This window comes from Rattus rattus, chromosome 9 (assembly GCF_011064425.1).
Source record: "Rattus rattus isolate New Zealand chromosome 9, Rrattus_CSIRO_v1, whole genome shotgun sequence".
Classification (NCBI taxonomy): Eukaryota; Metazoa; Chordata; class Mammalia; order Rodentia; family Muridae; genus Rattus; species Rattus rattus.
The window spans coordinates 17,035,175-17,106,832 of record NC_046162.1 but is presented as its reverse complement, the minus strand read 5'-3'; the positions used below and the strand labels follow the sequence as shown (position 1 = coordinate 17,106,832).

The 71,658-nt window shown below is 47.5% G+C and overlaps 1 protein-coding gene across 1 annotated transcript; it reads left to right on the top strand.

The window, feature by feature from the left end:
* Nucleotides 1–26,800: 26,800 nt before the first annotated feature.
* On the top strand, nt 26,801–70,697 carry C9H16orf96 (chromosome 9 C16orf96 homolog). Its single transcript, XM_032913910.1, has 17 exons — nt 26,801–27,220; nt 49,495–49,599; nt 51,014–51,094; nt 51,292–51,378; nt 51,455–51,707; nt 53,556–54,845; nt 55,354–55,439; nt 55,712–55,822; nt 57,745–57,819; nt 58,710–58,874; nt 62,549–62,667; nt 63,119–63,181; nt 65,303–65,395; nt 67,092–67,263; nt 67,444–67,537; nt 69,703–69,783; nt 70,522–70,697. Exons 1-17 carry the CDS (start codon nt 26,801–26,803, stop codon nt 70,695–70,697), a joined length of 3,471 nt encoding a protein of 1,156 aa, XP_032769801.1.
* Nucleotides 70,698–71,658: the final 961 nt, after the last annotated feature.

Genomic DNA, 71,658 nt, shown 5'->3' with positions numbered 1-71,658 from the left:
TCTATGGAAGAGCAGCCAGTGCTCTTAACTACAGAGCCATTTCTCCAACTCTTGACAATTTAAAACATTTCCTTTAAACCTTGACTAGTACTTCTAATTCTGTTAACAAACAAAACAAAACAAAACACAAACAAAAATAAACTCCTAACTCATCTGATGGCCAAGGTTTGAGAGAAAAGGTAGGATCATTCCTATGTCCCAAACCTCCTTCAGTCCACTCAGCTCCTCCTACTGTACTTTTCATGGCTCTGACCCATCTATCTGATCTACCTGCTGAATAAATGAGTCATGAGATTTGGAATTAACCTCCCTGGATGCCCTACACTAGTCCTAACCCAAATGCCCATTACCCTCAGCTCCAGAGGCAGAGCACAGCCACATCTGAGGTAGATGTCACTGTCTTCTTTCTGAAGGTGCCTTTATTTATGGCCAATATTCAAAACAAGAAAGAATGCCACTTTCTGAATCATAGTCAGCTCCAAGGAGAAATAATCACAGTGAGGCCAGGACAGCTCCCACTTCTGGGATCCGCCTTCACTTTAACCCGTTATTTTAGGATGTGAAGGCCTGCTTTGTTATTTAGAAACTCTTGCTGCTTCCTCTGCTAGAAGGGCTATACCTAGGTTACCTCCTCGAGCAGTGGTTCTCAACCTCCCTAAAGCTGTGACCTTTAATGTAGTACACCTCCTGTGTGGTGACTCCCCCTAAACCGTAAAATGATTTTCATTGCTACTTCATTAGTAATTTTGCAACTTTTAGAAATCAAAGTGTAGGGGTTGGGGATTTAGCTCAGTGGTAGAGCGCTTGCCTAGCAAGCACAAGGCCCTGGGTTCAATCCTCAGCTCTGAAAAAAAAAAAAAAAATCAAAGTGTAAATATCTGTGTTTTCCAATGGTCTTACATGACCCCTGTGAAAGGCTCGCTTAATACCCAGAGAATCAGAACCACTGTCTTAGGCAGATACAGATGTCAAGTGACAATCAGCCAAGAAGCAACAATAAATGCACAAAGGACACTATGTCCTGTCCCATTCCCCCAACTCTTAATATCACTGAACCATAATACTCATCAAGTAGTATAGAACTCTTCTCAAACACCACCCAAACAGCCCTGCTGTCTTACTTCCTATGTTCACTGCATTTTTTTCTGAATCCCAGGCATAACACACAATTGGATCTGAATTTAGACTAAATTAACATTTATTGATTATGTGGTTTCTCAGGCACATTCAGAGGTTTAGTTGAACTGGACACCTTGTAGTTAAGAACTGACAAGCAGCTGAAGTGCGTGTCTTCAATCCCAGCACTCAGGAGGCAGAGGCAGGTGAATCTCGGAGTTGGAGGCCAGCTTGGTCTATAGAGCTAGTTCCAGGACAGCCAGGGCTACACAGAGAATCTCAAAACAGAAAAGGAGGAGGAGGAGGAGGAGGAGGAAGAAGAGGAAGAAGAGGAAGAGGAAAGAAACAAACAACTGACAAGATAGGCCACCCAGTGGACAGACCTGTAAGGGATTCTCAGCACTCACACATCAAAAGCATGGTGACAAGAAATATTATCTGTAAAGAAAATGCACTACAGCTGCTTTCAAGGGAAGAATAACAGTGTTTTTAGAAACCAACAACCCCCCCCCGCCGCCCATCTTTTTGGGTTCAAGCAACCAATCCTTCCACCTCGCCCTTCAGAGTGGCTGAGAATGCAAGGGTGCACCACCAGGCTACTTTTCTACGACTTCTTTGTGTTATGCAGTTTCATGTTCTTTGTCTATCATGAAGGATTAAGAATCTTTTCAGCACTCAGAGCAGACACAGGTCTTCATCTGGTCTGGGTGCTGTTCTGTGCATAAACGGAGCACACGAGGTTCTGGGAAAAGAATCATAAAGCTTCAGAGTTACAAAGAGGACCCTTCAGGGTAGTCTGCGAACACCTGTCCCAGGATCCTACTATCACCAGCGGAGTCTGATGACTCGAGGCATCAGGTAGGCCCAAGGGGCCACAGGCTCAGAACTGTGCAGTTCTGGGAGGGGAGGGGGCTGTAAGGCAGGCTGAGGGTAGAGAGCTGTCACCTCCGTAGTGGGATACTACTCTGCAGCCTTTCCTACAAGACAGAGTGCCTCCCAGAAATGGGTCCACTTCTATTTTGTACAATCTACTTCTAAGTTCTCTCACAGGACAAGAAACCTCCCATCCATGCTTCCACCCCCCACCCCAAAAGACCAAGAACTCTGGAGAACTCCACACAGGCTGACCACTCACTAGAACATCTTTCACTTACAAGACCTTAACATAAATGACAAAACTTTTACTGCCTCGTCTCCCAAGCTCATGCTCTTTACATTTTCCCCCTCCAAGTAGAGTTTCTGAAAGCAGAGAGTTTTACAGAGCCTGTCTCGTCTCCCTTTCAAATGAAGGGAGTGTGTGACAGTCTGGTGTTCATAGCTATGGAGCCAAGTACAGAGAGGCCTGTGGGACTCAAAGCTGTAACTGTGAGGTCACCAACTGTGCACTTCAGCTTAGAAAACATCCACGGCACCAGCAGGCTCAAACTGGGCAAGCTTGGAACGTGCAAAAGAGCCAAGAAGACAAGGCCAAGGGCTGGATAAGCAGACAACTCACTTTAATTATTGCCAGCATAATCTGCTGGGACAACAGGCCTCTGGGACACATTCCATTTTCTCTCTCTCAAAACAGTTTTGTTCCCTGAAGTATTCTTTATGCATTCTTTCTTCTGGTCAGCTAACTTAAGTCTTCTTAATATCCATGGTCCTTCCTGGTTCTAGAAACACATCCTATAGGAAAACCCTCCAAATCCCTTTGGATCTTCAGGGCTGGGAGGCAAACTGACTTTCAAATAGGCAAGGTTAAAAAGAAAAATCAATAAGCAACAAAAATTTCTAAGCCTGGTTAATAATATGCAAGCTTTACTAGGAATGGAAAGATACTACTATCTGCAGTGTACTTTGGCATGCATGAAAATAAAACTGATGGATAGGTACAGAGTTAAAGGGCAATATTAAATGTACATTCTAGGTGATAGTCCATGGATGTGTACCGTGAGATTCAACGGTTTTCGTATGCTTTGAATTTTTCCTAATTAAACGTCAGGGAAGTGGAGGTCTTTGAGACAGTGAAGGACTGAAAATATTTTTCTTCATAGGAGCAGAGAGCAAGAAGAACAGACATGCTCACCTCTTTCTTCCCACCAACAAGAAGCTAAGTACCAGACAGAGCAGTTCTATTTGCCCAGATAATGCTGTTCGGAGTACACTACAAAATTGATATAAAAAGTACTGAATGCCCTCTCCCCAGAGCCCCTGATCCTTACTCCTGAGACAAAGGTTCTCAGTCCCAGGTATGCATTTGTATTTCTGGAGGGCTTGCTAAATGCAGATTTCTAGGCCTTACCCTGTAAACACTCAATCAGATGCTGGGGGATGGAGAAAGTCCAGGTCTCTCTGGTGTAGGGGATTCTACCCAGTTCACTCCATCTTCCTTGACACCTGTTGAGAGGCCCCTGGAGACCCACCTCCTCCAAGGTCCTGGATGGCTTGGGGCTTTGCCAGCCCGTCGCCTTCCTAACGTCCTGCCGGAGCGCCACGTAAAGCCAAGTCCAGATCTGCAAACTGGCGGGGAAAGGAGGACGACGGCCTCCTCCAAGACCGCCAAGGTCACCCGTGGGTCTCTGAGGCTTGCCTCAGGGATCCTCCGGGACCGACTGCTGTTCCTCTATACCCAGAGGAGAAATGGCACACACAGCCTTCCCTTACAGAAATACAGAAAGTCGAGATAGTCACCCGAGTGGGCTGGACCTTCTCTGGCTGATATCCCCTGTCTGCAGGCCCAGTCGCTCGGGCCCTGAAATGCTATCCCTCGCAGCCTCGCAGTCTCACAGCCCCGCAGCTGCAGCCACACCGAAATCAACTGCCCTGATTCTGCGTAGCGTTTCAGAGGGAATGGACTCCACCACGCCAACCTAGCCCCGTTTACCTCGGAATCCAGGAGCCTGAGGCCAGGGGGTCAGAAATCTGAAAGGGTCCAGCCCGGTGCTCAGACGAGCCCCTCTACCAGAGGGCTCGCAGCACTCACCGCCCCCGCACGGAGAGGACCCTGGAATTTGTAGTCCTTTTGCGCACCGCAGCATTCCCTGAGGCGGGGGGCCTACAACTCCCGGCACCCACCGCGCGGCGGCGGGGTGAGGGCGGGGCTCCGTTCTAGGTCACGCGGGCCGAGGGTTTCAAAGCCCAGCCCCCGCCTCGGAGTGAAAGAGGGGTCCCACCGGAAGCCGCCTGGAAGACTCAGAGGTGACTCACCGTCAGTTCGGCCCTTCACCGGCCGAGCGCTGCTGCAGGAACGGCTGCCTCAGCCCGTAGCTGTCAAGAGGAAACGGGAAGGCTTTGGAGAAAGGCCCAAGCTCCTGGCCTCACGGCTTAGGGCGGAGCTTCGCGCCTCACATAACGAGCTTGGGTGACGTCAGCCGAGGCGCGTTGCGGGTGTGAGGCGTGCAAGTAGGAGTACCCCAGGCCTTTCTGCTGGGGGAAAGGCTGAAAAGTAGGAGCATGGCAGTGCTTGCGCTCCCTCAGGCCCGCCAGCCATGTGTAGAGGGAGAGTTACCGCCCTTGCGTGCACGAAGCCGGGAACCACACCAGCTGTCCCTGCCATCACACAGCTTCCACTCTGACAGACGATAAATAAGCCACAAAATGCCCAGCACCTCAAAGGAAAGCAGTGGTGTCCAACAGAATTATAGGGTTGCCTCTGGGCAGGGAAGGTAGGAAAGGCAATGGTGGGGTGAGGTGTGAAGTAAAGAGTCTGTTGTAGAAGAACTGAAAGACACTTTGGCCAGCAAGGTGAAGACTCTGGAAACACAGGCTAGATCCAAGTCACCAAGGTCATCAATGAAGTTTGGATCATTACATGTGGAAACTAAAGCTCTCTTTCATTTGTTTGTGTAATAATCACTCATGGAGGTCAAAGGGCAACTTTCAGGAGTCAGGTGTCCTTCCAGCGTGTAGGTTTTGGCTCTCAAATGCAGGTCTTTCAGGCTTGGCAGACAAACACCCATGAGCCATCTCATGGACCCTTTTGTATGTTTAAACAGGGTCTCCCTCTAAGCCCAGGAGGGCCTTACATTCAGACTCATGACCTTCCTCCTACCTCAGCTTGCCAAGTGCTGGGATTACAGGCAGGGAGACATCACATTTTGAGGAGTTCTAAGGATTAGAATTACAATTGAGCTTCGTTAGTGTCTTATGGTCTTATTGCTGTGAACAGACACCATGACCAGTTTTATAAAAGACAGCATTTAATTGGGGCTGGCTCACCCGTTCAGAGGTTCAATACATTATCATCAAGGCAGGAGCATGGCAGTATCACAGCATCCAGGCAGGCATGGTGCAGGATCTGCTGCATCTTCACCTGAAGGAAGCCAGGAACAGACTGAGCATCCCCAGGCAGCTAGGAAGAGGGTCTCCAAGCCCACCCCCCCACAGTGACACACTTCCTCCGACAAGGCCATACCTTCCAATAGTGCCACTCCCTAGGCCATGCATATGCAAACCATCACATTCCACTCCCTGGCCTCCATTGGCTTGTTTAAACACATGAGACTATGGGGGCCATACCTAAACACAGCATAATTAAAATGTACATTTAGTTCAACTTCCAAAGTCCCCATAGTCTATAGCAGTATCAACAATGTTAAAAGTCCAAAGTTCAAAGTCTCTTCTGAGATCCATCTAATCACTAAACTGTAATCTCCGAATTAAGACAGGCAGCCAGCTGGACAAACTTCAAACTCTGCTGTCTCCATGTCTGATGTCAATGGGGTCTTCAGATCTTCAACTTCTTTTTCATCTTCGTTGACTGCAACCAACTTTTTTCCTGAGTTGGTTCCACTCCCTGTTAGCAGCTTTCCTCAGTAGATAGCCTATAGCTCTAACATCTCAAACACCTTTGAGTCTCAAACGGTTTCAATGTAACAGCTTGTTTCAATGTCTTGGATCCACACATGATCCTCCAAAGGGCTGGCTTCACTTTTCTAGCTCTGCCCTCTGTAGGACTCAGGTTGATCCACTCCACTGCCTTAGCTGTCCTTGGTGATCATCCTATGGTACTAGCATCTCCAATACACTGGGCTCTTTGTTGTAACTAGACTTCACCAATAGCCTCTCACAGGCTCTCTTCATGGTGCCAGGCCTCAACTCCTTTGCATGACTCCTTCAGTCCTGGGCCGTCAATTGCAACTGAGGCTGCACTTTCACCAATGGTCTTCCACGGCCTCTCACAGTGCCCAGTCTCAGCTGCTCTTCATGACCCCTTCATGCCTTCAAAACCAGTACCACCTGGGTGACTCTTACACATTACCAAGTACAGCTGCAGCAAGAGGTACAACCTTGGTTATCTCTGGAACACAGCTTCTTTGTGCACACAGAAAAACACTTCCCAGAAGATTTCACCTCAGTGATGCTAATATCTTCCTTAGTTCCAGCTAACCAGTATCAATTGTCCCAGTAGTCTCCTCCTCCTCTTAGATTATAAAGCCAGAGACACATGGCTGAAACTGAGTTCTGCTGCTTGCAGGAGCTGGAATATGGAATATGGAATATTGCTGTGAACAGACACCATGACCAATGTAAGTCTTATAAAGGACAGCATTTAATTGGGGCTGGCTTACAGGTTCAGAGGTTCAGTCCATTATCATCAAGGCAGGAGCATGACTGCATCATAGCATCCAGGCAGGAATGGTGCAGGAGGAGCTGAGTTCTACATCTTCACCTGAAGGAAGCCAGGAACAGACTGAGCATCCCCAGGCAGCTAGGAGGAGGGTCTCCAAGCCCACCCCACAGTGACACACTTCCTTCAATAAGGTCACACCTTCTAATAGTGCCACTCCCTGGGCCAAGCACATGCAAACCATCACAGTTAGTCTCAGGCTTTGTATTGCAAATTTCACCTGGTCAGTAAATATTTCTTTTCCAAAATCAATACTTGTATTTTGTCATTTATTCATGGACATATGGATCCTGTTAGCTGAGTTAATTAAGAACAACCTGTTACAAAAATATTTTATTGCATGTATAGTTTTTTTAAAGTTGAAGTGCTGTCTAGTGTTTCTGAGTAGAACTAGATTTGATGTCTTTTGGGTGAATTATACCCATTAGTGATTAACTTGGAATCAACAGTAATCATCAGCATCACATTAAAAAAGGAAATAAAAGCACTTCCCCTTTGAGTCCTTTAATCAAGAACAAGCTCAGGGGTTTTGTATGTTTGTTTTTTCATTTATTTCATGTATGAGTGCTCTATCTGCATGTACACCTGCATGCCAGAAGAGGGCATCAGATCCCATTACAGATGGTTGTGAGCCACCATGTGGTTGCTGGGATTTGAACTCAGGACCTCTAGAAGAGCAGCCAGTGCTCTTAACTCCTGAACCATCTCTCCAGCTTCACAAGTTCAGGTTTTAATTCTGTACTTTATGCTTCTTGTGTCTTCCGTCCTCTGCTGTCTGAATCTGGGACTGCTTGAAGGCTGTCTTGTGAAGGTTTGTTTCTGGGTCTCTGATTCTGTGTCTGTGTGTCTCCAGGTCTGTTGTATGAGCTGTGATTGTCTGTACCTAACAAAGGGTACTCTGTCTTTATCTAATAGTACAGAAGCTATCACATGGGGTACAGTTACAGAAAACAGTTTTAGAAGGAACTAAGTCACTGGGTCCTATTGATCCCAACCGACACAGATAACAAACACCATTGTCCATCAACCATTATCTTGGATGCTTTCAAACTTCGTTGTAAGTTTTAAGAAGTTTCTTTTAACCTCTGTATTTGCTGCTTTCAGCAAACGACGCGCAAACATTATCTGGGTAGGAGGCATGGAAGTATACACAATCTAAGATCATAGCTATGAATTAGTTTAGGTTGTAATGTTGATTATTTGGGAAACTCGAGGCCAGTTAAGGATTATTACACTGTCCTCTTAAAGACAGTTCAAACAATCAGTTTGAGTTCACAGTAGGATAGCCACCTTAAGCTAAAGTTTTAATTAAGGTATTAACTTTGGCCGTGAGGTCCAGCAAAAGTTCCAGACTCTAGAGTATAAGAGATATTTTCAGATTATTATTGCATTGCCACAGTGCCTGAGAAAATGTATTAGATGAGTTTTGTGTAGGCTTGGCTTTAAGTTTAATTAAACAGAACCAGGAGTATATGTTAAATAAAGTGTCTTTAAACATAAACACCGAAAAAAATTTTTCCACAAAAAAACAAGGTTTGTATAATGATTAGTTAGTTTATCAAGAAGAAAGATGTTGTAGCCAGAACTAATTATTTGTAGTAATTTGATAGACTGTAGCTACCTCAAATTCTGACTAGGATTTGACTGCTATTTCATGGGCTCATTCTGACTAACATGTAAAGACTGATTTAGACAAAGACTAGCATTTAGGAAGCTGGAATACACGTAATGCAATTTAAAAATTTCTACTAACCAGGGTTGGGGATTTAGCTCAGTGGTAGAGCACTTGCCTAGCAAGCGCAAGGCCCTGGGTTCGGTCCCCAGCTCCGAAAAAAAGAAAAAAAAATGTCTACCAACCATCTTTTACTAACCCCAGCATTACAGGCGATAGAAAGACAGCTCAGCAGTTCAGGAAGATATAGTGCCCTTGCAGAGGAAACAAGTTCAATTTCAAGCTCAATTACCTGCTTGTAACCCAGCTCCAGGGGATTAACACCTCTGACCCCCACAGGTCCCCGTACTCACATGCTCGTACCCTACATAAATTAAAAGTAATTAAAAAATAGCAGCTTAATGAGATGGACTACTGGGTAAAAGTACTTGCTACCAATGCTGACAACCTGAGTTCAATCCTCCACACTCACAGAGTGGAGAGGGAGAAATGACTGCCCAGCTGTTGTCCGACCTCTACAGGAGCTCTATGCTAAGGCACTCCTGCCTCCACACACAAGAACATAAGTCACAACTTTAAAAACATACAATTCTTTTCAACTCCCCAAGCATTAAAAAGCTGGGCGTAGCTGGGCAGTGGTGCCGCACATCTTTAGTGCTCAGGGGGCAGAGGCAGCCAAGGCTTTGAGTTCAAAGCTAACCTGGTTTACAGAGAGACTTCCAGGACAGCCAGGGCTACACAGAGAAACTCTGTCTTGAAAAAAAAAAAACCATTAAAACAACAACAAAAACCCAAAAACCTGGGTGCTTCATCTGGGCCTGGTGGCACATACCTTTAATTTCAGTACTCATGAGGCAGAGGCAGGTGGATCTCTGGGTTCAAGGCCAGCCTGGTCTACAGAGGGAGTAATACAGCCTAGACTACATAGTCATACTGGATCCCCAGAAACCTAGATCTCAGTATCCCTAGGATTACACACACACACACACACACACACACACACACACACACACACACACACACACACATTTTAATTAAAAGAATTAGCATAAAAAGAGACAAATTGAATACTCTGCTATATTTAATCAATATAAAAATATCAATGAAACATTTTACTTTTCTTCACAGTCTCTTTGAAATCTACCCTGTATTTTATTCTTACAACACGTCCAAATTTAGATCTGCTACATTCAGGAGCTCCACATGTGGTTTGCGGCTGCTCTATTGGTTAACACTGACCTAGAACATTTATTCCTTCACTCATTCAACCAAGCAAGGTCTCACAGCCCTGGAAATACACAAAATGGCGTAAGGCCAAGCTCTGTTCTCAAAGTACACGCTGTCCAGCTGGAAAGTCTGGTATAGCAGCTTATTTTGAAAATGACAAAGTACTTGGAGACAGCTAGGTATGGTGGTGTCTAGAATCCCAGGGCTCAGGAGGCTGAGGCGGGATTGGATTGCCATGCACTTGACATCAGCGTGTGCTGCATAACAAAACCTGTTTCTCTCTCTCTCTCTCTCTCTCTCTCTCTCTCTCTCTCTCTCTCTCTCCTCCCTCCCCTCCCCCCCTCTCTTTTCTTGGGTTTTTCAAGACAGGGTTTCTCTCTGTAGCCCTGGCTATCCTGGTACCCACTCTGTAGACCAGGCTAGCCTCAGACTCAGAGTTGCTTCTGCCTCTGCCTGCCAAATGCTGAAATTAAAGGTATACACCATCACCACCTGGTGCAAAACCCTGTTTTAAAACAAAGCAAACAAGGGACTAAGGAAAAGGTGCTTGCTGCACAAGCGTGAGAACTTGCCAAGCTTCCCATAGGCCCTGTGTACTTTTAATCCCAGTTTGGAGGAGGCAGACTCAGGTAAATCCCTTAGACTTGTGAGCCCCAGCCTTGCATAATCTGCAAACCTTGGCCCATGAAAGATCCTGTTTCATAAAACTAGGTGGAAACTTCTGAGGAATGACACTGAATATTGACCTCTGGCCTTCACACACATGTGCATACATATACAAATACAAACACATATATAGACATACGCTAAAACAAACAGGACTCGGAGGGTATCTCGGTTGGTAAAGTCTTGCCTTACAAGCATCTGGGCTTGTGTTCAGCCACCACAACCCACGAAAGAAGCCTGGTGTTGTGACCCATGCTTTAATCCCAGTGCTGAGGAAGTGGAGACAGAACTTTCTGGCCAGCCAGGCGAGCCTACTTGGCAAGATGCAGGCCAATGAGAGACTCTGTCTCAGGAAACAAGATAGATGGCTCCTAAAATACCCAAAGTTGTCCTCTAACCTCCACACCTACATACAATAACATGTACCCACATACACCTGCCTGTGTGCCCACACATACATCCCACCATCAACTGAAATAGAAACTTAAGGGTTCTTTAGAAAGTCGGTTAGGGGTTGGGGATTTGGCTCAGTGGTAGAGCGCTTGCCTAGGAAGCGCAAGGCCCTGGGTTCGATTCCCCAGCCCCGAAAAAAAGAAAAAAAAAAAAAGAAAAGAAAGAATTTATTAAAGTTGGGGATTTAGCTCAGTGGTTAGAGCGCTTGCCTAGCGAGCGCAAGGCCCTGGGTTCAGTCCTCAGCTCCGGGAAAAAAAAAAAAAAACTTAAGCAAAGAAAGTCGGTTAGATGGTGTTTTGCTGGGGCAAACAAGTAAAGAAGTATTTCACTAAAACAGACACAGGAGAGAGGATGTTCGTTGTGACTTCCAAGGACTCGGGCTGATTGTATGCGCAAGACCCATGGTGAGGTAAAACACATGCTAAGGCTAGACCTGTGCTAAGGCAGGACACTTACTGAGGTAGGGGCACTGCTGAGGCAAGGCCCATGGAGGACACGTGATACTTAGAGTGTATAAATAAACCTCAATGGAATGATGGAGACAGAGCTTGGCTTGCTGGTACAGCTAGCTGTACAACGCTTGTGGGTCTCTTGTCTTCACTGATTTCACTTCCCTGAAAGAGACACAGCTGAAAACTTCTCCTGGTGTTCTGTTGGTCCCTCCTACTGACTCGAGCCAAGGCTGAAGTGGAAACTTAAGGGTTCTTTGGAAAGTCGATTGGACAATGTTTTGGGCAAACACATGAGGGAACATTTCGTTAAAGTGGACACAAGTGTGAAAGGCAGTAGCATGAAGGAATGTTTAGCTGAAGCAGACACAGGAGGCAGGATGTTCTGCTAAAACAAGCACATGAAAGGTGTCTGCGAGTGGATTGAGCGGCCGCTGCCTGCTGACCTGTGACTGAACTGCTGATTTCCCGACAACACAGATGGGAGTTGCTTCTCTAAGTCCTCTTCCCGGTGTTCATGAGTCTTCCCCTGTTCCTTGTAAGTAACCCCTTATCCATACTCCCACTAGTAACCCATTTAAAAACTTCTTGGACCCTGAAGAGAACATTTGTGGTTAAGAGCACTGGTTCCTTGTTGAAGTTTTGTCTATTGTAATGCTAAGTGTGGCCCCCAAAACCTGGAATCTGCATGTAGTCCCTGTGACCCTACCCTGAGTTATTTCTGATTGGTGAATAAAAATGCCAACCACCAATGGCTGGGCAGAAGAGACATTAGGTTTACTGGGCTTAGGGTCGGAAAAGGAGAAGCCACCATGGGTTAGCAGAGTCATAAAAACATGGCCCTGAGGGCTGGCCGATTAGAGTGGGCGGCCCAGATGAACACAGTAAATAATAACAATTCAGGGTTATGGATCAGAAAGTAGATTCTAACAGCAGAGAAGCCAAGCATCTGCCCAGCTCTTGTGCTGATTAAGGCTTATTAAAAACACAAAGGCTGTGGCTTTTCTAATCTGAGAACTCAATGATCAAGGCAGGTTAGAAGGCAGGGTCAGGATCAAATAGCTTTTAGAACAGTTCCTTTCACAAGGGTCCAGGTTCAGTTCCCAGCACCTACATGGGAGGCCCAAAACCATTGTTATCCAGTTCCAGATCCTACACCTCTTCTGAATTTTGGTCCATATTTATACATGGTGTCATATATAATATATATCATATATATGATATATATATTTAACATGTATATGCCTAAAGGAAAATGAACAAATCTGAAAAATAAAACAACAAAAACCATCATTGGCTCAGACAATCGGACATGCGTGTAGTTGTTATTTTAGTCTGTCATGGGCTCCTTTCACAAAAGTTTCTCATGCAACAGAACCAAAGGGTGTTAGAAGGGTCCTATGCAGTAGAGACCAAATACAACAGGCTATATCCACCTTCTGTAACAGTTGCCTATGAGAATTCCCTAACCCTCTGCAGTCTGGTATGGGCTAGAGGTTAAAAAACAAAGCCAGATGAAGTGGCTACATGCCTGTGATCACATCATTCCGAAGGTGGAAGGAAGAGCTCAAGAATTGTAGCCTAGTCTGGGTTACAATGTAGCAAGGCAGACTGGGGTTCAAGTCTGTGGTGGTTTGAATATGCTTGGCCCAGGGAATGGCACTATTTGGAAGTCTGGACTGATTGTGGTAAGTGTAACCCACTGTGTAGGTGTGGCCTTGTTGGAAGAAGTGTGTCACTGTGGGTGTGGGCTTTGAGAGCTTCCTCCTAGCAGCCTGGAAGCCAGTCTTCTGTCTGCCTTCGGATGAAAATGTAGATGCTCAGCGCTTCCAGCACCACATCTGCCTAGACACTGCCACGCTCCTGCCTTGAAAATGGACTAAACCTCTGAACCTGTAAGCCAGCCCCATTTGAATGTTGTCCTTATAAGAGTTGCCTTGATGTGATGGTCTCTTCATATCAGTAAAAACCTAAGACAAGGTCTTAGACCATTAGACCATTGTGTTGTGTTATTCACACAACATTAACTTCTTAGGACTGTAATCGTAGACTGGCTTAATTTAGGGTGTATAGTACAGGGGCAACACTTTATAGAATATTGGGTGTTACTTGTTAGATAAAGAGGGTAGTTTTCTCAGTGACAAAATGGGTTTACATCCTACTTCCTGTTAAAAAGAATGATGGAATAACTGGAAGGTGGTGGTGCACACCTTTAATCCCAATACTTGGGAAGGCAAAGGCAGGTGAATCTTTCAAGTTCAAAGCCAGCCTAGCTTATAGAATGAGTTCCAGCCAGGGGTACACAAAGAAGCCCTGAAAAAACACATACACGCATACACACACACACACACACACACACACACACACACACACACACACAGAGAGAGAGACAGACAGACAGACAGACAGACAGACAGAGGGAGAAAGAGCACGTGCGTGCCTGTGCAAATGAAAAGGCAATGTACCTTCAGAGATTACCAAGCTGAGCTTAGGCTACCCTGCCTGCTTTCAGCAAGACTCTCACTAGGTTTATCCTAGAGTTAACACTCTCTAGAATGTTCCACCAACCAACTGCCACCACTACCACCACCACCACCAACAACAACTGCTCCTCCCCCCACATACACACACTGGATATAAATAAATGCTTTTCCTTGTAATCAGAATGGAACCTATTTCAATGTTCCCCTCTTACAATAGTCCCTGAATAAAGTCTGTTTTATAAGCAACTGCTGCTAGCTGTGTTTTCTTTAAACAAAGTATTTGCTCGCCACACTATGGAATAGTATTCATCTGTGAAAAATGAAATCTGAGGTCTGCTATAGGCTGCAACAGAGATGAAGCTTGAAAGGCCCATGCTTAGCGAAAGAAGACTTTTACATAAAATGTCTACACTATGGCCCAGAGCTCACGTGGTCTGTTTGGATGCTTGTCTTGAAGGTAATTTTAATAGTTGAGCATGGTGGTTGCAGCCCTTTAATCCCAGTGCTTGGGACGCAGAGGCAGGTGGATCTCTGTGAATTTGATACCAGTCTAGTCTGTGAGTACCAGAACAGCCAGGACTACACAGATAAACCCCATCTCAAAGAACAAAACAAAATACCAAAAAAAAAAAGATTTATTTTTATGTATATGGTGAAGTAAAAACTTCTAGGGTTTTTTTTGTTTATTTGTTTGGTTTTTTGTTTGTTTGTTTGTTTGTTTGTTTGGAGAGTCAGTTGTGTCAAATGATGGTTTGTTGCAGAACTCAGGTGAAAAGACGTCTTGCTAAAGCAGACGCGTGAAAGTCTGTTTTCCTGAAGCGGACTCCGGTGAAAGGATGTTTTGATATAGCAGACAGGTGAAAGGACCCACGATGAAGGAGTATAACTATGACCCCACAGACAGCGGGGGTCGAGCACTGAGCATTGGTTTGGTTTGCTCCGCCTCGCTATCCTTCACTAACGACACAGATGTATTGGTTCGTCTTACATGGTATTGTTGACTCCAACTCGTGGTAACACTGCCTTTGAGACAGACTTGCCCAAGAACCATGAGGATCGAACTCTAGATGTGGGTTCGTGCCTGGTGTCTGCCTGCCTAGAGGACTGACTGGTCTGCAGCTGCTGAGTTGTTTGGTGCCTGCTAAGGGACTGAACTGCTGCCAAAGAAAATCGAGCTTTTCCCCCAAAGAACTACTGCTGAGCAGGTCCACTTCCCCATATCCTAATAACTTTCCTCTTCCACTGCCTTTGCTGGGTGGTGGGCTAGAGGAAAGGTTAGACCCTTATTATTAGACCCTTAGGTTGCAAAAAAATACATGCCTCCTTTATTTTTCGCTGAATAACAAAAGCGTGGGGAAATGCGACTATTTAGTTCCCACGTTGACAACTACTGGGCTGTCCTCTACCACTGAGACCGCCTTCCCTCGTGTAATATTGGGACCAGTTAAAGAACTGCTCTTTCGGTGAAAAAATAAGTATGCCTATAATATGGCGTGCCTGCACCACATGCATGCAATGGAGGGAAGTCGTAACAGGATCCCCTGGGGCTGAAGTAACCGATACCTGTTAGCCACCACGTGGGTTTCGGGAACCAAACCCATATCCTCTGCAAGAGCAGTGCGGGTTCTTTCTGAGAAGGACCCGCCCATGTTGTTTTGGGGAGGGTTGTGGAAAGACGTTGGAACTTTAAGCTAGAAAGGCCATGGAGTGTCTCTCAGCTGCTGTAGTTCCTTTCTCACCAACAGTAAGAAAGTTGAGCGTTAACAAAACATTGTTTAGTCTGTCCCTGGGGGTTTTCATTCTCCCTTTTGTTTACTCGGCATCTCTTTTAAGGCGTGATTGGCTCTTTCTGTAACTGCTTGCCTTGTGGGGCTGTACCCCTTGTAGTGTGCTTTATCTTACGGTGTGCAGAGAACTGCTTCATCTTATTGGATACGTACGCGGGAGCATTGTCGGTTTTAATTGGCACAGCTGTCCCCATAATTGCCATTATTTCCAATAAGTGTGTAATTGCACAGTCAGCCTTTCAGAACTTAAAACAGTTGCCCACTGAAACCCCGAGAATGGGTCAATGGTATGTATGGTGTATATACCTTTGCTTTCCAAATTTTGCAATCAACATCCACTGCCAGATGTCATTTCTTTCGGTACCCCTAGGAGGTAACAGAGTTTGGTTGTACAGAGAACGCATAGGACTTTTTTTTTTTTTTTTATGTCATTGGCTTATTGCCAAGTGATGGAAGCTTTTTTAAACCTTTCCCATTAACGTGATGTTTTTTCATGAAATTTCGAGGCTTCTAACACATCTCCTATTAGTAGTTGGTCAATGTCATCATTTCCTTGAGCTAATGGACAGGCAAACCTGTATGAGATCAGATATATATATATATATATATATATATATATATATATATATATATATATATATATATATATTACCATATATATATATGGTAATTTCTGCTTCTGTTGACCTGCTGCAGTTGTATAAAATAGCGAAGTTAATTCTGAGTTATCAGGGACAGATTTGCCAGTCTCTACACGAAAAACAACTCATCCTGCATGTAAAGAACCAGTAGTAATGTTAAGGGGTTCCGGATAATCTAATAACACCATACACATAGCATACAGTTCTGATTCTGACTACCGCACTTATTTTATCTGACTTATAACCTGCCAGCCCTGTCTTGTTTGCATCTGTATAAAATGTTGGAGCCTCTGGGATTGGTGTTCTCTTTACTATATGTGGAAGAATCCAATTGGTTCTTTGTTTATATAAACTGTATATGTTTGCTTTTCCGATATTTGTTATTAATTTTGCCCAAGTAATTACATCCAGCTCTTTGCCAGTCCTCATTGATCACCCATAATGACACAGCCTCAGCTCCGTGAAGAGTACAGCAATTCCAACTGGATCTGTTCCTGATAATTGAATCGATATTATTCTGCTTTTATAATTCTCAAAAATGTTTTCTATATATCTCCGATTTTTTATTGTGTTTATGAGCTAAGAAAGATCCATTCTATACTCCTCTCTTCTCTTTGCATAGCGAGACCAGTAGGAGAATGAATTGAAGGCAAAGTGACCAAAATGCTACTTTAATAAGCGCTCTCAAACGCTTCAAGCCCCTACTAGCCCACTGTCGAAAGGTAGAGGAGAAAAGATGGTAAACAGGACAAGGGGATGTGAACCTGCTTAGAAGTAGCTCTTTGAGGTGATTCCAATCTCCATTTGTCAGGATTCCAGCAGTCACCAACCACGAACCAGCAATGGCGATATTATTCTGCAAAAACTGCAAGACCTCTGCCAGATCAAATTGGCTTAAGTCAGCAGGAGCTACCAGGACCAGTCAGAGTGCCCGGAGTTCTCTACAGTGGCTCTCAAGGAGATAAAGATCGGCCAAGACGAGGGACCAATGTAGAATTGCACAGCTAGCTCTGCAAGCATCACTATCCATCGAGTCCTAGTTCTACTCTCTCCAAACATCACCTGTGCTCTCAGGGGTCTTGCCTTGGCAAAACATCATGTGAGTCTGCACTGAGTGACACTACCAGAAATGTCCACTTCGGTGATTGATGTGGGAAGGTCCAGCTCGAGTTAGATGGTGGCACTCTGGACTGGTGGCCTTGGGTTCTATAAGAAAGCAGGCTGAACAAGTAATTAAGAGCAAGCCAGCAAACAGCACTCCTCCATTACTTTTGCATCATCCCCTGCCTCCAGACTCCTCCTCTGAGTTCCTGCCCTGACAAACAGTGACTCCTGGAATTGTAAACAAAATAAACCTTTCCTCCCTGCGTTGTTTTTGGCCACAGTGTTTCATCATAGCAACAGCAACCCTAACTAAGATAAGCCAGAATGCTCTCAGACTCTGAGCCATGCCTCCAGTCCCACAGAGGCCATGTGTTAGGGTTGGTTATCAGCTGAGGGCACTGTTCCGAGGCAATAGAGACTCCAGTAGGTAAGGCCTAGTGAGGAATTAGGTCATTTGAGGGTGTCCTGGAAGGATGTGTCTTGTTCTGGCTACCATGAGGTGAGCAACTTTCTTCTGCTACTCCCTCCACACTATGGTGTTCCTCCCTGCCTGCAAATAAGAAGGCTGTGACCATGGACTGAAGTGCCTGAAGCCGAACCAAAGGAAACCTTTTCTCCTAGCTCACCAATTTGATTAGACCAGCAAACCACAGTAATTATATATGTGCGTGTGCGTGTGCGTGTGTGTGTGTGTGTGTATAATTATATATGGGTATGTGTGTGAGTGTATATATATATATATATGTAATCATAATATATTATTATATATTATATAATATATTACCATATAATATTATTATATACTATATAATTTAAAAAAATTTTATTTATGAGTACACTATCGTTATCTTCAGACACACCAGAAGAGGGCATCAGATCCCATTGCAGATGGTTGTGAGCCACCGTGTGGTTTCTGGGACTTGAACTCAGGGCCTCTGGAAGAGCAGTCAGTGCTTTAAATGCTGAGCCGTCTCTCTAGCCCCTATAATATATTATTTGAGTCAATGTTTCTCTGTGTAGCCCTGACGGTCCTGGTACTTGCTTTGTAGACCAGGCTGGCCTCAAACTCAGAGATCCACCTGCCTGTGCCATCACACCATAGGCTCTATTCTATCTCTTACCTCTCAGTGCTATGATTACAGGTTTGTGCTACCATACCCAGCTATTAAATTGATTTCCCCTAAGCATTTTATCATGACAACAGAAATCTGAGAACAGAAAATAATCCACAAAAGGTGAAATTGCAGACTGGGTGATTGGTGGTTTCTTCAGGTTGGACAACTTCAAAGGAGATGGGGAGGGTAGTACAAGCTAACAGATGGACGTTTTCCATGTAGTCCAGGCTGGCCTGGAACATCTCATGTTGTCCTGGGCTATTTCTAATGTGCCATCCTCCTACCGTAGCTTACCAAATGATGGGATTACAGGAATGCACCAGGCCTGCCTGTGGTGATTTTTTTTTTCAGTGCCCAAGATTAAGCCCAGGACCTTAACACATGCTAAACAAGCAAACATTTTATAACTGAGCTAAAGCCTTAACTCTGAGTTTTGTTTTCATGTTGATAAAAATTTATGAAATTGGGAAGATGATCATGAAAGGAAAAAGTTTAAAACTGCCCCCTAGACAAAAGTTGAAGCCAAAAGCGGGCCCTGGAACTGTCTTTTCCAGAAACGAGCTGATCACAGAAAGAGTAATTGCACCAGCTGGTTCAGCCACTTCATTCCAGAAACTAGCTAACCATAATAGCAGTTGATCATAGTAGCAGGAACTGGTTAACCATAAAGTTAGATTAAAATCCTAAAGAACAATCATGAGAAACAGGAGGTTCTTCCTTGTGATTCGGTATGGTTTTTCCTTTAAATACCCCTTCTCCCAAGCATTCAAGGTCGAATCCTCTACCCCTGCATGGGATACTAGTCTCAACCCCAGTGCACTGGTTTCTGTCATCCCTATCAATAAACCTCTTGTTGATTGCATCAAGATTGGTCTCTCCTGAGTCTTGGGGAGTCTCGTCATCCCGAGACTTGAGTGATGGTCTCCCCACTTCGGTGGTCTTTCAATCACACATATTTGTAAATACACCAAACGCTATTAAATTGTACAAGTTAAATGGGTGGATTGTTTAGTTTGTAAGTTACATTGTAATACAGTTGTTACTCCAAGGAATTCACAAAGAATTTAGATACAAAATAACAACAGAATGCTACTCTCCTCCAACAGCCCCATTCAAACGCATTGTGTTTATATCACTTGCTCTGGAATCTTCATTGTCTATGTCTGAGATCAGGAGCCCACAACTGTTCCAGCTTGACAGTGTCACCATTACCTGGACAGTGGAGCCCAGCTCCTTCATCCATCGGAATATAGTTCCTTCACATCACTGGCTCCTTCCAGCCTTGTGTGCACACTGCAGAGCTGGCCACCTTTTATTTTGAAATCCAGATTTCAGCAAAACTGGGACAGGAGAAGTGCCAGAAACTCAGCACATCTTCAGTGACAGGTGCTTGCTCACTTAGTGGCCCTGCCACCACAAGAGCACTCTTCTGCTGTTGGGTAAAAGTTACTCTCCACAGGTTGGCCCCCAAGTTCAAGTGCTTATAAAAGCCATTTATTTACTCTCTGTGTGCGTGTGTGTGTGTGTGTGTGTGTGTGTGTGTGTGTGTTGCTCACACCCAGTTACAGAAACAGCCCAAAGGTAGGAAAGTCAGGACTTAGAAGTTCCTCAGCCAGTTCTCAATGCAATAACACAAAGGACAAATCCCTTGTTGCTTGTCCTTGGATGTTAGATCTTTCTAGGCCAGAATTACAGTTAGACCTGGTGAGCCATGTGCAGCCCCACAGATTCAGGCACCTGCCTGAGGCAGTAAGATTGGGAGTTCAAAGAAGCTAGCCTCATTACATAATGAGATTCTGTCACAGTCAGTCAATCAATGTCACACACATACACACACACACATGAGAGAGAGAGAGAGAGAGAGAGAGAGAGAGAGAGAGAGAGAGAGAGAGAGAGAAAGGAGAGAGAGAGAGGGGGAGAGAGAGAGAGAGAAAGGAGAGAGAGAGAGAGAGAGAGGGAGAGAGACTCAGTCCTGAGCTTTACATTGAGACTGCATAAAGCAGAGAGCACGTTGGGTCTGTGGCTGTGGCCCAGTGAGTCCTCATCTAGGAGGTGCAAGCTCATACACTCCATCTCTAGCACTACACGGTACAGGAAAAGGAAGTCTTGCCGGGCTTTGTAATTTTCATAAACCTCAATTACTAGTGCAGTCAGAACCAGGTTACTGAACAGAACATGCCCACGACTCTGCAGTCTGTGGCCTTTTCCACTCATTCGCCCCAACAGAAGTTACGGGTTCATTTCGTTTGGTGTTTTTCCCAAGATAACTTAGAAATGTTTTCTTTGTTTTTGTGTTGCCAATGATCCAACTGAGGCCTGGCGTGTGTTGGATGAACACCTTGCCACTGAACTTTGCCTTGCTAGCTCGCCCTTGGTGTTCTGAGAAAGTCTGAATGCATAGCTCAAGCTGATCTTGAAGATACTCTGAATGAATCTATCCTCTAACTTGCAATGTTTCTGTCTCTGATTTTCAAGTCCTGGGATCCTAAGTGGGTGTTACCGTGCTCTGCTATTCTAAGACCTTTGCTATAGACCAGGGCTTCCATCAGAAATATACACTGTTCTAGTTACGGATTTACTGCTGTGAACAGACACCATAACCAAGACAAGCCTTATAAAGGACAACATTTAATTGGGGCTGGCTTACAGGTTCAGAGGTTCAGTCCATTATCATCAAGGGGGGAGCAGGGCAGCATCCAGGCAGGCGTGGTGCAGGCAGAGCTGGGAGTTCTGCATCTTCATCTGAAGGCTGCTAGTGGAAGACTGGCTTCCAGGCAGCTAGCACTAGGGTAGCACATGCCCACAGTGACACACCTACTCCAACAAGGTCACACCTCCTAATAGTGCCGCTCTGTGGCCCAAGCATATACAAACCATCACACAAACACCTTGTGAATATTCCGGGCTGACTCCACAAATTCTTCTTCACAATCTCTTTTGTGCAGCCCCGGCTGTCCTGCAACGCACTATACAGATGATGTTGGCTTCAAACTCAGAGAGATCTACGTGCCTGTGCCTCCCAGTACTGGGATTAAAGAAGTGTCCTTGTTCATGTTTCATGGCCATTGGCCATTGCCTCGAGCAATGTAAACTTGACTAAATATGGCTTCTGCTGCCTGTTTTTATAGCTGTAAAAGTTGCCCATTGTTGTGGCATAGTTTTGAGCCTTCCCTCTCATTGGGTAGCTTTGCCACAGGCTTTCTGTTTTAAAATTGATTATGATGTTGTACATGCCTGCTGTGGTCAAAGGATAACTTACAGGACTCTGCTCTCTCTGTCTACCGTGCAGACCCAGAGACCGAACTTCAGCTGCTAGGCCTGGCAGCGGGCAATTGCCCCTTGAGTTATTTCACTAGCCCAGTTTGTTTGTTTTGCTACCCTGGGTATTTGAAGGAATTTTTGGCTCTTGTGCTTATTGGCATCATAGATGCCCTTTGACATTATATGTGACTGTTCCTGTTGGGCATCCATCTAAGGGTGCTGAGAAAAGCGGAAAGCCTTCAAGTCTGACAACCATTGTGCAGAGAGGAGGAGAATACATTTCCAAGAAACAATGAATAAAAACTAGTTAAAACCCCCCACCCTCCTTTTTTTTTTAAAAGACTGGATCACGTACATCCTAGGCTAGCCTCATATTTGCTGTGTTCAAGGATGCCCTTGAACTTCTGACCCTCTCTCTGCCCCCCCCCTTTTAAATGAGGCCACATTGACAAAAAGCATCTCAGTGACCATCGAGCATGGATGGTGTTTTGTGTTTCTCAGGTTCCCCTGTCACCGAGACACAGGCTTTTGCCAGACTCTCCTGAGACTCTCTCCCTGTCTGGTTGCTTTGTCTGACTTTGATACAATGGCTTTTGCTGTATATTGTGTTTTATTTTGCTAGGTTTGATTGTTATCTCTTAGAAGCCCGTTCTTGTCTAATGAGAGACAGAAAAGAGGACATGGAGCGGAGGGAAAACAGCGAAGACCTGGGAGAGGAGAGGGAGGGGAAACTGTGAGAAAAGAATGTTTTCAAAAGAACAGCATTCTGGAAGGGCTTTGGGCTGGTTTTTGGCTCACATTGGAAGGTACTGTCCATCGTGGTGGGAAAGTTGGAACCCTCTTGGGAGAACTCATACAGGTAAAAGAAGAAACAAAAGCAGAAGGGAAGAAACAAACGTTAAGTTGGATAGGAACAAATTAAAGACGGGAGCTTGCGGTGCTAAGCCCCAGCGGAAACCGTCAGGATGCGGAAACTAGAGATAAGCGGTTGCGTGTGAGTATTTGAAAGCGTTTTGAGGTAAGTAAAACCCAGAGACAGGGGGTTGAATGTCAGTACATGAAAGAGATTTTGGGAACTCAGAAGTGAGGTGGAGGCCATTGCTGCCTCAAGGTTTCTTGGGCTGTGGTTAAGGAGGCGTGCCCTTGGTTTCTAGGGACGGGGGAGGTGAAAAATAAAATTTAAAATATGAGGATTACGGGATGGGTACACAGCCTCGGGACCTGAGCATGTTGCCATTTTTGCTTTCAGTTTAGCTTTTATACTACATTTAAGAGAGAAAAAAAATCCAGCGTGCAGGGGGCGGATGTGTGCAGGCTCAGGCAGCTGCGTGGGCCGCAAGCTGCAGCATGATCCCTAAGTACAGCCTATTTGAGTCTCGCCTAGCGGCGGGATTGGGGTTGGCAAGCACACAGGGAACAACCACCTCAGTGGCTGCAGCGCCCTCGTCAGGGCGAGAAGGCGCACACTGTAAATAGTCAGATGAAGGGAAAGGGCGCTATCTTGTATTTGTATCCCTCAATGCAAATTCAAGGGAGGTACGTACTGGGCTGATGCTTTTACGTCCAGTAGCTTGGTCACATCCTTCACACCTGTTTATACTAATGAGTCTTTTTGTTTGGGAGCGTGGGGGTGGGGCTACTGCTCTAACCCTTGGAGTCCCAATTAGCCCCGTTTAACTATTCCGGGTGTTAAGGTGCTGCATTTTCGACAGGGTAATTGGGAATTAACTGGGACCTATCGCTCTCCTGGGAGGCTCCAGCTGCGATATCAGGGGTATGGTCAATTATGTGGGCACATCTTGGAAAAGCAAAAAGTTTGTGATCAGGTTGTTTTCTTCTGTTAATGTTGTGAGAAGGATCCTCAACAAACTCTGTCAAGTTTCAAGGTTTCGATTCCTTAGACCTGTTAAAACTCATCTTGTTTCTGACGGGCATAGCAGCTGTTTTGATCCTACTTGGTCTTGTCGGTCTTGGGTTAAGCAGCGAACGGCCCCTGGACTAAGCACGAAGTCCTATCCTGAACATCTGAGAGCTAAGAAGGGAGAGATGTGGAGAGAGGAGGAAGCCCCGAGTGAGACATTCCTAGTAAATGCTGTGGATACAGACACGGCCATAGCAAGACTTAGAGGGAAATCAAAGCCTGACCCCCAGCAATGCGGCTCAGAGAGATGACAAAGCTTTCTCCTCTGGTCTATGTGTTTAGAAAGTAGCCATTACAGCTTTCTCTTGGGGCATTTGTAGCTTGAAGACTGCTCCCCTGTGCTCGCTCAGTTGTATGCAATAACCCCACCTTTCTGTTCAGCTGTCTGTAACACGCACCCTGAGATCCAGAGTGCTGAGGTCCTTCCATCTGAGAGCCTAGACCATCCGACCCCAGCATTTCTGTGTCTGTCTTTTTTCATTCCTTGGCTACCTCTATTTCAAATCCATCCCTGGAGCTGTGTAAGGATGAAGCGCACCAACATTCTTAAAATTAAGATATCCTGGGGGCTGGAGAGATGGCTTAGAAGTCAAGAGCACTGGCTGCTCTTCCAGAGGTCCTGAGTTCAATTCCCAGCAACCACATGGTGCCTCTGTAATGGGATCTGATGCACTCTTCTGGTGTGTCTGAAGACAGTGACGGTGTACTCCCATATATAAAATAAATCTTAAAAAAAATTAAGATATCACCAGACACAGAAATGGTTCAGATACTGAGAAAGAGAGAGAGAGAGAGAGAGAGAGAGAGAGAGAGAGAGAGAGAGAGAGAGAGAGTCATGATGCCTGTGTAGCCAGCCAGCAGTCCGGCTCTGATGACCAAGCAGTGTTTGTATGGCCCCAGGCGTACCCAATCCCACTGTGTTAAATCCCTGTTGTCTTCCTTTGCCCAGCGGGAGAATGCTCCCTTAAATATCTACTGTGACACAAGACTTAGGCCACAGAAACAGTCCTAAGTTAACAAACTCAGTTCTCTCCTTCAGGACCACTTGGAACCACCTGTAGCTGCAAATTTGGGGGGACTGCATCAAGGCGGAAGTAGCCTGTGGATGTTTGGCCGCCTTTCATAATGTAAGATGGCCAAACATCCATTACTGATCCCATTGGATGCTGATGACTGACCGAGCTCACTAGTCACATGCACTCATAGCCCATGTGAGGACGTGCAGAAGCACTTGGTTGCGAAGGGAACCAGCAGGCATGTGGGAAGCAGGCTTTGTGGTGACTAGGGCATACTGTACCTTCAGCTTCCCACGGAAAGATGTGGTGGGTTGTTTAAATGTTTTCCAAGAGCTGGTGGGAAGAGAACTCGAGAGATGAGGTAGGCAAGTCTGAGCATAGCTGGTCTGACTGATGGAGGAAGTGGCCAAACAGAAGCCTTTCCTATTGGGTGAGCCGCTTCTGTCAGAGAAGTCAAGGGCCCTGTGCAACTCCAGTGCGATGACAGCACTTGAAGTTTTACATCTCACAGCACAGTGGGGGACCCGAGAGGCATTCGTTAAGGGGTGTGTGGCGGTGAGACTGGGAAACCGCTCAGTGGGTAACAGTGCTCACGGTACAAGAATGTGGGTCTGTTTTCAGATCCCTGGCACGCAAAGTGTCTCCAGCTTGCAGACAGCTTTTCATGGGGCTTCAGTTTCCATAAGCACAAAAGGCAATGCTCATAAACTCCTCATAAACCTTTCTTTCTTTCTTCTTTCTTCCTTCTTTTCTTTCATTTTTGTTTTTGTTTTTCAGAACAGTTTTTCTATGTAGCCTGGGCTCTCCTGGAACTCACAGATATATTGGCATATGTCTATCTCCGGGACTACTGGGCAGAGACAGGCAAATTCTGAGGGCTTTGCTGGCTAGCCAGACTGCCAAGATCAATCAGTTAGCAGAATGTAAGCTAACTCCTGGACACACACACACACACACACACACACACACACACACACACACACACCAGAAATAAAAATAAAATAAAAAGAAAGGACAAATTGTTCATTTATGTCCAGGAGCTGGGCATTCTTCTCCTGCTTTTGAACTCCAAGATTTATACCTATGCTTTCCCTATCCAGTTTTCTCAGGAGACCTTTGACCCTGGACCTAGTCTAAGGAACCACAGGCTTCCTTAGTGATGAAGTCTTTGGGACTTGGCCGAAGTCACACTGCCAGCATCCAAGGGTCTCCCACTTGCAGTTTGTCATGGGACTTCAGTCTCCATAACTACAAAGCAAGCAAACAAAAAACAATGCTCATAAACCCCTCGTGGTCACTGCTGTTGTCTGTGGTTCTCTTTGGAGAACCCTAATACACACCTTAGAAGGATACACGAAGCACACAGGTTTTTTTCCTTTCCTTTCCTTTCCTTTCCTTTTTGTTTCCCTCTCCCTTTCTTCCTTCCTTTCTTTCTTTCCTTCTTCCTTCCTTCCTTCCTTTCTTTCTTTCTTTCTTTCTTTCTTTCTTTCTTTCTTTCTTTCTTATGTTTTTGTTTTTTAAAACAGAGTTTCTCTGTGTAGCCTTGGCTCTTCTGGAACTCACTCTGCAAACCAGGCTGGCCTCAAACTCAGAGATCTGCCTGCTTCTGCCTCCCGAGTGCCGGAATCAAAGGTCTGTGCTACCCCCGGGGGAGCAATGAAGCCCAACACCGCAGAGGCTTTTTCACCTGGGCTACTGGAACATGCAACCCTTGAATCCTAGAACATACCTTAAACTTCTCACCTGCTTGCCCTCCCCTCTTCAGGTGGCTGGTGGGGTGGGTAGAGGTACCTTTGACCACATCCAGAAACCAGCTTAATTCTTTAGGCTCTTTTCTTAAAACCTTGGACTTTCTGACTCTAAGGAAACTGTGTTCTGTCCTGATTCCAGAGACTTCCAGGGAGCGAGCTTCCTTACCTTCACCTCTCTGGGTTATTTAGAGGCACAAGTCTTATGTAATCAGAGGGCTACCATTCACCCCTGAAGCATTTGTCAAATATTAATTGAACACCTCTTCTGAGTAAGCTCACCTATGAACACCCACCCCACCCTGGGTTCTCAGAAGCATGCCCACTCCACCATGTTCTCTGGTGTCCTAGCAACCAGAAGCCCTCACCTGAGCTCTGACAAGGACAGAGGCCATTCCTTGCTGACCACTGTGACTTGCTGCCCCAAGCCTCTCAGGAACTGTTGGTGTACCCATTCAGATAATTGAAAGCCACTACTTTTCCACAAGGACACCCAGAAGCCCTGCCACATCAGCCCAACTCCTGGCAAGATGAGCTTCTCTCTCACCTACACTGAGCTGGTCAACGTAGCCATACCACAGTGTGGGGTAGTGAACTTCAAGGCCCTTCATCTCCTGCTCCAGGGCATCCTAGAGCACATCCAAATCGCTGAGATCAAGAAAGTCCTTTCAGGGGACGAGGACTTCCTTCAAGCTTCACCTGTGATGCTTATACCCAGGGAAGGAGATGCACAGCCCATCATCAACCCAATGAAGAGGCTTAGCAACATCTTTGACCACGTGGTAGACCGGATGGAAAAGATAGAGGTCAAACTGGCTGAGATGCAGGGCATACCCACGACTGCTAAGCTGTTAGAGGATAGCCAGGGGATCAAGCGGCCGGCTGAGGATATGTGGAATAACATCAGGATCCAGAAGAGGATTGAGGGCAACGAGCTAGCCACAGAAAAGGTAAAGCCCCCTTCTGGAGAAGCACTCTAGACCCCGCCTCTCCTCCTACACACCATGTCCCCTCTTCTCCCTTGCGACGGGATATATGTCCCCTTATGGAGAGTAGGTGAGACTTTGTTGGACAGAATTCAGGTTCCAAGCTTGCATCTTTAATTGTATACTGAGGAAAGAAGCCAGACACAACAAACAACATAATTAAAGATCCTGCTTTTGCAAAATACCCCTGAGTAGGCAAATGTTCCTATCCAGAAGCCAGACTGGCAGTTTCCAGGAGACAAGGGGAGGGGCATGGGGCATGGTGATCAGGTGTATATGGGGTTTCCTTTGGGAGTGATGAAGACGTTTGAAACTGTATCAAATCAAAGTGATGGATGATGAACTTCTATGGTGTCAGTACCACTGAATTGTTTATTTAAATTGGGTAATTTGGACTGCAGAGATGGCTCAATGGGTAGTGTTTGCTATATAAACATGAGTATGAATTCAGATTCCATGAACCCATATAAAAGACAGGCACAGTAGCCTGTCTCTCTAATTCAAGTTTTCCTTTTAAATGTATTCCTCTCCCTCTCCCTCTCCCTCTCCCTCCCCTCTCCCTGTCCCTCTCCCTCTCCCTGTCCCTCTCCCTGTCCCTCTCCCTCTTCCTGTCCTTCTACCTGTCCCTCTCCCTCCCCTTCCCCCTCCTTCTTACCCCCCGCCGTGTGTGTGTGTGTGTGTGTGTGTGTGTGTGTGTGTGTGTACTTGTGTGAAGAAACCCTTGGAGGAGACAAGAGGGTGTCAGATCCCCCTAAAACTGGAATTATACCTGGTTGTGAGCCACCCAACATGGGTGCTGGGAACTGAACTTAAGACCTCTGTAAGTCAGACAGGTGGGCACTCCTGAGACTGCAGGGCGGGAGAGACCGCCAATACTTCCCACCCTTGCCCACATCCCTGGCCCAAGAGGAAACTGTATAGGGCCTCTGGGAACAGGAAGATAGGGGCACTCAAGCTGCAGGAGCGCTGTGGTCCAGACACTGCCCGGATCTGAAGGGACCTGGTCAAACAGCTCCCTGCACCCAAATCCCGTGGGAGGGAGAGCTAGACCTTCAGAGGGGCAGACACGCCTGGGAAGCCAGAGGAGACTACTCTCTGCCCACATTTCTGACTCTAGAGGAAAACGCCTAGCGCCATCTGGGCCCCCTGTGCACAGGGACCCGAGAGAAGGCAGGGCAGGCCCTTCTGGTTGCTGCCCTCATGGAGAGCTGAAACCCAGCCCTGAGGAGCGACTCCAGGCCTGAGACCAGAGGTAAGACCAACTTTTCTGCTCCAAGTGACCTGCCTGGTGGACTCAGGACACAGACCCACAGGAACAGCTGAAGACCAGTAGACAGAAATGACTACACGCCTGAAAGCAGAACACTCTGTTCTCATAACTGGCTGAAAGAAAACAGGAAAACAGGTCTATAGCACTCCTGACACACAGGCCTATAGGACAGTCTAGCCACTGTCAGAAATAGCAGAACAAGATTACACCAGAGACAACCTGATGGCGAGAGGCAAGCGCAGGAACCCAAGCAACAGAAACCAAGACTACATGGCATCATCGGAACCCAATTCTCCCACCAAAGCAAACATTGAATATCAAAACACACTGGAAAAGCAAGATCTAGATTTTAAATCACATTTGATCATGATGATGGAGGACTTCAAGGAAGACAAAAGAACTCCCTTAGAGAAATGCAGGAAAACACAAATAAACAAGCAGAAGCCTATAGAGAGGAAACACAAAAATCCCTGAAAAAATTATAGGAAAACACAATCAAACAGGTGAAGGAATTAAAAATGGAAATAGAAGCAATAAAGAAAGCACAAAGGGAGACAATCCTGGATATAGAAAACCAAAGGAAGAGACAAAGAGCCGTAGATACAAGCATCACCAACAGAATACAAGAGATAGAAGAGAGAATCTCAGGAGCTGAAGATTCCATAGAAATCATCGACACAACTGTCAAAGATAATGTAAAATGTAAAAAGCTACTGGCCCAAAACATACAGGAAATCTAGGACACAATGAGAAGATCAAACCTAAGGATAATAGGTATAAAAGAGAGTGAAGACTCCCAACTCAAAAGACTAGAAAATATCTTCAACAAAATCATAGAAGAAAACTTCCCTAACCTAAAGAAAGAGATGCCTATAAACATACAAGAAGTCTACAGAACTCCAAATAGATTGGACCAGAAAAGAAGCTCCTCCCACCACATAATAGTCAAAACACCAAATGTACAAAACAAAGAAAAAATATTAAAAGCAGTAAGGGAAAAAGGTCAAGTAACATATAAAGGCAGACCTATCAGAATTACACCAGACTTCTCACCAGAGACTATGAAAGATATGTCCAGAAGATCCTGGACAGATGTCATACAGACCTTAAGAGAACACAAATGCCAGCCCAGGTTACTGTATCCAGGAAAACTGTCAATTAACATAGATGGAGAAACCAAGATATTCCATGACAAAACCAAATTTACACAATATCTTTCTACAAATCCAGCCTACAAAGGATAATAAATGGTAAAGCCCAATTCAAGGAGGCGAGCTACACTAGAAAAAGCAAGAAACTAATCATTTTGCAACAATACAAAGAGAAAACAAACACACAAACATAATCTCACATCCAAACACGAATATAACAGAAAGCAACAATCACTATTCTTTAATATCTCTCAACATCAATGGACTCAATTCCCCAATAAAAAGACACAGATTAACAAACTGGATACGTGATGAGGACCCAACATTTTGCTGCCTACAGGAAACACACCTCAGAGACAAAGACAGCACTACCTCAGAGTTAAAGGCTGGAAAACAACTTTCCAAGCAAATGGTTTGAAGAAGCAAGCTGGAGTAGCCATTCTAATATCAAATAAAACTGATTTTTAACCAAAAGTCATCAAAAAAGATAAGGAAGGATACTTCATATTCATCAAAGGAAAAATCCACCAAGATGAACTTTCAATCCTAAATATTTATGCTCCAAATACAAGGGCACCTACATACATAAAAGAAACCTCAAAGCACACATGGACAGATCATGGAAACAGAAATTAAACAGAGACATAGACAGACTAAGAGAAGTCATGAACCAAATGGACTTAAGAGATATTTTTAGAACATTCTATCCTAAAACAAAATGATATACCTTCTTCTCACCACCTCATGGTACTTTCTCCAAAATTGACCATATAATTGGTCATAAAACAGGCCTCAACAGATACAGAAAGATAGAAATAATCCCATGTGTCCTATCAGACCACCACGGGTTAAAGCTGGTCTTCAATAACAATAAGGAAAGAATGCCCACATATACATGGAAGTTGAACAATGCTCTATTCAATGATAACCTGGTCAAGGAAGAAATAAAGAAAGAAATTAAAGACTTCTTAGAATTTAATGAAAATGAGGGTACAACATACCCAAACTTATGGGACACAATGAAAGCTGTGCTAAGAGGAAAACTCATAGCTCTGAGTGCCTACAGAAAGAAACAGGAGAGAGCATATATCAGCAGCTTGACAGCACACCTAAAAGCTCTAGAACAAAAAGAAACAAATACACCCAGGAGGAGTAGAAGGCAGGAAATAATCAAACTCAGAGCTGAAATCAACCAAGTAGAAACAAAAAAGACTATACAAAGAAACAACAGAACCAAAAGCTGGTTCTTTGAGAAAATCAACAAGATAGATAAACCATTAGCCAGACTAACCAGAGGACACAGAGAGTGTGTCCAAATTAACAAAATCAAAAATGAAAAGGGAGAGGTTGGGGATTTAGCTCAGTGGTAGCACACTTGCCTAGCAAGTGCAAGACCCTGGGTTCAGTTCCCAGCTCCGAAAAAAAGAAGAAGAAAAAAAAAAGAAAAGAAATGAAAAGTGAGACATAACAACAGAATCAGAGGAAATTAAAAAAATCATCACATCCTACTACAAAAGCCTATATTCAATAAAACTTGAAAATCTGGAAGAAATGGACAATTTCCTAGACAGATACCAGGTACCAAGTTAAATCTGGAACAGATTGCTAAGACTGAACCCCAGTGAACTAGACTGTGGGGGTGAGGGCGGCAATGGGGGGAGGGTTGGGAGGGGAACACCCATAAGGAAGGGGAGGGGGGAGGGGGATGTTTGCCCGGAAACCGGGAAAGGGAATAACACTCGAAATGTATATAAGAAAAACACAAGTTAAAAAAAAAAAAAAAAAAAAAAAAGAAAAAAAATCTGGAACAGATAAACCAGTTAAACAACCCCATAACTCCTAAAGAAATAGAAGCAGTCATTAAAGGTCTCCCAACCAAAAAGAGCCCAGGTCTAGATGGGTTCAGTGCAGAATTCTATCAGACCTTCATAGAAGATCGCATACCAATACTATCCAAAGTATTCCACAAAATTGAAACAGATGGAGCGCTACCGAATTCCTTCTATGAAGCCACAATTACTCTTATACCTAAACCACACAAAGACCCAACAAAGAAAGAGAACTTCAGACCAATTTCCCCTATGAATATCGACGCAAAAATACTCAATAAAATTCTTACAAACAGAATCAAAGAGCACATCAAAATAATCATCCATCATGATCAAGCAGGCTTCATCCCAGGCATGCAGGGATGGTTTAATATATGGAAAACCATCAACATAATCCACTATATAAACAAACTGAAAGATAAAAACCACATGATCATTTCATTAGATGCTGAGAAAGCATTTGACAAAATTCAACACCCCTTCATGATAAAAGTCCTCGAAAGAATAGGAATCCAAGGCCCATACATAAACATAGTAAAAGCCATATACAGCAAACCAGTAGCTAATATTAAACTAAATGGAGAGAAACTTGAAGCAATCCCACTAAAATCAGGGACTAGACAAGGCTGCCCACTCTCTCCCTACTTATTCAATATAGTTCTTGAAGTTCTAGCCAGAGTAATCAGACAACAAAAGGAAATCAAGGGGATACAGATTGGTAAAGAAGAAGTCAAAATATCATATTTGCAGATGATATGACAGTATATTTAAGTGATCCCAAAAGTTCCACCAGAGAACTAATAACATGATAAACACCTTCAGCAAAGTGGCTGGGTATAAAATTAACTCAAATAAATCAGTAGCCTTCCTCCACACAAAAGAGAAACAAGCCGAGAAAGAAATTAGGGAAACGACACCCTTCATAATAGATCCAAATAATATAAAATACCTCGGTGTAGGGGTTGGGGATTTAGCTCAGTGGTAGGGCGCTTGCCTAGCAAGCGCAAGGCCCTGGGTTCAGTCCCCAGCTCCGAAAAAAGGAAAAGGAAAAAAAAAAACAAAAAACCTCAGTGTGACTTTAACCAAGCAAGTGAAAGATCTGTATGATAAGAACGTCAAGCCTCGGGCTGGAGAGATGGCTCAGCGGTTAAGAGCACTGACTGCTCTTCCAGGGGTCCTGAGTTCAATTCCCAGCAACCACATGGTGGCTCATAACCATCTGTAATGGGATTCAGTGCCTCTTCTGGTGTGTCTAAAGAGAGTGACAGTGCACTCATGTAAAATAAACAAATAAATCTTAAAAAAAAAAAAAAAGAACGTCAAGCCTCTGAAGAAATTGAAGAAGATCTCAGAAGATGGAAAGATCTCCCATGCTCATGGATTGGCAGGATTAATATAGTAAAAATGGCCATTTTACCAAAAGTGATCTACAGATTCAATGCAATCCCCATCAAAATACCAATCCAATTCTTCAAAGAGTTAGACAGAACAATTTGCAAATTCATCTGGAATAAGAAAAAACCCAGGATAGCTAAAACTCTCCTCAACAATAAAAGGACTTCCAGGGGAATCACTATCCTTGAACTCAAGCAGTATTACAGAGCAATAGTGATAAAAACTGCATGGTATTGGTACAGAGACAGACAGATAGACCAATGGAACAGAATTGAAGACCCAGAAATGAACCCACACACCTATGGTCACTTGATTTTTTGACAAAGGAGCCAAAACCATCCAATGGAAAAAGATAGCATTTTCAGCAAATGGTGCTGGTTCAACTGGAGGTCAGCATGTAGAAGAATGCAGATCCATGCTTATCACCCTGTACAAAGCTTAAGTCCAAGTGGATCAAGGACGTTCACATCAAACCAGATACACTCAAACTAATAGAAGAAAAAGTGGGGAAGAATCTCGAACACATGGGCACTGGAGAAAATTTCCTGAACAAAACACCAACGGCTTATGCTCTAAGATCAAGAATCCACAGATGGGATCTCATAAAACTGCAAAGCTTCTGTAAAGCAAAAGACACTGTGGTTAGGACAAAACGGCAACCAACAGATTGGGGAAAGATCTTTACAATCCTACAACTGATAGAGGGCTCATATCCAAAATATACAAAGAACTCAAGAAGTTAGACTTCAGGGAGACAAATAACCTATTAAAAAATGAGATTCAGCTGGGATTTAGCTCAGCGGTAGAGCGCTACCTAGGAAGCGCAAGGTCCTGGTTAGGTCCCCAGCTCGAAAAAAAAAAAAAAATGAGATTCAGAGGTGGAGTTCCGGCAGCATCTAGAGAGCAAGCAGCACAAAAGCAAGGTGTCCGAGCAGCGGTACAGGAGCGAGATGGAGACCTGGGCTATGTTCAGTGACGGCCGTCCTCACAGAGAAGCCTGTCCTGCCTGTTTGCCTTCTGTCGACCTGCCTTGCTTTGTGGTCCTCCATGCCTATATTCCTCATTCCTCTGCTTAGTGCGAGTAACCTGCAGTGGTACCATGAGCTGTCAGGTCGGGGTGGGCGAGGGAAGTGTCTCTCATTAGTCACGACAATGCTCTTTTGGGCCAGCTGTGTTAAACAACTCACAGTGGTGTGTGAGCTTCCTGCCCCCTCAGGTGTAACTTCTTATCTTGGCCAACTTCTGGTTAAGCAGTAGTAGCCTGACCATGTAGAGCCATGAATATTTAAAAATGGCACCCACTTTTGCAGTTTTAGTTTTACGCACATTAGACGAATTGACTTGAGTTCTTCTGATTATAGAGGAGACAGGTAAACGGAAATTCCCGTTTCCTGATGCTCCTGGGAACCATTACTCCAGTGTGGTGTTGGTAAGATGTGCTGTGATGGTGTGTGCATGGGTCTCTCAGCAGCCCCTGGTTCTCTGTGGCATAACTCTCCCCCCGTAATTGACACATAGGTTTTCTTGAATTCATATATGTCCAGAATACTATGTTCTTCTGGACATGTGAACTGCACACATGTAATCCTATCTCCTCCCGTACTTAGATCAGCTTCTCCACTCACCCCATTCTCTTGGCCCAGATGTGCCGGCAGTTTCGGAGACCCAGATTTGACTAATGAGTTGAAGATGGATATTCTTTTAGAAAATATATTTTCAGATGATTCAAGGAAATGCAAGGATGTGTTTGATATTTCGATTTGGAATTCTATTTTCATTGATGATTGTGTGAACTCCTGGGACAGTCATTCCATGGCTTTTTGACGATTGCATCCTGACACTGCCCTGACATGGGTGTGCCTGGAAAATACCCACCTGCTGTTCTCTCTCTCTCTCTCTCTCCTCCTTCTTTCCTTTTTCTCTTTCTTCCTTCCTCTTTCTTTCTTTCTTTCTTTCTTTCTTTCTTTCTTTCTTTCTTTCTTTCTTTCTTTCTAAGCTGATCAAGTTTCAGTGTCATTTCCAATAGAAAAACATACAAACATTGCATTTTCTTCTTTGCCTCCTTGAAGAGACTGAAAAACACAGATGACTTTGGTGTCTAATGATTATAATGGGATTCTTATTTTTAAATAAAAAGTCGTAGTGTATGTCTAGACGGGAAAAAAAATGAGGTTTAGAGCTAAACAAAGAATTCACAGCTGAGGAATGCTGAATAGCTGAGAAGCACCTAAAGAAATGCTCAACATCTTTAGTCATAAGGGAAATGCAAATCAAAACAACCCTGAGATTCCACCTCATACCAGTCAGAATGGCTAAGATCAAAAACTCCGGCAACAGCAGATGCTGGCGAGGATGCGGAGAAAGAGGAACACTCCTCCATTGTTGGTGGGATTGCAGACTGGTACAACCATTCTGGAAATCAGTCTGGAGGTTCTTCAGAAAATTGGACATTGAACTACCTGAGGACCCATCTATACCTCTGTTGGGCATATACCCAAAAGATGCCCCAACATATAACAAAGACACATGCTCCACTATGTTCATAGCGCCTTATTTATAATAGCCAGAAGCTGGAAAGAACCCAGATGCCTTTCAACAGAGGAATAGATACAGAAAATGTGGTACATCTACACAATGGAATATTACTCAGCTATCAAAAACAATGACTTGATGAAATGAAATTGATAGGCAAATGGATGGACCTGGAAAATATGATCTTGAGTGAGGTAACCCAATCACAGAAAAACACACATGGTATGCACTCATTGATAAGTGGATATTAGCCCCAATGCTCGAATTACCCTAGATGCACAGAACACATGAAACTCAAGAAGGATGACCAAAATGCGAATGCTTCACTCTTTCTTTAAAAGCGGAACAAGAATAGCCTTGGGAGGGGATAGGGAGGCAAAGTTTAGAGCAGAGACTGAAGGAATGCCCATTCAAAGCCTGCCCAACATGTGGCCCATACATATACAGCCACCCAATTAGACAAGATGGATGAAGCAAAGAAGTGCAGACTGGCAGGTACTGGATGTAGATCTCTCTGGAGAGACACAGCCAGAATACGGCAAATACGTAGGCAAATGCCAGCAGCAAACCACTGAACTGAGAACAGGACCCCCGTTGAAGGAATCAGAGAAAGGACTGAAAGAGCTCGAAGGGGCTTGAGACCCTATATGAACAACAATGCCAGAGCTTCCAGGGACTAATCCACTACCCAAAGACTATACATGGACTGACCCTGGACTCCAACCTCATAGGTAGCAATGAATAGCCTAGTAAGATCACCAGTGGAAGGGGAAGCCCTTGGTCCTGCCAAGACTGAACCCTCCAGTGAATGGATTGTTGGGGGGAGGGTGGTAATGTGGGGAGGATGGGGAGGGGGGCACCCATCTAGAAGGGGAGGGGGGGGGTTAGGGGAATGTTAGCCTGGAAACTGGGAAAGGGAATAACAATTGTAATGTAAATAAGAAATACTCAAGTTAATAAAGGTGGAGAAAAAAAAAAAAAAAGACCTCTGTAAGTATAATGCAAGTTCTTCACTGCTGAGACATCTTTCTAGGCCCAATTCCAATTCAATTATGATGAGCTGAGAAGTAGAGAGAGGAAATTTCCCAGAAATCAAAGGCCAGATAGCCTGTCAATCAGAGCATTACTGAGGCTCTGCCTCTAACAAGGTAGCAGGACTGACACCTAGGGGTGCACTCTGGTTCCTGTATGCTCAGCACACATGTTCCTGCACTTGCATAGCACCACGTACAAATACACAAAGATCTTTTTTTGTTTGTTGTTTTTAGGGTTTGTAGGGTTGGGTTTGTTTTGGTTTTTTTGGGTTTTTTGTTGTTGTTGTTGTTGTTGTTGTTGTTGTTGTTGTTTTTGTTTTTCAATACAGGGTTTTTCTGTGCAGTCCTTCCTGTCCTAGAACTCACTCTGTAGATCAGGCTGGCTTGGAACTCACAGAGATCCACCTGCCTCTGTCTTCTGAGTTCTGGGGCTAACGGTGTGTGCCACCGCTTCTCGGACGCGCACAGGTGTTTAAATGGCTGTTTTGGCTGAGGAAGCAGCTCAGTTGGTAGAATTGCTTGCCTGCATATGTGAGGCCCTGGGTTGGATCCTTAGCCCCAAATAAAAGCAAAAATGTGGCACACACTTGCAATATAATATTTGGGAGATAGAGGCTGGAGGGTCAGAAATTCAAGGGAAATCCCACACCAGCCTGGTACATAGGACCCCTAGTCAAATAATAATATCAAAAAATACTGTGTCATGTGACTCTTCAATAAAAAAAAAAAAAAAGAGGCTGAATGGTGGTGATGCATGTCTTTAATCCCAGCACTTGGGAGGCAGAGGTAGATGGATCTCTGTGAGTTCAAGGCCAGCCTGGTCTACAGAGTGAGTTTCAGCACAACCAGGGCTACACACAGAGAAACCCTATCTGAAAATATCAATTAATATGAGGATCTATCATCAGGGAGACACTCTCGTCATCATGATAATAGGAGTTTCAACTTGCCTAGAGACACACATAAAATGAATGAATACAAATCCATGAGAAGCAGCCATGTAAAAGGTAATTATCCCTATCCTGTAGATGAGAGGTATCTATAGTTGATACTCAGCAATGCTTTACGATTTGCTGGAGGCTCCACAGCCAGTAATGCTGAAACCAGGAGTCCAGCGCTTGACTCAGATCCCTACCTAGGAATGCCACACCCCAATTCTTCCTACTCTAGGATGTAGTTCTATCAACAAAACCAGTTCAAAAAGAATAAGAAAAGAAAACCAGGGGCTGGAGAGATAAATCAGCAATTAAAAACATTTGTTGTGCTAGACTTTGGGGATGGACATTTTTAATCCCAGCATTTAGGAGACAGAAACATGTGGATTTCTGAGTTTGAAGTCAGCCTGGTCTACAGAGTGAGTTCCAAGATGTCAGGATACACAGAAAAGCCCTGTGTATCCCGTCCCTCTGTGTATCCCTCTTCAGCCCAAATTACAAAAAAAGAAGAAAGGAAGAAAGAAAGAAAGAAAGAAAGAAAGAAAGAAAGAAAGAAAGGAAAAGAGAAAAGGAAAGGAAAGAAAGAAAGAAGAAAGATCAAAAACAAAACAAAAGAAAAAAAAAACCGCCTGCTGTTCTTACAAAGGACCTGGGTTCAATCCCCAGTTCCCAGATTCACAGTCATCCATAATCTCCATTCCAATGCTCTCTTCTAACCTTCAAGGACGCCAGGCGTGAATATGGTGTACACACAAATATGCAGGAAAAACATCTACACATACAATAAAATGAATAAATCTTTAAAATTTTTTTAAATGAAAAGGAGAGAGAAACAAAGCCTTTAAGATGGCTCAGAAGGTAAAGCTGCTTACCACCAAGCCTGACGACCCAAGTTGAACCCCTCGGAGCTACATGGTGGAAGGAGAGAACTGACTCCACAAGTTATCCTCTGATCTCCATGAATTCCCTGAATCTGCATGCATATACACACAGAGAGAATAATAATAAATGTAATTAATTTAAAAGGGGGAGGGGAAGGAAACATCCAGGTGTATTTTCCAACCCTTAGGAAGGTGAGGCAAGAGATGCTTAGGTTCAAGGCTGGCCCGAACCGTCTATCAAACTGTCTCAAGGACCAACGGTCTAGTGCAGTGGTAGTATAGTGTCCTAGAAAGCATATGGCCCTGGGCTTCATCTCTACTGAAGAAGAATTGTTAACTGGAGAACTGGACTCTCACCCACTGCTGCGAGGAATGTAAGAAGGTGCAACTCCTCTGGAACGCAGCTCACAGGCCTCAAGAGGTGAAACAGTGTTACCATGTGACTATGGCAACCGCTCCACTCTGGGGTATGAAATCAAAAGAACTGAAAAGAGATTCAACCAAACGCCTGCACTCTGGTGTACCTAACAGAAGCTAGCCAAATGTCTCTCAGCTGAGGGTACTTCTGTACTGACCCCCACATCCATTTAGAGCCATGGGCCTTGAGCAGCTCGCCCTCCACCACCGTTCTATAGTCTGTGAAATGGAGATCAAAGTTGTAACTCCTTCTTGAGCTTCTGCTGTGTAGAGGACAGGTCCTTGACACTCAGCTAGCACTAAGTAAATCCTAGGCCTTGTGAGACATGGGGTGGAGGGGGTGGGGAGATATAGTCTGGGCTGAGAGCCAGGAACAAGACTGCAGGTCTAGACTGAGTGAAGCCAGACTGAATGAAGCACTGGGTTCAGGAATTCCTCTCTTCCACTCTCCACCAGTCTATGAGCCCTGATGGTTAGAAGAACCCTAGACTAGAGAGAAGTAGAGAATTGTCACTGGTTTAGAGATAGGAAGGGCTTTTCTCACCCCTAGTGTGTGGCAGTCATTAGAGTTATACCAGTCACCCAACAAGTCTCAAACGGGAGCCTAAACTGGCACCAGCCACAGAGAGGCTGCTGGGTCTGACCGAGGGGCTGCAGGTATGAGATCTTCAACTCAGGAGTTTGTAGAGATGATGAAAGAAACAGGCTGCCGCCTATCTCAGTGTCGTGACTTTCCTGGGCTGTACGCCTGTCCCATTTCCTTCCCCGCTTCCCCTTTGCTCTCTCTCCAGGAAAACAGTGTCACTGTGTACCATGTGAGCCGCACACTGCCCTAGTTAGCACCTTTAAGCTCTGGAGTAATTCTACAAGGCACGTGTTTATTAATTCCAGTTTTCAAATGCTGAAGTGGAGGTACAGGTTAACTGAGCCATTTGAGGTCATTTTGTTGGGAAACAGAAGCTATCAAAGCCCAGCAGAGTAGGCAGGGGGAGTTAACTCCAGCCCTTTCTGCTAGTAGGAAAGGGTGGGGCTTGTTGATTGTCGATGGATGTTTTCTTTTTTTTTTTTTTTCTTTTTTTCGGAGCTGGGGACCGAACCCAGGGCCTTGTGCTTGCTAGGCAAGTGCTCTACCGCTGAGCTAAATCCCCAACCCCATGTTTTCTTATCCCAGAATTGTAGTTGGAATTCACACAAACCAGGGCCAAAGAGACAGCTCAGCTGATAAAATGCCCACCTAGCATGCATGAAGCCTTGGGTTCTACCCCAGCAACACGTAAGCTGGGTATGAGGCTGCGTCCCAGCACGAGAGTGATACAGAAAGGTCTGGGGTTCATAGTCATCCTTGATTAATATTCAGTTCAGGGCTGGTCTGGGCCACATGAGAGCCCACCTTAGAAAAATATTTTCGATTAATTGTAAACCATACATTACATTATACAACCTCAGGGAGTCTCATGAGGAGCACAGGAGCCTGAGACTGTGGAGTGCAGGAGAGTGCAGAAACCCTGTCTGGCCAACACAGCCAGGTCTCACACCAGGCTAAAGAGCCAAGCAATACAGAAAGGAGTGTCAGCCAGTCTGCTGAGGAGATGCTCTGGGAGTCCATTTATATAAAGTGTCCAGAAAAGGCCAATCTGAAGAGTCAGAGAGAAGATTTGTAGTTTCTAGGAAGAAGTGGCATGAGGAGTGACTGCTAATGGAGAAAGAAATTTTTTGCAGGGCAATAAAATGTCTTGAAGTTATGCAAAAGCATGCGTTCAGGATCAGAACAGAGCAGGTATGCCTGGGCCAGCACCAGCCTTGTTGGGCTTCAAGACAACACTTCTGGAGACAAGTCTGCCCCTGATGGCTCAGGGCCTTATGGTAGGATAGGTGGATACAGATGTTAGACGTGTAGCCACAGCCTGCCTCAAGGGACTTTGGCCTTGATGAGTAAAGGCTTCTAGAATTCTCACGTGCCCTGAGAAGCTGAGGAAGACCACCTCCTCTGCTCAAGAAAGGCCTCATGGACAGGATCAGACCTGGCACTGCAGCCCCAAGAGGACTGTCTGTACCAATAAGGAATGCTCCAGCCATTCAAGCACGCTGCCAGCGACCCACTGGATGAAGTTGCCATGGTACTGTACAAAAACAATGGGAGCTGCTTAGGTAAGTGTCTGCCTGAGCTAGACAGTGAGGATGGCAGGCCAGATGTCACAGACATGAGATGCTGGGACCACCTCCACAGCGCCCTTCCACCTCCTTTCTCTGCAATGCTTGGGTCATGGTATCCTGCCACCTTCACATCCCTCCTTTAAGGGCATAAGAAGACACTGTCGCTCTCAATACTCACTGGAGAAGGCAGGAGGTGCCTGGAAACCAACACAAACACCGGAGGGTTAGACTGTCAGGTTTCTCTGTCCTCTGTCCCAATACTATATTGATGTGGTGGGTAGGATCACTCTCTATGGCTTGGAACTGTCCTGTGCATTGGAGGGTGTCGAGTAACACCCACAGACACTGGAAGGGCCACCTTCTTACCACCACTGAAAACACCTCCGCATACTGCCAGGCGCCCACCAACCCGGGTGAGGACTGCTGGATTAAGAAACCTGGGCTCCAGGCTGGGGACCTGGAGAGGCAGTCCTTAACTTCAAGGTCAGGTTGGTCTATATATCAGGTTCAAGGTCAGCTGTAACTAGATAGCCAGATCCCTATCTTAGGAAGAGAGGGAGGATGGAAAGGAGAGATGAAGGGAAAGAGAGGGAGAGAAGGAGGGAGGGAAAGAAAGAAAACTGTCAGGTGGTGGTGGTGCACATTTTTAAAGATGGACAGATCCATCTTTAAGTTCAAGTCCAGACTGGTCTATAAAGCAAATTCAAGGATAGCCAAGGCTACACAGAGAAACCTTAGAGAGAGGGTGAGGGAGGGAAGGGAGGGGGGAGGGGAAGGGGAGTATGGGGGAGGGGAGGGGAGGATAGGGTAGGGGAGGAGGAAGAGAAGAAAGGAAAGGAGAGAGGAAAATCAAGCTTCTACCACAGTCTCAGCCATCTGCCATCTCTTCCATATTGTAGCTCACAGTCTGTCACCAGTCCCAGCAGTTCCCACAGCAGCTCCCTCCAGCAGGTTTTCCCCAAATCACAGGCTCCTGTTGAGCCCCCAACTCCTCACCTCCCTGGAAAGCTGCCTTCGTTGGTCCCTGTCTGGTTTCCTTAAAGAACGACCCTGGCATCACGCTTCAAAGGAGAAAAGAGTGACATTAGCGCTGTGTCTGTTTTGATCTCCCTCCCTCCCCTTCTCTCCCACAACCAAAGTTGTACATCATACAAATTCAAATGACTTCACAGTTAACTTAGATTCGGGGGTCGTATAATGCTGCTTAAAGGTGTTGGTTGTAGAGACTCGGGGCTGAAGCCGTTGTCAGAAGGGTAATGAGCGCTTTGGACTGGGTTGTCACCCTTCGCAGAGTGCTGTGAAGTACTTCTGCCTTTCTTCAGTCTCCATTCCCATCTGTCCCAGCTCTGGATGTGACATGTCAGCCTAGGTGGCTGATTGCTCAAGACACCGCTTGCTTTGGGTCCCTGTCGTGTACTTCTTGGGGCCTGAGAATGATATAGAGCGGGAGCCGTCACAAGTAAGGACACGCCTGACTTGTGCACCAGGCCAATTAGTTTCTGGACTTGACTCTGTAAACCCAGCTCCATCCAGTCTGTGGCCTGTGTGCCTGGGCAGAGGGAGAACTTTCCCTTAAGGCTCTAGAAGCCAAGCTTGTCCAAAGTTGTGACTGACTGCTGCTTGATCCTGTTAGGGTCCAAGAGTCACTGAAGATACCCCAGCCTCAAATAGTATGCAAAAGCAAAGAGCGTTTATTCAGCTGAATCTCCTGCATGCAGGGGTCTCCCCGTTTGGGGGTGGAGAGCTCCATGGACTCACAGGCCCAGCTTTTGTTGTCAGTTGGGGGAACTCCAGGGAGGGATGTGTGCCCTTTCACCTGGATTGGTTAGCTCTGTCTCTTGGGGTCTGACTGGTTCTACATTGGCTCTGGAGACTTCCCAGGGAGGTGCTCACTCATTAGCTACCTATTCTTACTTCAGGGCAGATGACGGACAGATTCCTGGACCTGGGTTCTCATTTTCCTGGGAAATAGAAACTTAGGCCTAGTCTCCCAAACTGCCAGTCTGTAGCCTGTCATGGAGTCAGCCAGGTTCTGGCTAACTCAGTCCTCTCAATCGCCGGGCATACTCCCGGCCTGAGAGACAGGAGGTGGGGCTACTGGCCATAGGAAACCTTGCAATGCAGTGACACAGAACAGACCCTCAGACTGGAACAGAACCCTGCTTCCTCTGTTTTCAGCCTTCACTCATGGGGCAGCCCAAAGGTTCTGCTGTCTTTTCTGGGTGGTAGTTGTTGATTTTTTTTAGATAGGGTCTCATATATCCAAGGCTGGCTTCAAACCTGCTCTGCAGCAAAGAATGATCTTGGCCTCCTGATCATCCTGCCTCCAATACTGGGGTTTCAGATGTGGCCCTACCTGGCACTTAGCTGTGTTTGTCAGGAAAGGTTATTCCTGCTTGAGGAGTTTGGTCCCCGAGTGGCTCTAAAGGAGATAGAAGAGAAGAAGCAGGATTAGACTTTCTAGTTTATATATAGCACAGGTCTCTCTGAAGGACAGTTTCCAATCACAAGTACACAGGACCTTAAAACCCATCTCGAGCCTGGTGGTGGTACACACGTGTTTCATCCCAGGACTTGGGAGGCGGAGGCAGGCTTATCTCTGTGAGTTCAAGTCCAGCTGGGTTACAGCGAGAGTTCTAGGACAGCCAGATCTACATAGGGAGTCCCTGTCGTCGTCATCACGTCATCATCATCATCACCACCACCACCACCACCACCATTGTGATATTTTACTTTGTTAAAATATTCCACACAAGCAGAAAATTCATGTTTTGAAAGTGTATGGAGGACTGGAGAGATGGCTCAGTAGTTAAGAGCACTGACTGCTCTTCCAAAGGTTCTGAGTTCAACTCCCAGCAACCACATGGTGACTCACAACCATCTGTAATAGGATCTGATGTCTTCCTCTGGTGTATCTGAAGACAGCTACAGTGTACTTACATAAAATAAATCTTTTTTTAAGTATATGGAATTCAGTTATGACCAGGGATGGGAGTGGATAGGGCATTTTCATATTCCGTATTCTAGAAAGGCATCTGCCCACATTGCTATAAGTAGCTTAGCAGATGTACATAGTTACTGACTTGCTTGCCCTAAGTTAATTCCCCAGGATAGGTGGGGCCTAGAGGAACACTAGCAGACACTAACTAGACTCAGTTTCCAGAAAGCAGGAGTTCAAGGAATGGTAATGGAGGCACACGCATCGTCAATCTGATGACCACAGGCAGAACGCCTGTCCTTATACAGCCTGTTGGCTAGAGTTGAGGCAGAAGGTAGCATATTGAGGGTGTTAAATCACTGTCTTCTGGGACCAGCTCTCCGAATACAGCACAACGTACAGGTTCAACGCTGGTCTCCGCTCGCTGGCGTTTGCAGTGACGAGCAACACCAGCGCCAACATTCCAATACTGGTTGTGCCTAAGCGCATTCACAGAACTGCGTGACTCTTGCTATCTAATTTTAGGACATTATCGAGAGCCCCAGAAGAGATTCCCTAATGATTTGCAGTCAAGCCCCACTCCTGCCTCCAGAAGAGGATGCTAGAGCCTCTGGGGCTGGAGTTAGCTGGGTGCTGGGAATCGAACAACTCTGGTCCTCTAGAAAGTACCAAGTACCCTTAACTGTTGGTCCATCTCCCACTTTTCTTTTCTTTCTTTCTTTTTTTTTTTTTTTTTTTGAGACAAAATCTTAATCTGGCCTCAAGGTTCCTAGGCTCAACTGATCCTTCTTTCCAAGTAGCTGGGACCACAGACCCAAACCACCATCCAAGACAACTTTACATATGAATATCTAATTATCCTGTCCCCGTTTGTTAAAACAAATGATTCTTTCGTTGGATCATCTTGGTGCTTTAGCTACAAATCAGTCAAGGGCTCTGCGGTTAAGAGCACTGGTGGCTACACCAGAGGACCCAGGCTCAATTCCCCAACACACACAGGGTGGCCACAACCATGTGTAACTCGAGTCCCTGGGAACCTGATGCTCTCTTCTGTCCTCTGTGGGAGCATCAGGTGCACATGTGAAACATTGGCATAAATGCAAACAAAGGACTCTTACGCACAAGTAAAATTTTACAACTTAGTTCAATGTGAGCCTGTCAGTCTGTCGCCAGGTTGTCAGCTTTAGTCTGTGGATCTGTATGTCCGTCCTCACGACAACACCATACTTCCTCTCTTTTGCTGTCTTGCAGACAGAAGCCAGAGCTTTGTGTATACTGGACTAAGGCTCTGACCCTGACCTCTGCCGCACTGAGCTGATGACTCTTGTCTTGCCATCAACAAGACTCTCGATGTTTGAAATCTGCGAGTTCAGGCTTCCTCTGTTGCTCTTTCAAATTGTTTTGGCTGTTCTGGAGCCATGAGGTTCCATGAGAACTACAAGGTTATCAACTTCTGTGAACTTCCCCGACGGGGATTGGATTAGATTAGAATGGGTTGGTAGACACGTTTGGAGATCTGAACTGTGCAGTCTGGGGCTTGGTAGTGACGAGCACTGCTGCTTTTCCTGAGGGCCAGGATCCATTTCCAGCACCCATGATGCAGCTCACAACTATACAGCCCCAGACCCAGGTGACCAAGATGTCCTCTTCTAATCTCTTAAGGTACCAGGCATCCACATCCACATGATCAGATAAACCTGCAGGTAAAACACACACACACACATATGTATGTGTATATATATATATATATATATATATATATATATGTGTGTGTGTGTGTGTGTGTGTGTGTATGTGTATGTATGTATGTATATATGTATATATATGTTAAAATGTAAACATTTTCACTACATGTGCATTGTGAACATGCATGAAATTGTAAGGGATAAATAAAACCACAGAAACATGAGGAGAGAATATTTTCTAATTATTTAGAGAAACCTTTACCTAGCTAACTAACCAGGACATGGATGGAACCCAAGTGTCTGGTAAAAGGAAAAGCATCCGGCTTAGGACCTCCAAGACCAAGGTCTCAGCACAGAGGAGACTCATTTGTTCCAGAGGGACAGAGGGCAGGGAATAGAGACACAGACAGGAGATAGAGGATGATGGGGAGGGGAACAAGGGAGAGGGGGAAGGGGTATTTATCCTGAAGGACAAAAGACTGACTCCAGGAAGAGAGGAGACAGATGGCCCATAGGCAAATGGTGGATAATAAGGGGAAAGGAGAAACCCTGTATGGGATGAGGAGAGTAACTGGGCATGTTAATTAGGGCAGCTAAAGGGGGCTTTTGATTGCTGGACTTCAATACTTTGATAGCTGGACCTTGGTGGTCAGCATCAGGAGGGAAGTGGCCAAAAAAAAGGAATAGACCTTGTGACTAGCTTTAGGAACGCAAGTAGAGGGAACTGAGCAAAGTAGAGGAAATGGGGCAGAAGGGCAAGGCTGTCCGAGCTCTACTTGCCATGCTGGGCTGGCTGGAGTCCCTCCATTTAGGCTATCCTGCTGGTCTTGCTTTATTGTTCTGTTCGAAGCTAGTCTCGAACTAGCTATAGCATGCGATAACCTCGAACTTTCTCTGTGCTCCTCTCTGCTTCACAAGTGCTGAGATCACAGGCGTGTCACCTTGCTCAGGCTGACGGGCCTGCATTTGTTATTGAATTTACTCCTCAGAACTGTAGCCTTCTTTACTGCTGGGAAATGAGATTACTTTTCTTCATTTTGGGAAGCCTGGAAATACAATTGCTTTTTGCAGAGTAATATTGCACCTATTCTACACATCCGCTGAATTAAATTATTAGCTATAGTCATCGATTTCTCGGTACTTTTCTTTTTATCTTTTCTGAGTATGAGTGTTTTTTACCTGCATGCGTGCATGCGCACCACATTCTTGGGTGGTGCCAGTAGAGGTCAGAAGAGTGTGTACCCTGGGATCGAGGTCCTCTGCGAGAGCAAAACAGATCCTTAAGGACTCAGATACTTCTCCTCCAGCCCCTTTAGCCTATTCTAGGTGGAAGATAATGTCACCAGCAAATGCACTTAGTCTAACTTCCTTCTCAATCAAATGCTTTTTATTCTTTCCGTGGAGTAATCGTGCTGGCTAGATGCATGAGGTGGGACGGTAACTCTGCCGGCCTTGCCGCTGCTGGAGGCGGGGCTTCACACACGTGTCGAGCACTCTGGTAGGGAGATCTAGGTCTTTTGGCACTGGGCTTTATCTAGCTGAGGAAGTTCGAACTTTTACCATGAGAGCGAATGGGTTTTAATAAATGCTTTTTAGTAATGCCCCTGAGATGAAAAATGTTCTGGGTTTTTTTGTTTGTTTGTTTGTTTTGTTTTGTTGTTGTTGTTTTGTTTTGTCTTTTTGGCTGGTTGCTTTGCTATTGTTCCAGACAGGATCTCATTACACAGCCTTGGCTAGCCCCAAACTCACTGTGTAAACCAGGCTGGCCTCGAACTCACAGACACCTGCCTGCTTCTCTCTGCCTCCCAAGTTCTGGGACCAAAGGCATGAGCTACCACACTCAGCTTTTATTGCTTTTTGATAGACAGGATTTTTTTTTTTGGTTCTTTTTTTTTCGAGCTGGGGACTGAACCCAGGGCCTTGCGCTTCCTAGGCAAGAGCCTCTACCACTGAGCCTGAGGGAATCCCCAACCCCCGATTTTTTTTTTTTTTTTTTTACTGTGTTATATTTAGTGACTTTTAGATAAAGAATTGACTCACCGAGATTAATCCAACTTGGCCATCACACACAGTTCTCACATATCGCTTGGCTTAGTTACAATTTTATTGGGGATTGTTTATTTGTTGAGACAGGGACTCTTTTTTTTTTTTTTTTTGGTTCTTTTTTTCAGAGCTGGGGACCGAACCCAGGGCCTTGCCCTTCCTAGGTAAGCCCTCTACCACTGAGCTAAATCCCCAGCCCCGAGACAGGGACTCTTTATGTTTGCAGGCAGCTAGCTAGTTTTGAGACAGTCTTGTGTAGCCCAGGCTAGCCTCAACGTGTTCTATAACTGAGGATGATGTTATACTCCTGCTCCTTTTGCCTCTACCTCCTGAGTTTAAGGGTTATGGTCATGAGCCATCACTACCAGCTGTTCCAGGATCTTAAGATGGAGGATTAAGCCATTGCATTGAGATATTTGTTGAGTGATGCACAGTCACTGGTTGCTACAATAAATGGCTCTGTGTCTTCCGCTCCGGCATCCATTAAGGGCTGATATGTTGTTTTTGTTTGGTATTGGTACAGCCCCTCTAGATTTCTTTAGGTCACTGCTTTCAGAGAATCTTTTCCTTGTATTTTTTACTTTGATCATGAAATATGTCTCAGACTTGGAAATTTAGTATTCCTGATGCCAAGGCAAAGGAGTTCAGGCCAGCCTGGGATGCATAACAAATGGACAAATGGGCCTCAAATAAATAACTAGCTGTGATGCTCTTGGGCTGATGAGAGGCCCCAGTTGGTGGTGTGTTTGTCACCCAAGCCTGAGGACCTAAGTTCTATCCCCACCAACCACATTAAAAGCCAGGCACATGTTTTCCACCCAGAACCCCAGTGCTGGAGATGCAGAACTCAGAGGAAACCTGGGGCTGCTTGGCCGCTCACCCTACACTGATCAGCGATCTGCAGCTTCCGCCGAAAAGCCCTGGTTCAAAAAATGAGGTGGATGGTGACTGAGAACAACAGTGCGGGTGACCTCTGGGGTACACACACAGAGATGTACCTACACACACACACACACACACACACACACACACACACACACACACACACACACATACTCGCATACAGAGCTTGTAGCTGGATTTTTGGTTTGTTTTCTGAGATAGGGTTTCTCTGTGTAGCCCTGGCAGTCCTGACACTCACTCTGTAGAGCAGGCTGGCCTCGAACTCACAGAGATCTACCTGCCTGTGCCTCCTGAGTGCTGGGATGAAAGGCTTGTGCCACAACTGCCTGGCATAACTATATCTCATTATTACCCATATGCTGCTCTTTAATCTTTTACCAGGAAGTTGTATATATGTTATAATGTATATGAATCATACATTTGCTCTTAGTGTAATTGTGGAGAGATACTGGCCCGTGCCATTTTGTTATGTGTAAAATGGTTAACCCCACTTCAGGGGCTTACACACATGACCATGGTTCCACTCCCCCACTCACTTTTTAGCGAAGAATCAAAACTTAGGAAGTCACAGAAAATCATCAGTCATTGTGAGCTCAGCCATGACCCCAGCATCGCAGACATGAGCTTCTGCCCCAGAGGTTACACTGCAAGCCCTGTGACTTCCTCTCTCACCAGCTGGAGTCAGGCTCTACACGCAACCAGAGGGATCTTTGGAAACTATGAATCCATGGGGCTTGGGCAGCAGAGCCGAGAGCTCCCCATGAGGATGGCTTATGCTGCCTCTCTAGTGTCACCATGTCCAATATACATCAGAGAGAGAGAGAGAGAGAGAGAGAGAGAGAGAGAGAGAGAGAGAGAGAGAGAACACTATACTGTGTGCCTTTCCTACCCAGACTGCCCAAGGAGCACAGTGCTGTTCTCAGTTTCCTTTGCTGCTCTCTGAGTACATCCATCCATCTTAGGACTTTCAAGAACCTAAGATCCCTTAGGTAGCTGTCACCCAGATCTCTCAATATGACTTATTCTCTCTACACCAAATTTCATGGCTTCCCCTCTTTTCTCCCTATTCAGTTTGCACAGACTCTGCAGGATTTGCTCAGTGACCTTCACGTAACCAAGAGCACTGTGGAGACTGTTAAGAAGGATATGGACTCGGTTAAGTTTGTATTTGAAAAGGTAGTCATCCCTCTCCCTTTACTCTGCCGGAAAGGGGGGAGAAAGGTTTAAGCCAGCCTAGTCGTTTGTCCTGTCCCCCTGAACTTTCTGTGATCCTGCTACATGGTCCTCCCTCTGCTGTGCCAAGCATCAGGTATCGGTAACAGAAACATACTTACTTCATCTTGACTTAGGAAATTATAGAAAAATAATAAAAATTATAGAAAATTATAGAAAGTAATAGAAATTATTGTTTTACTTTCTAAATTGCTTAAAATGCATTGGGTGGTGTGTGTGTGTGTGTGTGTGTGTGTGTGTGTGTGTGTGTATGTGTGTGTGTGTGTTGTATGTGTTTTAATGTTTTGTGTATGGGTGTGCATGTCTGTGTGTCATGTGTGTATCTGGTGCATGCAGAGGCCAGAAGAAGGTGTCAGATCCCCTAGCACTGACGTTACAGATGGTTGGGGTCCACTATGTAGATGCTGGGAGGTTCAGAGTTGCCCGGGTGTTGGGCAACTGCTGAATTTGGGTTCCCCGGCACTCTTTTCATTAGAAGCGCTATCCAATCTAAAAAGCAGGCTAAACCTAGCACGGGCACACGGGTTCCTGCTGCTCCATATAGGAACAGCCTACCATGAACACACCCCAGCCTACCATGGAGTGACACAAATCCTTGAAGCCAGAGGGACCACAGCAGATGAAGTTGAGCTGGAGTCCAGAGCCAGGTCTTCATCTGCAAGCCACCAAGTGTCGCAGCTGGGCCGTTTCCCCCAAAGAGAGGGACTGACTGTAACATTTGAGCCTCAGGCTAATCTGGGGCTGGGTCAGGACCACTAAGTGTTAGAAAAGGACACCTTGGGGGAAATATGTCTGAGAAATAATTCCTCCTTGGCCCATCTCTTGCAGATTCATTGTCCTCATGTTAATCTGCTCTGTAACAGGGTACCTTGTAGCCCCGGCTGGCTTCCAGCAGAGACTGGCTTACATTGGATTCTCCCCTCCACATCAGAGCAAGCTTCATCCCTCCTGGTTTTATGCAGCACTGGGGATCAAGCTGAGGGCTTCAGATATGCTTGGCAAGCATTTTACCAACTCAGCCACATTGCCATCTCTCCTCTTGATCCTTCTCTTTCCCCTACAACATAACGTTTTTACTGATTCTCTGCAAACCTCATGTCATGCACCCCGCTCACACTCATTTCCCAGTCTTTCCGTGCCTGCTCTGCCACCCTTGTGACCTTGCCCCTCTTGAAGATTCTTCATGATCTACCCATTTGGCATCCTGAAAAATTCAAAGATTGTTAAATACTCTGTAGTCCAACTTTCCTGGGAAATTACATCCTTCCATTCCAAACTCAGTTAGCTAATATGGTGAGAAGCAGCCAGGTTGGGACCACAGCCCATACCCCAGCCTCGGATTCCGTTTCTTGGACAGCTAAACCCACAAAAAATGGAACTTCTCTGTGACGACTTCAAAGTACACAGCCGGAAGCTGGGTGCCCTGCAGCGGGAAGTGGTAAGATCTTTGGATTCCAGTCTCTTGCCCTGTGCACTAGGGATACAATAAGTTTGGAGAACAGCACATTCTGGAAAGGGTTTCAGTGAGCAGGCAAGTCCCCAGGATCAGGTGTAGTAGCCACACATATGCTATACCGCCCCACCCCACCCCGCCCTACCCAGGCATCCACTCACTTTCTTCATCCCACTACACAGGTTACTCTCCAGAACAAGGTCCGTACTATCCCCAAACCTGAGGAGATGGTACTCTGGAGTAGCCTCCACGAGGCCATGTTCAGAATGGTGAGTGGGAAAGGAAGACCGGGACGAAGGGAGGATGGTGAGAACAGACCAACCATTTCAGTTCCTTCCCCTGCAGGGAAAGCATAAGCCGGAAGAGGAGGCATCCACTGTGCGGCAGAGCGTCCCAGAGAGTCCCTTGGAGCAGCAGCCGCCTGAGGATGGACCCATTCCCAGAACCACCCCTATGCACACCATGATGCAGTTTGGAACCACAGGGATCCTCAAGGGGGACGAGTTCACTCGGGCTGTTGAGTTTGCTGACTCCCAGGGCATAGAGCTGGGTCAGGCCTCTGTGTCTCAGACACACAGTCTGAGACAGGCTGTCTCTGTCCCTGTCTCTGTCCCTGTCTCTGTCCCTGTCGGGATTCCTGCCTCTGGCCCTGCCTCTGGCCCTGTCTCTGTCCCTGTCTCTGTCCCTGTCGGGATCCCTGTCTCTGCCCCTGTCTCTGCCCCTGCCGGGGTCCCTGTCTCTGCCCCTGTCTCCGTCCCTGCCGGGGTCCCTGTCTCTGCCCCTGTCTCCGTCCCTGCCGGGGTCCCTGTCTATGCCCCTGTCTCCGTCCCTGCCGGGGTCCCTGTCTCTGCCCCTGTCTCCGTCCCTGCCGGGGTCCCTGTCTCTGCCCCTGTCTCCGTCCCTGCCGGGGTCCCTGTCTCTGCCCCTGTCTCCGTCCCTGCCGGGGTCCCTGTCTCTGCCCCTGTCTCTGTCCCTGCCGGGGTCCCTGTCTCTGCCCCTGTCTCCGTCCCTGCCGGGGTCCCTGTCTCTGCCCCTGTCTCCGTCCCTGCCCCCTGGGTCCCTGTCCCTGCCGGGGTCCCTGCCGGGGTCCCTGCCGGGGTCCCTGCCGGGGTCCCTGCCGGGGTCCCTGCCGGGGTCCCTGCCGGGGTCCCTGCCGGGGTCCCTGCCGGGGTCCCTGCCGGGGTCCCTGCCGGGGTCCCTGCCGGGGTCCCTGCCGGGGTCCCTGCCGGGTTCCCTGCCGGGGTCCCTGCCGGGGTCCCTGCCGGGTTCCCTGCCGGGGTCCCTGCCGGGGTCCCTGCCGGGGTCCCTGCCGGGGTCCCTGCCGGGGTCCCTGTCTCTGCCCCTGTCTCCGTCCCTGCCGGGGTCCCTGTCTATGCCCCTGTCTCCGTCCCTGCGGGTCCCTGCCGGGGTCCCCTGCAGGGTCCCTGCGGGGTCCCTGCCGGGTCCCTGCCGGGGTCCCTGTCTATGCCCCTGTCCCGTCCCTGCGGGATCCCTGTCTCTGCCCCTGTCTCCGTCCCCTGCCGGGGTCCCTGTCTCTGCCCCTGTCTCCGTCCCTGCCGGGGTCCCTGCCGGGGTCCCTGTCTCTGTCCCTGCCAGGGTCCCTGCCAGGGTCCCTGCCAGGGTCTCTGCCAGGGTCCCTGCCAGGGTCCCTGCCGGGGTCCCTGCCGGGGTCCCTGTCTCTGCCCCTGTCTCCGTCCCTGCCGGGGTCCCTGTCTCTGCCCCTGTCTCCGTCCCTGCCGGGGTCCCTGTCTCTGCCCCTGTCTCCGTCCCTGCCGGGGTCCCTGTCTCTGCCCCCGTCTCCGTCCCTGCCGGGGTCCCTGTCTCTGTCCCTGTCTCCGTCCTGCCGATCCCTGTCTCTGCCCCTGTCTCCGTCCCTGCGGGTCCCTGTCTCTGCCCCTGTCCCGCCCTGGGTCCCTGTCTCTGCCCCTGTCTCCGTCCCCTGCCGGGGTCCCTGTCTCTGTCCCTGTCCGTCCCTGCCGGGGTCCCTGCCGGGGTCCCTGCCGGGGTCCCTGCCGGGGTCCCTGCCGGGGTCCCTGTCTCTGCCCCTGTCTCCGTCCCTGCCGGGGTCCCTGTCTCTGCCCCTGTCTCCGTCCCTGCCGGGGTCCCTGTCTCTGCCCCTGTCTCCGTCCCTGCCGGGGTCCCTGTCTCTGCCCCTGTCTCCGTCCCTGCCGGGGTCCCTGTCTCTGCCCCTGTCTCCGTCCCTGCCGGGGTCCCTGTCTCTGCCCCTGTCTCTGTCCCTGCCGGGGTCCCTGTCTCTGGTCCCTGTCTCTGTCCCTGCCGGGGTCCCTGTCTCTGCCCCTGTCTCTGTCCCTGCCGGGGTCCCTGCCAGGGTCCCTGTCTCTGTCCCTGCCGGGTCCCTGTCCCTGCCCTGCCGGGTCCCTGCCAGGGTCCCTGTCTCTGTCCCTGCCGGGGTCCCTGCCGTCCCTGCCGGTCCCTGCCGGGGTCCCTGTCTCTGTCCCTGCCGGGGTCCCTGTCTCTGCCCCTGTCTCTGTCCCTGCCGGGGTCCCTGTCTCTGCCCCTGTCTCTGTCCCTGCCGGGGTCCCTGTCTCTGCCCCTGTCTCTGTCCCTGCCGGGGTCCCTGGATTTGCATCTGGGCCTGGTTTCATGCCAGTCTTTGGCCCTAGACCTGGAATGGCTCCCCCAGGTGTATGGACCTCACCACCAAGAGCCTGGGCTAGGGGTAATGTTTGGCCCATGTGGGATATGGGGCCCTACCAGACTGGCCCAGGTCCAGTTCGCCCCATGGGACAGATGGCCCGGGCTCGTTTCGTCATGGACACTGGAATACCGTGGACTCTGCCGCAGGAGACCTACCGGCTCCCGGGTCTTGAAGAAAGAGGGGATGAATACGAGTACTTCCTTCCAGGCCCTCGGGAAGAGACGCCTATGGATGAGATTTCCCAGGAAGAGATCTCTGAGTATGGGGCTCCCCAGGAAGAGATCTCTGAGTACGGGACTCCCGAGGAAGAGATCCCTTCGGAAGGGGCTTCCCAGGAAGAGATGTCTACGGAAGGAGCTCCCTCGGATGGGATTCGCAAGGGAAGAGTTCCTCGGGAGAAGATTTCCAAAGTAAAGGCCCCCAGGCACAGAACCCCTAAGGAGAGGGTTTCCCATCACAGAGCCCCCAAGGATGTGGGCTCCCAAGAAATGGTCATCAAAGAAGAGACTCCTGAAGTCAAAGTCCTCAAAAAGGTGATCTACAAAGACAAAACCCAGAAGGACAAGGCCTCGGAACAACGCCAAAAGGCCCCACAGCCTGCCTTAAAGAAGCTGAGGTCTGCTATTACCATAGCTGTAGCAGCTGCCGCTGCATATGCAGCCGCAGCAAACTCAGCTGCCCAGGCAGCCAAAGATGCTGCCAAGGCCATCCAGGATGTCCCTACAACCCAGATGGCTGCCGAAGCATCACGCGTTGCATCCTCAGGGCCTCTAGGGGCCATTGCAGATTTCCTGGGTGCAGGATTTCGCCGTGGGGCCACCATCAACCTACCTTTCGGTGATGAGGAGATGGAAGAGTTTCCTGAAGAGTTTACAGCACCCTTTAACCCCTTCCCAGCCAAACCAGTCCTGTCCCAGGCTATGATAAATGCCATGTACGCTACGAGTCCTGAAGAAAAGAAAAAGGCTGTGCAGTATTCCATGAGCCATATTGCCCAGATGCCTATCAGACATGACTCCCTGAAAGAAGAGTTTGCCAACCTGTCAACCAATTTAAACCAGCGTCTAAATTACCTAGGTAGGGCTGGCCCATCCGGGGAGGGCAGCAGAGGCTCTGATCCTCCCTGTAGCCTCCTCAGGCTTCCTCTACAAACTCTGCTCTCAAACATTAGCCACTCATTCCTTTGGCTTAAACACTAGTCTCCTCTCCTCTCCTCTCCTCTCCTCTCCTCTCCTCTCCTCTCCTCTCCCTCTCTCCCCCCTCTCTCCAAGACAGGGTTTCTCTGGTAGCCCTGGCTGTCTTGGAACTCACTCTGTAGACCAGGCTGGCCTCAAACTCAGAAATCTGCCTGCTTTTTCCTCTGAGTCCTGGGATTAAAAGCACGCACTACCATGCTTGGTTCACAAAAGAATTTCTTTTGTGAGTTTCTTAAAAACTGTAATAGAAAACCTATCATTCTCTTTACGTGCCCCCCCCCAGACTTGCCCACTGTCTTCTTTTGGGACATGACACAAACATGGGAGCTCTCTCCTGTCACGTTACCCCATCATTCCTTTTAACAGCTGGTCCCTCTTTTTTCTTTCAGCTAACATGGGAAGCTCTGGTGTGCTTGGTAACACGGTAAATGTACTGGAGGAAAAGATTGTTAACCTCCAGAAGGCCAGGCTGCAGGTCAGTGTCATGATCACAGAAGGGCTTTGGAGAAAATGGTGGCTTGGCTTGAGCTAGGACCCAGCCTCCTGACTTTTACCCTCCCAGTGACGCTCTGAAGTGCATGGGGTGGCCCAGCAGTTGCCTCCATGCAGAGTTAACCGGGGGCTCTGCTGTCTCTGTTAATAAGTATTTCGTGGGCTGTCAGATGGCAGACTGGTATCTCCTCTCCGTCTTGGGACCCTTTGACTTGTAGCAGAGGTCTTGGATATATCACTGTCTCTGCCATTTAGGAGGAAGAGCTGGAGAGAGTTTGGGGACACCAGATAGACACAATGAAGAGTCACTACATGGTGCTAGACAGGGCAGTGGAAAGGCTCCAGGGTCGCATGGACGACTTGAAGGTTCGGAGGCCTGACAACCCAACGGGGGCGGGGGGAGACCACAGGGGAATTCCTCCTTGAGACTACGAGACCATCCCCTAAGGTCCACAAAATACAAGGGAACTAGACAGCATTTTATTCTGCATAAATTATACTTCAATTAAAAATAAACCCCAGGGGCTGGAGGGAATTAAAACCACACTGGCTTTTGCAGAGCACCTGGGGCCCACTCCCAGCTTAACTTCAAAGCTGGGTGGTGGTGGTCACACCTTCAATCCCAGCACTCAGGAGGCAGAGGCAGGGGAGATCTCTGAGTTCGAGGTCAGCCTGGTCTATAGATGGAGTTCTAGGACAGCTGGGGCTACACAAAGAAACCCTACCCCAAAACAAAAACAAAACAAAAACAAAAACAAAAACCCACACAAGCACCTGTAACTCCAGTGGATTCATTGTCCTGGATCCCAGGAGCACCTGTATGCCTGTGGTGTCCATCTATACAGGCAGGTACAACATTTATATACATAAACGTTTTTTTAAAGAATCACCTCCCTATACATAGAGGTCCTGGACAGTGTCCATTCTTGAGAGTCTTTGTGTCACCAACCTGAGGGTAGGAGGACAGGTTAAGGCTTAATGATACTTGCTGAAGGGATCAGTGAGTGAATAAGAGGCTCTCTTGCACCAACAACTATGCTAATAACGTTTTTCCTGAACCAGTTCTTCCTCCCTCAGGGTTGAGAATAGAACCCAGGGCCTCATGCACGCTAGGCAAGCAGACTAACAGAAAAGAACTAAATGAGAGTCCAAACTGGGGACTCCCCCGCCCCCGACACCGCCCCCCTGTCGTTGGTGACCTTGGGGACAAGATGGATGTGGTAACGACTTGGTGTTAGTTACAGCTGAGCTTAACTTCAAATAACATAAGAATCCCCGAGTAACCAACTAAAGGTATAAATGTATTTATCTTTCACATTAAAAAGTTCAAGTGAGGGGTTGGGGATTTAGCTCAGTGGTAGAGCACTGGCCTAGCAAGCGCAAGGCCCTGGGTTTGGTCCCCAGCTCCGAAAAAAAGAAAAGAAAAAAAAAAAAGTTCAAGTGATTGGTCTAGAGGTGTTTGTCGATGTTGCTGACACGAGCTCCATTTTCTAGTTCTTTGTGACTACCATTCATAATGTCATTGTGGCTGGTCTCCAAACATTGACTCTTCTGTTCAAGCCAGTGGCAAAGAGGGGAGGGGAGGTGGTAAACACTTGCCTAGCGTCTGCAGAGCCCTGAGCTCCATCTCTGGGACACAGGGAGTATAGGTGAAGAAGGTTAACCACACCCACTGACCTCAGTCTACATCCCAGTCGCATAAATGCAAGGCAGGCTCTAGACTGCAGTCCTGATTCGAGTAGCTAACTTGGATTTTTCCCCTGTGGGTGAGGGAGACCAGAAGTGAAGAGAGAAGAAGCCGGTGTGCAGACTGAGAGAGAAAGTGACCCTAGGCTCTGGGGACAAGGGAGACTCGATGCTGCTCCAATAGTGGGGGAAATCGGTTGGCAGCGGACAGGCCGGCACTGGTGAAATTATGTCATGGGAAGTGAGGGTTTCCCCATCATGCTTGGACACTATGTGTGGTCTGTGACTAGTGTTCTGCGTTTAGCAAAGCACACTCCGACCCCATTGTAGATCAGATGAGGTGGAGCTGGCCTTAAGCATCTAAGGAAGGGAAATCGCCAGCCAGCCCTGGTTTGTGCTTCTTTTCTTTTGGGTTGACACCCTCTCCAAGGATTAGCCCATCCCTGCTCTTGTGTCGCTCCTCTCCAGTTCCCGCTGCTTGTGAGCACGAGCCTTCTAACAGTCCCACCTGCTGCTTGTCCACATGGCAAAGTTAGAAGCATAAAGTAGATGTCACGCTCAAGGTCAGGACAAAGGCTGACCTGCCCGTGTTCTGTTCTTAGGTCCTCAAGGCGGAACTCGAAAGGCTGGATCTGGTTAAGGCAGATAAAACAGTCGTAGATCTGGAGCTGAATGAAGTAAGACATCCTCCTAGCTCCCCCATTTCCTCTCCCTGCTAATCCTGAGCCTCTGCTGTGCCAACCATGGGGACAGATGCACCCAGGTGGAGACAGCAAGAGCATTCGCTCTGCCTTTATTAATTCAGGAAATTGCACTCCTCTCAAAAAGTACTCATCCATTCCTCTTTTCCACGACTGGAGATTGATGACGCTATTATTTTAAAAATCAGGCATCAGATCAGGTGTGGTGGTGGCAGGTGCCACTTGGGAGGCGGAGGCAGGTAGATTCTGTGAGTTCAAGGCCAGCCTAGTCTACAAAGTGAGTTCCAGGCCAGCCAGGGATACATAGTGAGATCCTGTCTCAAAAAGCCCAACAAGGGGTTGGGGATTTAGCTCAGTGGTAGAGCGCTTGCCTAGCAAACGCAAGGCCCTGGATTCGGTCCCCAGCTCCGAAAAAAAAGAAAAAAAGAAAAAAAAAAGAAAAAGCCCAATAAAATTAAATAAATTAAATAAATAAATAAATAAATAAATAAATAAATAAATCAGGCATTAGTCTGGGGATGTACTCAATTGGTCAAGTGCCTTCCTAGCATTCATGAACACCTGGGTTCAATCCCCAGCACCGTATGAACTGTGCATAGTGACAGGTAGCCATAATTCCAACACAGAAAGCAGGAGAACCAGCAATTCAGGGTTATCCTGGACTATGGGAACAAGGCCAACCTGGTGTACATGTCACGTCAACTTTCCCGTTTGCCTCAGATCCCACAGCTGTGTTTGACAGTGTAGACACCAACACTGAACTTAAGCTAAGGCTACACTTGTGTCCTTCAACTAGAGAAACTGACCACAGGGAAGAGAGGCCCCACCTCCCAGCAGTTTTGCTGCCCTGAACGCCCTCTCCCTAGAAAGCTGACAGGGGCATGCTAGCGAGCAAGGCGAACCGAGTGGACCTGGAGACGGTGGCGATGGACCTGAATGAGATGATCCACAGTCTGCTTCTCAAGATCACAAACTACGAGTCTGACTGGAAGAAGTCTCTGAAACATCTCAGGAAGGACCTGAACACTAAGGTGAGCCGGCGAGAGGGAGCACGGGTTACCTAACAAAACGTCCCAGAGCTTGGCAGCCACAGAGAGCAAATCCTGACAGGTTTGAGGAGAGAGAACTTGGGAGCAGCTTACCTGGGTCGTTCAGGACCTGTGACTCAGAAGGTCAGATGAACAGGTCATTCCCAGCTATATCATCTGAATGGGCTATGTGGAACCATTCAAAGACTGTACCCTCACGGGACTGTTGGCAAAATGTTTGTTTCTCATCTAATGACTCCTTCTCAGGATCAATTAAGGGTCCTTATAATACGGCAGTCAACTTCCCCTGACACATGCACACACCCTGAAACATGCGCACGCACATGCACACACCCTGAAACGCGCACAAGCATGCATGCATGCACACATGCATGCACACAAGCACAAGCACATACACACACAAGCACACACACACGCACACATGCACAAGCACACACATGCACAAGAATGCATGCACGCACACATGCATGCACACAAGCACAAGCACACATGCACATACACACACACAAGCACACACACGCACACACACAAGCATGCATGCACACACACATGCATGCACACAAGCACAAGCACACATGCACATACACACACACAAGCACACGTGCACATGCACACACATGCACAAGAACACATGCACACACAAGCATGCATGCATGCACACACGCATGCACACATGCACAAGCACATATGCACATACACACACATGCGCACACACACAAGCACACACATGCACAAGCACATATGCACATACACACACACACACACACACACAAAAGCACACACATGCACAAGCATGAAGTCACTCCCATCAGTGCATTAGTCTGTTGGTTATCCAAGGCAATCTCATTCAGTGCCAAGAGAGGCTGGGTCCAGTGGTATGAGTCCCCAGTAATATCTGGAGCCATGTTGGAGGCTCCCTTCCAGAATGCTTGGTGTGGTGCAAGAAAATTCGTAGGTGGGGGATGGGAGGAGGTTTTCCCCAGAAATGCCTGCCATTTGTTCCTTCGTCACTCAGTAGCTACCTCCGGTGTGCCACACCTCAGGAGCATAGACAGGGAGTCCAGCCTCTGCGCTCCTTGCTGGGTAAGCAGTGAGCCAAACAGATGGGGGCACTGTCTTTGTGGAGACATGTTCATCAAGGAAAGGACCCAAATGAATGCAAAGTCGTAACTCCAGAGAATTTACGAACAGCCGACCTGTGTTTCTCTTGTTGATGTGGAGCTGGTTCTAAAGCTGGACTGACAATGTGACCCACGCAGGAATTATCACATAACTTGGTGTACTCAGGATGTGGGTGGAGTGGTGCACAACCATAATCCCAATACTCAGGAGGATCACAAGTTCAAGTCCAGACTGGGCCTGAAGGTCAGCCGAGGTAATATAGCAAGATCTTGTTTTACAGGGAAAAGGAAATGGGGCCCAGAATAGACAAGTTCTAAAGACAGTAAGTTGGTGTGACTGATTGCCAGAGGCTGAGGATTTGGGAAGAAACAGGGGTGACTGGTAACAGGGTTTCTTTGGAGAATGATGTTCTGAAACGGATTGTGAAGCCAGGTATGAAGCATACTATAAGGCTGCAAATTCAGCCCTTCTGATGCTAAGGCAGGAAGATTGTGGGTTCCAGGCCAGACTCCATAGTGAAACAGTGTCTCAGAAGAAGTAATACTGCCCTCCTCTCTGGCCCACCCTCAACTACCATGCTGCAGCAGGGGCATGGGAGAGCTGCCGCGTTGGGCGAGCTAGTCCGGGCAGTACTAGAGAGCTTGCCCGGTGGTATGGGTGCAAGAGAGCTGGTATGCTGACCTGCTCAGCTACACCCAGACCCAGAGTTGGCCACCTCGACATCTACCCCATCTATGAACTGTGGAACATGTGAAGGGCCTGGCCCTGCAGATCCAGGGCTGCAGGATCCCCATGACACAGGGCAACAGTAGGATATCCCAGAGGAGCCCCATGAGGGTTCAGTATTGATAGTGTAGCAGACGCCAGAGGCCTGGAACAGACCAGCAACTCACTGCAATGAACATTTACAAGTAAAGATGTATGGGCAAAAGGATGTACCGTGGGACGCACTGAAGTGCAGCTTCCACGATGAGATTGTTTTGGTTTGGTTTCTCATTTGTTAATTTTTAAATTTTCTTTTGGGGGGGAGGGAGATTGCAAGGGTAGAGGGCAGATATGAAGGGATGGGGAGATGAATGGGACTGAGCGCATGATGTGAAATTCACAAAAAAAAAATCAACAAAAACTTTTAAAAAAGAGAAATAATAAATTTACCAGACGTGGTGGTACATGCCTTTAATCTAATGTCTTTAATCCCACTTCAGAGATAGAGACAAGTGGATCTGTGAAAAACAGCCAGTGCTCTCTAGATAGAGACCCTGCCTCAATAGTAGTAGTGGGAGTGGTAGTGGTAGTGGTAGTGGTAGTGTAGTAATAGTAGTGATAGTAGTAGTGGTAGTAGTAGTAGTAGCAGTGATAGTAGTGGTAGTAATAGTAATAGTGGTAGTAGTAGAAGTATAGTAGTGATAGTAGTAGTGGTGGTGGTGGTGGTAGTGGTAGTTGTAGTAGTAGTGGCAGTGGTAGTAGTAGTAGCAGTGGTAGTAGTAGTAGTAGGTAGTAGTAATGGTAGTGGTAGTAGTAGTAGTGGTGGTGGTAGTAGTAGTGGTAGTGGTAGTGGTGGTAGTAGTAGTAGTAGTAGTAATAGTAGGAGTAGTAGTAGTAGTGGTGGTGGTGGTAGTAGTGTGCCGATTGGTGGTGGTAGTAGTAATGGTGAGTGGTGAAAGTAATAGTGGTGGTGGTGGTAGTAATAATGTAGCAGTGGTAGTAGTAGTAGTAATGGTAGTAGTAGTAGTAGTGGTGGTAGTAGTAGTGGTGATGGTGGTGGTGGTAATAGTAGTAGTGGTAGTAGCTGGAGAGATGGCTCAGCAGTTAAGAGCACTGACTGCTCTTCCAGAGGTCCTGAGTTCAATTCCCAGCAACCACATGGTGGCTCACAACCATCTGTAATGGGATCCGATGCCCTCTTCTGGTGTCTGAAGAGAGTGACAATGAACTGGCATATAAAAAATTTAAAAAAAATCTTTAAAGGGGTTTGGGATTTAGCTCAGTGGTAGAGCGCTTGCCTAGAAAGCCCAAGGCCCTGGGTTCGGTCCTCAGCTCCAAAAAAAAAAAGAAAAAAAAAGTAGTAGTGGTAGTAGTAGTGGTGGTGGTAGTAGTAGTGGTAGTGGTAGTAGTAGTAGCGGTGGTAATAGTAGTAGTAGTGGTGGTAGTAGTGGTCATGGTGGTGGTGGTAGTAGTTATATTTGATTGTGATGTTTCCATACTTTGTGAGTATATTAAAGGAACTGTCCATTTTACATGCAAACCTTCCATAAATACTTGTCAGATGTGTGAAAGTCAGGGCATAGGATTCATTGGAGAAATAGTTTTCCAGCCTCCAGCCCTGCAGTTGAGCAGAATGGTAGGTTTGGAGGCAGGAACTAATGTCATTTCTTGCAATGACCACCGGGAATCTCGCACCCACAAAGTCACGACTACTAATGGTTTTCCTTTTCCCCTGGGATCCCTTGATGTCTTTATCTTAGTCTTTGTGTGACTGCGGGTTGTTCGGGTGAGCTAACTGATGGGACTTCTTTCTTCCCTGTGATTGGCAGCTAGTGCAGAGCGATCTGAATAGCCTGAAGAAGGACATAGAAGAGGTCTGGAAGATAGTCAGGAAGCTTCTGCTAGAAGGCCTCCGGTTCGACCCTGACAGTGCTGCAGGCTTTAAGAAGTGAGTTCCCCAGGGTGATGCCTCTGCTGCCAGCAGAGGAAAGCCTAGCATTCCAGTCCTCAGTCATGAGGATGGGGACAGGGAGGAGGGGTGCAGCAGAGCCTTCCGACCTTCTCTTCAGATGAGGAAACTGAGGCTCAGAGAGGGAAGGGAAACCAGGACAAGCCTACACAATTGGCAGTCCCATGTGGACACTGAGTCAGGCCAGTGATTCCTGTCCACAGGCAAGCAGGCTTGCCATCAGGTTCCATATACCTCCCTCTTCCAAGGGCATTTTTTGTTTTTTGTTTTGTTTTGTTTTTAACTGATGTGATGTGCCTTCAGTGGGTGGGAAACCAAAGCTCTGTCCCGGGGCCACAGGCACAGACAAGGGGGATTGGAGGACCTTAAGGTCACCCCCTCCAGCCCCGGGCCCTGTTAGCCCCTGGCCACTGATCTCTTTGTCCTCCAGGAAATTGTTTGAGAGGGTAAAGTGCATCTCCTGCGACCGGCCTGTAGAGATGATGACTGGCCCGTGAGTATTGCCGCCAGAGGGCGTCCTCCAGGCTTGTGGGGGTCCAGCGTACAGCGCAGGTCCAGTGTGTGCTTTTCCACTTTTGTCACCTGTGTACAGCCTGACACCACCCTGCAGACCTCAAGCACATACAGCTGTTCCATAGGCAAGGCACACACCTACCTATGTATATATCCATTCTTCTACGCAATTCTCTAGACACCATCGCCTGCTCCACTTCTGTGGCTCCCTTCGCAGGGGAGTAGGTCCGTCCTCTCACCTTTAACCCTGTCAGTGCTTTGTTCCAGAGACTGAGGAAAAGCAGGAATTTGTTATTTCCGAGTTCATTCATATTTCCCGAGAGAGTCTTGCTATGAGGCCCAGACTGGCCTCAGAACTTGCTGTCTTCCTTTGTCATTGTTCCCAGCGTTAGGATTTCAGGTGCACATGTTTAGTTCCAAGTCCTTGCCCTTACTTTGAGACCATTGGAAAGCCCGCAGTTCAGCGGCCTCTAACACTGCAACTGTTGTTTTTAGTCAGTTCTGGTCCCCTTTAGTCCCCCCAAAGACATCCCCAGCGCCATTATTGGTCACTTCTCATTGCCAGCTCCTTTTTGCCCAGGAAACCATTGGCTTTCCTTTCCCGGATGTCTCCTGTAAATGGGACTGTACAATATGGGACCTTTGGTGTCTGGCTTCTTTCCTGAGCTTACTGTTCTCTCCACACAGCAGCAGACATCATCTATGTTTTACTACTTTGTTACAGCTGAGTAAGATCTCGTTGTGTGGGCAGAAAGCATGTCCTGCAGGCATGCGTGCGTGCGTGCGTGCGTGCGTGGGTTGGTGGGTGTGTTCATCACTTGGACAGCATTCGGGATGTTTCTGTCCTCCAGCTGTTGTCACTGGTGCTGCTGTGAATATCGGCGTGTATTGGAGTACCAGTTTTCCATTGTTTGAGAAACACACCTAGGAGGGAAAGTCATACAATGACTCTTCAAGCTGCCAGACAGTAATCAGTCCTGGAATGCTGGCTCTCTGCAGAGCTGGCTCTGCTCTGAGACCTACAGATCTGCCACAGCTTCAACCCGAGCAGGGAGCTGGAGGGCTTCCACTGAGGTTTTCGTTTCAAACCACAAGATGGCGCTGCAGTTTTGTTGATGGCAGTGAAAAGATGGCAACATCTGGGGAACTGTGGCATGTTCGCAGCAAATAGTGTAGACTGGAGAATGTCCAATAGGACATTCCTGGTGAGCAACCAGAAACTGTGCAAACTGTGTAGTCCTGGGTGGAAGGCTTTGTACACGCGTAGCTAAGGACTAATGTTACCAACCAAGAATCTGGTTGGTAAATCTTTGAGTTTTGTTAATTAGCCACTTGTAACTATACTGGATACCATGGAAGTAGAGGAATATTAATAGCTTGGAAAAATGATAAATGAGCTCGAACCATGTGTGTGATTTGTCCATCTTCTTTAGAGAAATCACATGAACATGGAGACATACTGGAAGGATCTGAATCAAAGTCTATCCCTGGTCACGGTGCTTGTTTCTTTGTGCCTTCCTGAGTTTTATAAAATGGTAACCAGTGTTTCGATGAGCACGCACCGTGTGGCTTACCGTCTATATGTAAAGGACACTTCTGCATGTGTTTAACCACACATCTCAGATGGGAGGTGGGACAAGACCCAGCTCCCTGGGAGCCTGCTCTGGAGTTCCTTATTTTGTTTCCTTTGGAGGCAAAATACACAGGATACAACCTTAGCCATATGAAGGTAGTCACCACAGTTATGTGTTGGTTTTTGACTATTTATTTATTTACTTATTACTGGAAACAAGGCCAAAGATAGCCTTAACCTTGAACTCAGTATGTACTAATAGTACAGGCCGACTTTGAACTTGCTACCCTCCTGCCTCGGTCTCCCAAGTGTTGGGATTGTAGGGTGCACCACCACCCCTGGCTTGTTTTTCACTTTATATTCAGAATGTTGTTTGTGTCTTCCCCCGGTTCTCAGAAGCCCTGCAGGTTCTGTGAGTGGGCTTTGGGCTGTGAGCTGCAGACACACAGTTTGAACAGGCCTGGGAGCCTGGAGCCCTCTGCTGGCCATGTGCACCTCTCACAGCCCTGGTTCCCTCTGCCTCCACAGACAGCTCATCACCATTCGCAACACCCACGGGCTGTCACGAGTAAGGCCAGCCAGTGCCAACAGCTATGAGTATCTGCAGCGACAGCTGATGAGGTGAGGGTTATGCCCACCCCCACCCTCGGGAGAGAGCCAAGACCTCTGTCCTGAAGAGACTTTCCTTCGATGCAAACGCCAAAGAGGGCCCAGGATGCCCATCTGGGAGGTGGCTGGTGGGCACACAGACGACAGTGGGGGAGAGGAACCGACATTTGCATTGGCATATACTGTGACCTGGATCTTAGCTGGGTCCTGTAGCAGATGCATCCTGTAACAGCTACTTAGGAGACTGAGGCAAAAGTATCACGAGGGCTTCATAGGCTTTAGGGTAAAATCTTGCCTCAAAGTAAAAAGAACAGAAGGGCTGGGGTCATAGGTCAGTGATAAGTGTGTGTCCGGCATGCACAAGGCCCTGGATGAATCTCAGCACTGCTGAAGAAGTGGGCATTTGCAAATGGGAGGGCTTCCCCTTAAGTCCTGGGATCCAGGGTTATAGTTAACATGCACGGTTCCTGTGAGTGAGTAATTGGAGGATCCTCTGGGAGCCTTGCTGAAACTTGTTGGGCCACATGGCTTCCTTGGGATTATCATCCCACTTCACCGTTGAAGAGACAGACTCAGACCATGTGACCTGCCAAAGACGGCCAGTGAGTGGCTGGGGACCTTACCTGCCATCAGTTTTCTCACTCTACCATTTCCTTCGTCCTTGGACGCCAGGGGCTCCTTCCAGGGCCTAACCTATGTGAGCTTCTAGCCAGGAGCGGGGCTGGGGCAGTGGAATGAACGACTTAAGGGGTAGTCAGCATCAGGGGAAGAATGAAACATCCACACTGGCTCACCCATCCTGTGCCGATGGCTGGAGTCCACGATTAAAAGTGTGCAAGGCCAGACCAGGGCTTCAGGTGTGACTGGCTCAGGGAAGGGAATGTGGGTTATTTCTCTCCAGAACTGTCCATGTCTGTGTTGGCTCACCACGTTCCAGGCCTGCCTGTCATTCTGCCCTCCTTCCTTGATACTGTCCGGAGCCTGGGGCCCTGCGGGGCTCCTCTGTGATAGAGAGGGTCTCCCCGTGGCTCCTCTGTGTTAGAGAGGGTCTCCCCGTGGCTCCTCTGTGATAGAGAGGGTCTCCCCGTGGCTCCTCTGTGATGGAGAGGGTCTCCCCGTGGCTCCTCTGTGATGGAGAGGATCTCCCCGTGGCTCCTCTGTGATAGAGAGGGTCTCCCCGTGGCTCCTCCGTGATCGAGAGGGGCTCCCCGTGGCTGCTCTGTGATGGAGAGGAGCTCCCCGTGGCTCCTCTGTGATAGAGAGGGTCTCCCCGTGGCTCCTCTGTGATAGAGAGGGTCTCCCCGTGGCTCCTCTGTGTTAGAGAGGGTCTCCCCGTGGCTCCTCTGTGGTAGAGAGGGTCTCCCCGTGGCTCCTCTGTGTTAGAGAGGGTCTCCCCGTGGCTCCTCTGTGGTAGAGAGGGTCTCCCCGTGGCTCCTCTGTGATAGAGAGGTCTCCCGTGGCTCCTCTGTGGTGAGAGGGTCTCCCGTGGCTCCTCTGTGGTAGAGGGTCTCCCGTGGCTCCTCTGTGGTGAGAGGGTCTCCCCGTGGCTCCTCTGTGTTAGAGAGGGTCTCCCCGTGGCTCCTCTGTGTTAGAGAGGGTCTCCCCGTGGCTCCTCTGTGATAGAGAGGGTCTCCCCGTGGCTCCTCTGTGTTAGAGAGGGTCTCCCCGTGGCTGCTCCCCGTGGCTGCTGATCTTCTGCCCTGTCCAGGGAGCAACAGCAGCAGCTGCATTTCCAGAACTTTGGAGTCCATGAGGAGGGCCTGGGCCTCGAGAAGGACGGGGGTGATGGCCCCCGAAATGAGACCATCTTGAAGCACAAGTCACACGACCTGACAACATTCTATCCTTATGGGGACCCCGAGCTGATGGACTATGATACCGTGAGTCCGGCTGTTCCCTCCCATAGAGGCTAGACACCAACATACCCAGCCCCAGTGTGAGATGAAGCTCTGAGCTGGGGGCACCTTGAGGAAGCTGTGCTCTGGCTCTGGGCATCTGTGTGCATCAAGGAAAGGGGGTGGCAATGGTGACCCTGATTTGGGGTCTGGGCCATCCCACAGGCCGAGGTGGACATCCTGGGGGTAAACGGAATTCTGTACAAAGGCCGAATGAGCAGCCAGATTGGGACTCGGATGGGGGAGAAGGACCTGGCAGGTAAGCATTGGTGTTTCCTGGGATCCCCACCATAGTATCTGACTGCTGGTCAGAAAATGGAGTGCAGGTGGACTTGGGGCTGGTCTTGCCCTTGGCTGAGGAGTCCTCATAGCCACTTGCAGGAATAGAGTCCCCATTATGTGGCACCTCAGCAGGCACCAGGAACGAGTGAGGAGCGAAAGCGATGAGTGGCCCCTGTGGGTGGGGACATCAGAGGGCAGGAGTCCATGGTGACAAACACAAAACCACTAACCTGAGCCAAGCTTTTTGTTGTTGTTTTGGGTTTTCAAGACAGGGTTTCTCTATGTAGTCCTGGCTGTCCTGGAGCCCCCTCTACAGACCAGGGTGGCCTAGAACTCACAGACAGCCACCTGCCTGTGCTGAGTGATGGAATTAAAGGTGTGAGCCACCACTGACCAGCAGTGCACACATTCTTGACCCCAGGAGAGGCAGGTGGGTTTCTGAATTCAAGGTCAGCCTGCTCTGCCGTGTGAGTTCTAGGACAGTCAGGGCTGCACAAACAAAACTGAACAAACGAAAATAAACTCAACTGACCCGAAAGCCTAAGAACACAGCTGAGAGACGAAGCTCGCAAATGCAGGGCCCTGGGTTCTTCCCCCAGTACTGGAAAATAAAAGAATAGCTGAGCTGAAGGCCCCAGCTGTAAGGCAACCAGGCACCGGCAGAGGTTGGCAGAGGAGGGAGGGATGCTGGGCTGGCAGTGAGCTGTGCCTGGCAAAGCTGGTCCATGGGGATCAATTGGACCACTCTTTGAACGCCTTTGAAAAGGGACAGTTAGCTGGCGAAGGGGTGGAGAAGGAGGAGTGTGGTCCAGGTTGGGGTAAGAGTAGGCTCAAAGGCCCTGTGGTAGGATGGGCAAGGCAAGATGAGTCTACTTAGAGCATGAAAACTAGGGCGAGGGTAAAGAACCATGAACAGGGAGACCAAAGAAGGGTCAGATCGGCAAGGGACCCCAACCTTTTTGCATTCTGAATTGGTTGCTATGGTTACCCCGGAGTCTAAGACCTGCTGGAAATTATTGAGTTCACCATTGGGTATGTAATAAAGTAGTAACAAAAAACAGAGCTTCTCTGCACACCCTGGAGATGTCTTCCTCTGGGAAGGGGATGTCTAAAGCAGCTCTTATATCAGGAATGACACAGGATCCTCAGGGCATCTAACTCATGGTAACCCCATGGGCCACCCAGGGACCAGAGCACTGAGTCCAGACAGACTGAGGACACACCCCATAGCAGCCACCAGAGCTGATCACTACAGCCCAGGGTCCCAGAGAAGCAACAGTTTTCCCAGATCTGAAGGTTGGAGGTCCTAAGTCGCAATGTAGGCAGAGCTGTGCTCTCCTCAGAGCTGCCCAGTCTCTCCTGGTCCCAGCCAGCTCCTGTAGCTGTTGAAGTAGGGGCCAGGTCACTCCAGCAACCATTGCTGTGCCACTCCACTTTTCTGTCTTCTGACTTTCATGAGGACACTTGTCACTAGACTTCAATTCAGGCTTTGTATAACCTATTTCAGCCTATTCCAAGACCTGAAATTACACCTGCAAAAATCTTTTGCTTCAATAAGGTCACTTCTGTAAGTTCCACAGAATGTACCTTTTAGGAGCCCGCTATGTAACTCACTCACAGACTCTACCCGATTTCCAAGGAGGTGGAACAGCATCTCCCAGGCCTTTGCCCAGGCAGGAATTGACTGCTCAGCCACCACCCTGAAGATCTGAGGGGAGGGGGCTCAGTTAGGACTCAGTTGGGCCTCGGCTGGGCCTCGGGGATAACAGAAGCAACATAGCTAATGTCGATGAACCCCATCTCTGTGCCAGCCCCTCCAGAATCCTTGCCCTTAGCAACCAGGCAAGGCATTTTACAAACGAACAAGTGAGGTCTGCTTGAGTGAGGCAGTCTCGGGAGAGAAGAGTGGACCAGTGGAGTGACACTGAATCCCATCCATCACTGAAGACCTTCTACAAGGATGGAGTGATGGGTTTTTCTCTCAGTGGGTGGTATATAAGAGACAAATTATATGACAGAGCTTGGATTGGGACAAGCCCAATGGCTTCACCTTGCTTGGAGACCCCTCAGAGTGAGAAATCTGGCCCAATGTAGGAGCTAGCATTCTGGATGGGCCCAGCCACTCGGTGCTTTCCTCCTCAGCTGTGAAAGTCTCGTGTCACACCGTTCAAAACCTGATTGACCGCGTGCGCCCAGGATCCTTACTTGCTTCAGGCTACCCGCGTGAGTACCTGACCCACCTGGGGTCCCAGCTGATTTCCGGTTTCTCCCAGTCCTTCCCATTCCTCACCTCTATCCCAGCTCTCACTCCACTCATCCCCTCCCCCACTTCATGCCTGCTTTGCTCACATCCTGGCACCCATCTTCTCTCTGGCTGGGGGGCAGAGGGCAGGAGGTGGCAGGAGGTTATGGGGCCTCCAGTTGTTCTGAGCTTCTGAGAGTTTCTTGGCCAGTAGTCAGTGCCTGTCCCCAGAAGGTCACCTTGGCTACAGAGGTGGGACAAGTGAGCCCACTTATAGTTCTGAGCTTCATGGGCAGGGCTGTCAGGAGCCAGTCTGAGAGGACTGAGTCCTTTAGCTTCTCTACAGAAGCACCTTAATGTTCACAGAGCACCACTTCCTACTGTCTGTCTCTTCTGTTCTTATCCTGGCTCAGAGGGTGGTGCTGTTGTTCTTGTCAAAGGCATAGTAGTTGAGGCTTAGCCCACAGCCTGTGCCTAAACCCTGAGTCCCTCCCCAAGGTGCACTCTGTACTCTAGCACCCATTCTTGGGCTTATGTGTCTCGGTCACCCTAGAGGATCTCTTTAGGAGTAGGACCAGAGGAGGTGCAGTGGCCGGTCCTGCCATAGCTTACCATGTACCTCCAGTCTCCAGCCTCTGCTCCCTGGGGGGTAGAACGCCAAGAGGCCAACTGCTTCCAGAGATGTAGGCACACAGCGTGGGTCTCTCCTTCATCTCCAGCCTTGGGCCCCCGCACCAGCATCAACTCCGCCACCAGTCTACACTCTGCAACCACCACGATGGCACGGTCACCATCCCTGCCACCAGGGCCGCAGCTACCACCACTCATCCCAGTCTCAAGGGATCCCCAAGAGGCCCCTGGATCTGCCAAGCGCTTGAAATCTCCACGGCTGTAGCACACCAACCCGTGAGACCCATGCCTGTGACCCAACTACTATAAGGGGAGGGGTCCCCTTTGTTCAAAGAAAGAGACCCGGAGCCCTGGAACAGATCCAGGAAAGGGTGCGGGGATCCTGGATGGGGGGGGGGGAGGGTCTGCATAAGGGACCCATGTTGACTCAGTGTTTAACTGTGTATCTGAAATACAAAACACAGTCGTTCCTAGCCAATGTTTTTCATGGATAACAGAGCTTCTGAGTGAAGTTTTTACAGAGTCAACGGAATTTAAGCACAAAGCAGTTGTAAAACAATCCCCTTTGGGTTGGCAGGGTGCTTGCCTGGTGTCACAGCCCTGAGAATGACCCTCTAGCATACACTGATAATATAAGCACTTCAGTGCTAATGGAAGGACGGCTGAGCCAAGATCACACTCAGTCACACAGTGAGTTCACGGCCAGCCTGGGATGCATGAGACCCTGTCAAACAACAGAAACAGAAACCCCTCTCTTTGGTATTTGGCTTAAGGCATCCTTAGGATTGGCTTCTTCCTTGAATCTTTCTTAGAGGCCATTAGTTTTCCCATGGGAAGCAAATGTCACCATGCATTATTTTTATTTCCTGTGATCATTTCTACCAGTGACCATTATTGTGAATTGAATTGTGTGTGAGAGAGAGGATGTGCTATAGTGTAAGCTCGTGTGTATGTGGAGTGTGTCCCTGTGCATGTACAGAGGCCACTAAAGACATTGAGTGTCCTGCTGTATCACCATCTACCGTATTCCCCTGAGACAGGGTCTCTCACAGAACATGGTACTGCTAAGCTGTTGGCCAGTAAGCCATAGCCCCTCCTGTCTCTGCCCTCTACTCTCCAGTATTGGGGTTACAGAGACCACACCCAGCTCCTTACCTGGGTTCTAGAGACTTGAACTCAGGTCTTCATGTTTATGCAACAGACACTCTGCTTTTTGAGCTATTTCT

Bases quoted from the DNA above. Each gene is read 5' to 3' on its own strand.
- C9H16orf96 (XM_032913910.1), top strand. From the start codon at position 26,801: ATGAGCTTCTCTCTCACCTACACTGAGCTGGTCAACGTAGCCATACCA. The intron at 63,182-65,302 runs GTGAGTATTGCC...CTGCCTCCACAG, and splicing joins GTAGAGATGATGACTGGCCC to ACAGCTCATCACCATTCGCA. The intron at 65,396-67,091 runs GTGAGGGTTATG...TGCCCTGTCCAG, and splicing joins CTGCAGCGACAGCTGATGAG to GGAGCAACAGCAGCAGCTGC.